General features: G+C 42.7%; 1 protein-coding gene across 1 annotated transcript; it reads left to right on the top strand.

Moving 5' to 3' along the window:
• Positions 1 to 9584: 9584 nt before the first annotated feature.
• LOC115459597 (lectin-like) lies at positions 9585 to 57595 on the top strand. Its single transcript, XM_030189404.1, has 8 exons — positions 9585 to 9640; positions 24249 to 24299; positions 33191 to 33309; positions 34806 to 34947; positions 39470 to 39495; positions 40711 to 40825; positions 52720 to 52792; positions 57428 to 57595. The coding sequence occupies exons 2-8, from the start codon at positions 24251 to 24253 to the stop codon at positions 57468 to 57470; spliced, it is 567 nt and encodes a 188-aa protein (XP_030045264.1). The 5' UTR covers positions 9585 to 9640; positions 24249 to 24250; the 3' UTR covers positions 57471 to 57595.
• Positions 57596 to 58354: the final 759 nt, after the last annotated feature.

Below are 58354 nucleotides of genomic sequence, written 5' to 3'. Positions count from 1 at the left end.
TCAGACCAGCAAAGGTGAGATAGCAGGAAAATACCGCTACACTTCTTTGGTATCAATCCTAATGGGGACCCCACAAAATCTTTTAAAGGAGGGAATTCAAATGGGCTCAAAATTCTTTGAAGTTATAACTCTTTTTCCCATACAATTTCCTTATATACTTACGTATAATCCTTATATAATACTACTTATGTTCTTAAGTAGTATGGTGCATTAGCACATTTATACATCAAAGGAGGACCGAATCACAAAATCCAAAGAAAACCTACCCCACAGAAACCAAACTGAGACTCCAACTGGATAGAACTGCAATCAATCTCTCAAAGCATCAACTTTAATGGGCAACTGGGCCTTGCCAAACTGGTCCAGATGATCCAACTGACCAAACTGGACTGGAGGTGGTGTTTATAATTTGGACTGTTCTGAATTTAGATTACATGAATGGGAAATTTGTGATCTGATCCCAGAGTGCTAAATTACCATTATTTGTCATATTTATACTTCACTCTCTTTGCCAGCTCTCTAGCGAGGCCTGGTTATTGTGTTTAGTCCCCCTGGATTCCATACAGCACACCTAAATATCTGCACAGGAATCCAGGCGTATTCTTTATAATGCACACAACTTAATTGTTCAACAAGCCAATCAGCAATGTTTAACAAGCAATTAGCAGCACTAATTTAAATTTATGCACGGTATTTACTAAGTACATTCTATAATGTAGTCTGTGGAAATACTACTGCGCAAATCACAAAAGGGAGCATGTCGAGGGGCATGACATGGGCATATCAGAAATCTATGCTTGTGCATGTGGAGATATAGACACTGGCATTTACACAAGCCCTCAGTGTAAATGGCCGGTTCTACCGGATCGGTGCGTATCTCGGTTTTCAATGTATTCTATATATGGCGCCTTGGACTTAGATTTTCTTTTGAGCAGACTGCTACTCCTATGCAGTAATCTGTTCCTGTAGCTTGGGGTATTTATATGAACATTGTGGCCAACCATGCTTTTTGCTTTCTTTTGTGTTTCATTAACTATCTAAAGTGTTTATTGAACAATAACAGATATACAGTCAGAATGCCAACTATTAAAGCAAAACCACCAACCAGATAAAGCCACAATTCCCCCTGCCCCTCAACAACCAAGCATGAAGAACCCCAGAGCCCCCCTCCCCCCCCCCCCCCGGACCACTAAAGAGTCATGCTTGCTGCCTCCTCAGAACTCTCTAACCTTCATGTTTGTGGTTTGTATGATGGTAAGCGCTGGTTGTTGCTTCCAAGGGGAGAAGGGCATGCCTCCAGCTCACAGCTGGCCTGACAGTCCCTACAGTGATGAGATGTCTCATCACTAACCAAATTTAAACAAATCAACATGAGTATGAAAGGCATTATATGTAGAAGTGGGAACAAAAGAGAGATCTCTATTTAAGACATTCATCTCTGTTTGGGTCAAATTCTTTTTAGAAATATTATTTACTCTGTCTTCTGGCCTAACTTCTCAATGTGTTGTTCTTGTGTTGATATGGTCTCCCTCTCCCTCTGTTGTAAATAACTGATGTTGATTTACTACATATGGTCTGTCTATAGCAGAGTTCCTCCTCTATATTTGACCTAATTGAAAAACCTGGTTAGAAATATTTGCACCAGGAGGGGTAGCATAGAGTGAGGCAAAGGGATGAAATGTCTCCTCTGAGTCACTCTTGAACCTCTTTTTGTTTTTCTCTAATAGTAGGACTTTGCACAGTATTTGGATGTTGACATTTCTCCCTAGACTCTATATTAGTATTCAAGGGTTTTCATGCAATAGACACATTTTTCCTGTATCGCTGTTTGCCTTTATGTCAGGGATAGATACTGCCATTTTTGTAATTTTCCTCATCTCTATGAAACTTTTCATTTTGCCAATTTGAGTTCTTTAACCAACTTATCTAAATTTTTTGTATAGTCTTCATATCAAAGGTCAAAAGAAACATTCCTATCTTTAAGCAGCCTCAGCTCATTATCAAATGTCTCTTTCACTTTCTTCTTTATTCTTACATGTCCTTAATAATAGGATCATAAGACCCAATGAGCATTTATTCAACATAACTTCCTATTGTTTCATAAACTGTTCATCATCTGTGAAGATAGTTGACCTCATGGTATTCTCTTATGTCTACAGCAATCAGGCAAAGTTGATCCATGCAATTCAAGTTTTGTCAATCTCTTAATTTAATTGCTTCCTCCCAGTGAGTAATTTGGTCTTCTAAAACTTCACTGTCACAAAACATGGCCGAGTCGGGCGTGTCAGTATTAATGTGTTTTATGCTTTTATGTGGTGAATAAAATTGAATCTTTTTATTTTCAGTCTTCTGGTTTCCTGCCTTTCTTGGAGTTGGCGGATCCCCTGTCCATTTGCTTTTTATGATTAATTTGTTACATTGTCTTATATATATATATATATATATATATATATAATATATATATATTATATATAATAATATATATATTTGTTTATTTATAGTTCTTGTAAACAGCATCTCATCCCTGAAACAGGGTCGCACAAAGTGATGTAAAATAATTTAAGTTACAGTTTAAATAAATCCATCTGCTCAGAGTGCTCACTGTACTCTCTACCCTTAGGCTTGGAATCTGCCTGCTTGTCCAAAGTGTTTCCAAATAACTTTTCCCTTTCTACTGCAATATAAATTCCTCTTAAGCTCTAAGCCTTAGGCCTCTGCTGCTTTCATCTGTGTGGTAACAATGGGTTGTTGTTCAGCAATTTCTTGTTTTGTGCAGATTACCCAATTTGATAGTTCCAAATTACACTTGCCCGAAATTCCGTATACTTCCTCCTATGTTGAGAAATGTGGGCATGTCAGGGACTTTCAAAGAAAGCTTGACATTTTTGAGGATCTTTTATTACTGTGAACTGTAAATTCAGCACATCACAGTTTGAGGACCTGCAGATTATGCTAAAACATGGTCCATGTCATGCATCTGTGAATGCCATTGTTATTACATTGCACTATTGGGATATACAATAAATCTTAAATCTGACAGAACCCTAAGTTCTCATCATCTCTCCTACTGGTCGTCACTGCTTCTTTTTCTCTTCTGGTTTTCAGCAGGGACTTTTCTTCTTCTCAGTGCATCACACAGTTCCTCAAAGCCTTTCTTACACACTCCTCTGACTATATAGGCTTCCCTCACACAGTGAAGCACAACTACTACTACTACTACATACCAGGACAAATAAGGGATAAGGGAATTACTTAAGGTGGGAATGGCACAACAGACATGGGTACTGAACAAGTGAATAAAGGTTAGGAGTTAAAAGCAGCTTCAAAAAGGTACACTTTTAGCCTAGATTTCAAGACGGTCAGAGATGGAGCTTGACGTACCGGCTCAGGAAGTCTATTCCGGGCATACGGTGCAGCAAGATAAAAGAAACAGAGTCTGGAGGTGGCAGTGGAGGAGAAGGGTACAGATAAGAAAGATTTACCTGATAAATGGAGTTCCTGATAAGTGGCCAGATGGGTGCATATGTGCCATGTATGACCCCAAGACAAATGGGAAATAGGCCATCTCATAGAAATGGTCATTGCTTGTTACCCTCTCAACCTTCCTTCAATCCCTGCCTCATTTTCTTCCTTTTCAGAAATCAATGAAAAGGAAACTGCACATTTTCTTTCCTCCTCCAAACTGACTGTTCCTCTGATCTTATTCTGACTTAGCACTGTCTCTCCTACTATCATCTCTTTTATGTCATATCCTCAGTCTTTCACTTTCCACTGCAACTGTTCCTGATGCCTTCAAACATGCTGTAGTTACTCCACTCCTCAAAAAAACTTCAATACACAGAGCGATAGGGGTTACATTCAAAGGATGTGGCTCATGACGCCCATAGTAGCACCCAGCACGGATACAGAAAAGTGCTAAAATAGGACCCACCACCAAACCAGGGCCATCATTTAGAAGATCTGTGGGCTCCTCAAAATCATATTCCAGTGCCTGGAATAATCTGGGGGAGAACCATTGCATAAGCTGGACAAAGTATGTCACATACGATATTTAAGGCATGTTGCTGGCTCCATTATATGGCACTATGGCACAGACAACCTCTTCCAGAAGGAACAAAGGTTCAAAACCAGAACAACCCACACAGGAGGAGCTATCCCATCTCTGACAGTTGGATCAAACAACAAGGAGTGAGCTCAAACTATACATAGGCATTTTACAGTGCTTCTCATTCTCACTGAGAGTGTGGGATGAAGAACGGTGAGCAGATGCCGGAGAGAGTGTGTACGTAGTAACTGGCTGGAGTGAGTGCAAGCAGTTTGGAGCCATTGTTCAGCATCCATAGGACCATGAGCTACCTCTCTTTTGCTTTTGATCATCTTGCCTTCTTCCCCACTGGGAGATTGCTGTCCCACCCCTAGTAACCTCACTGGGAGCATGGAGTGAGGGGTTGTGCTGATGAAGTCATGCCGACAAAGGAGCTCCTTAGGGCATTCATTTGGGCTTTTGGACATTGGTCTTTTGTTTTTCTGAGTGATAATTTGTGTTTTTTTCAATTTAATGTAAAATGTGTAGGATTTTGGTCGTAATGGGTAATGGCCATCATGTCAATTTGGCCTTTTGTAGGTCTATGGGAGGAAGGGAGCAGGTTTTGCAATCAATATCTATAAAGCAAAATGTGGGTATTAGGAGTTTGGGTCCTTTAAAGGTAGCACTGTTAAATACTCCATCTGTACAAAGCAAAACCGCATTGGTACTGACCTGTTCTCTAAGTATGATTTGGATATGTTAGGGACAACAGAGTAATGGTTAGAGACTTCTGATGTTGTGTTAGCGAATTACTGTTGTCTAGAGGGCTTTTTTATGGGAATGGGTGTTTAGGGAGAGTCAACGGGGGGGGGGATGTTTTTAATTTATCAGGCAAAGATTTTTGAGGGAGTTTGTGATAGAGCAGAGGTTATAGTAATAAGGGTAGGATGTGCTTAATCTGTTTATTATATTGCCTTCCTCAATTGTTTTGCAGAGGTTATTCCTCTCTGTTAACATTTTAGTATCTTTAGATGCGGATGTAAATAGTTTGGGGATTATGGGACATTTTAATATAGCTTTTTCCCCTGATATGCAGATATCCCATCAGTTATTTGATGCATTGACAACACTTTCCCTAGAGCAGATTGTTAAGGTGACCACTCATCCAGCAGGACATGTTTTAGATTTGGCCCGCAAGGGTGGATGTTGAGGCTAGGATGTTGGGATGGTCGGACCATGCTGTGTAGCTTTTTTCTATCCTGATGTAGATTGAAAAGAAGAGTATTTTTGCCATTTGCGATCAAAGTGACCTTGGGTAGAAAGAGATTTGTTGTTGGAAGAGTGGACCCTTTAAATAGGGGATATTTTGCCATTGCCCATCGAGAAGGTGGTATCACATTAAAATGTTACTTTGGAGCAGGCTTTGGATGTTGTTGCCCCTAGGAGAACCCTTACAGAAATGGGATGTTGTAGGTTAGTGCCCTGGTTATCAAATGAGATGAGGCAGGTTAGGAGGGAGTTGCGTCAAGTTGAAAGGAAATGGCAGAAGACCAGATATGAAGAAAAAAAGAGATTATATGGTAAAATTGTTAAAATATACCATTGCTGTAAAGAATGAGCAGGAACCTTACTTTCAAAATGTATTATAGATGCGGTGAACCACCCACATGAATTATATTGCGTGGAGCGTTCTCTTACACAGGTGCCATCTGGTGTTAAAATGGCATCCCCATTTGCACCTGAGGAACATATGGGATTTTATTTTAGCAGAATGTTGCCTGAATAGTGGCTAGTTTTCCAAATATTGCTCCATTGAGTGATGTACAGAGTGAGTTAGAGGATGAGTGGAATGAATTTCCTGTAGTGTGATTAGGAAATTATCACATCCGTCAACAGGATCTGTGATGGATGTTTGTCCTCCAGGTGTTCTGAAGGGTATTAAGAGCTTTGCTGCTCTGGAATTAGTGAAAAAGGTGAACTTGTTTTTGATAAAAGGGTATTGTACCTGTAAATTAAAACTGGCAACTGTTCATCCTGTACTTAAGAATTGAGGGTGGATGTTTTGTCAATCTACAGCCCTATTTCCACTCTGCCCATGTTGGCCAAAGTTTTGGAGCTTCCTGGCTATAATCAACTTGACAGTTTTTTGAAGGATCATTCTTTTTTGGACCCATTTCAATATGGCTTCCATAGGGCACATAGGACGGAGGTCTTAATGACTTCAACAGTGGATGAGGTACGGATAGGTCTGGAAAAGCATGTTAATTTCTTTTTTGCTTTTCTGGACACATCTGTGGCCTTTGATACATTGGACCATACAATTTTGTTCCAGAGGCTCCATGCTTGTGGCCTTGCAGGGGCCATTCTGAAATGGTTTGTATCTTTTTGCATGATAGGAAAGCTGTTATGTGGATGGGTGATAAACTGTCTGATGACTGGAATCTCTGATGGAACTGCATTTTGTTGATTTCGTTTTTGTAATTTGTCATAATCTTGTAATTTGTTAATTTGATTTTATGTATGTTTGCTTGTACTTCGCTCTGGACAAGGGCGGATTAGAAATAAATTCAAATTCTTCCCCATCTCTGCAAACCCAGGTGCCATGACATTCTAGGGTTCATGATGTCATGTTACTTCTGTCAGAGAAGTTCAGTGACCCATCATATTTCTTCCATGGAGCCCAGCATGCTCTATGGAAGAAAGAGAACACCATGGGACCCTATGTTCCACTCAAGAGCACTAGATAAGGCTGTGATTGTGGAGGGTGTCACATAGCTGACAGCAGGACCAAGGGACAAAGAGGCTGAGGAGGTGTCTGGCATGGCTTTGGAGGCTCATTATCCCACAGGTGTGTACTGTTGAGTGACAGCAGACATGTGTCTTTCTGTGGTACTGTGGTAACTCACTGTTCCTCTTTTCTTTCCTTGCAGGCAAATCTGCTGCTTAAACATGTCTCCTACCTCCCTTGCCATACCGGGGCAGCAAATGGCAACAAGCTCTGCCCATTCGCTTACCTCACAGGAGGTAACATCACTGGACTTCTGTTTTAAATCTCTGTGTTTTTCCACAGTACATTCTTCTGGTGCATTCCTCATCATGTACCACAGGAGCATGACAAAGGAACATGTTGTGACTCTTGTGTGCTCCTTTGTGCACTCCTTCAGGCTATCTCTCTTTATCACTGTTTTGTTTCTGGATGCCTCTTTCATTGCCTTCAATGTGGACTGCTTCCATCCTATCTCAGTATTGTTGTCACAATGTCATTGCTCCACTTCACACAGGCCTCACTCATAAGGTAAAACCCTCACTGCTTATTAACGTCATCTGTAGATCTGTATTGCCTAACCCCTTGACTAATATTCTTCACACCAGTTCTATAGCTAGTCCTCTGCCTCTACTACCTGCTTCACTCAATATTGGCCTTCTAGATATTGAGAAAAATACTAAATTAATCCAAGATTTTGTTCATAATGTTGCAAATTTGTACTACTGTTTGTGATACAAGAATTGTTCAAGCATATGTACTGTCAGCAAGCACCCCTCCGTGCTGTCCGCTCTTGTTGCGACACCTCTCCGTGCTGTCCGCTCTCCGCTCAACACCTCTCCGTGTGGTCTGCGCACAACTTAGCACCTCTCCGAGCTGTCCTTCTTCGCCCACACAATTGGGGCTAATCCATCTCCTAAGCGGAACTGTTCCTGCTCACTTGCAAAAAGTAATTCACAGTACTATTTATTCAGCAGAGTACTTTATTTCAGAGCACCACCAGCGGGAAAATAGTATGTCCTCTGTACTACAGCTGCTGGTCTCTGTGCACTTTGCTTCCCTTCTTCCCCACCCAACAGTCCCCAACAGTTCCGAACAGTTCAGTCTTGGAACTCCCTAACAACTTGAAAATAAACCTTTGAATCAGTCAATTCCTCTACTCCTTTCTCCTACTGCCTAGGAGATAGAGGCATTTTCTCCACCCTCGCTTGTCAGACACCAACACTCTGACAACCTCCCACTGAAATGTCCAGACTGACCTTCTTCAGGTAATTACCCTTTGTCCTGAGCAGAAGAACTCCATTTGCTCTTGCTCAGCCTCCTTCATGACATTTTCACTGTTCTCCTCCAGCTCCATCTCCTCCCACTCCATGGAGTCTTCCCCCACCCTCTCTCCCAGGTGCTGCTCCTCCACTTGATTATCCTCCATCTCCCAATCACCTCCTGACTTTTCTGCCTGCTGGGAGTTGGAGTGCTCTCTCATGTTCCCTCCTCCCTTGCAAGTGCTGCTGGGTTCTGTAGTTCTCTTCCTTTCTTGCAAGTCTCCTCCCCCTTTTCCCGGCAGAGAGGGCTCTTCCTTTCTTGGCTTACTGCCCTGTCAGCTCTTCTCTACTTTCCCTCTACTCCTCCTTACAGTACATACCAGCTTCCTTTTATCCATAAATGAAGTACTGTGGCACCATCCCCCACTTCTGAACCTAGCCCTGCCCCTGCCCCCACTTCTGGTCCCACTCTCCACTTCAAGCCCTGGCCCCAGCCCCACTCCCAATTTCACTTCCTCTTCCTTTTGTCTACAAATGAAACCCTGATGACACATCTAGGAATATTCCGATAAAACATCCCAGATATTTTTTGTTTTTATCACAAGAAGGGAAATGTTTCTTTAAAATCCAATCACAATCTGATTCAAGTAAAAAATTCACTACCAAAGTAGTTTTACCAGGTTGTTCAAGAAACTGCACAGATAAATCAGCTAAAGGAGGTAGGGGAACAACTGCCAAGAAGTTTATTTTCATCCCTGTCATCTATTACATTGTTATTCTCTCTTTTGTGTTTATGCTTTTTTTTAAATTGGTTATATTGTACACCACCATGACAGTAACTCCTAGGTGGTATATCAAATAAAAAGACCCTTGAACCTTTAAAGAAGAAGGCTGATCAGGCTTACAGAATCCAGATTTTTCTGATTCCCTAAAATAATTAAGATCAGATCCCTCAGGCAAACAGATTGGATCTGATGAAGAAGGGCAACCTTCGAAAGCTAATCAAGAAATGTATTAAGTTATGTCCAATAAAAAAGGTATCATCTTATTTTCTTTTCCATTTATTTTGTTTGATTTCTATTGATTATCTCATAGGATGGAAAGACAGAGTTTCTGTATATATGTATGTAAAACTTGCCTTGCAATTTTCAGCCTCTGTGCAGGTAGCAGTGCAATGAAGATATGACAAAATATGTTCTTTTATTTGCTGCAAAATGTGGTGTGCTTTCTATTCATGAATAAAGTAAGGTATGCTCCAGGTGGTGCAAGGAGTTGGAGGAATAAATGTACTGTAGAAGTGTGTATGTGCCTTCGTTCCATGTAATTTTTTTCCAGGAGTTCACACTAGTAACAAACATAATTAGACTATAATCCTGGCTCTCTGACCTATGTTTAAATCATTAATCTTCACCTGTTCTGAAGAAAGCTTTCCAAATTTGCATAGTGTTTGTTCTTATGCCAGTGACATCATTGACTGCCAGGAGATATAAACAGGCAGTTTCTGGACCAGATGGCACTTCTCAGACAAACATTCAGAGATCCATCCTTTCTTCTCTACTGCAAAACAGTCAGAAAAACCAAAATCAGGTGAGTGCTTTTGTTTTGAATTTTATGTAAGATGTGTGAGATCTGCATTCCTGAGATCAAATCTTTGTACTTTCTCACATTCAACAAAAACTCCTAGTTAAAACTACTAGCTTTTTTAAAGATCAGTCATTCTCTCAATGTAGTGAAAGGATTTTGATTTTATGACACATGAATTTATATCATTATTAAAAATTATTTAGGGCTCTGTTTACTAAGGCGTGCTGTAGACGTGCTAACTTTTTAGCATGTGCTAAAAATAAGCACACACTAATGCTAAAGACATCCATAGGAATACATGGGTGTCTCTAGCATTAACAAGCGCTAAAAGGTTAGCACGCCTACAGCACGTCTTAGTAAACAAGGCCCTTAATATTTTATGTTTTTACTTTTTTTTTTAATTTGCATTTATAATGAAGCAGCACATAACATGAATAAGGAATAGGCGCCTGTGTTTACAAAGGTACGCTATAGGTGCGTTAGCATTATTAACACACGTTAAATGCTAATGCGCATTAAACGCTAATGCACCTATAGGAATGTATTGGTATATTAGTGTTTAATGCACCTTAAATTTATAGGCGCATTAAAAATGCTAACGGGCTTTAGTAAACATACCCCAGAGCTCCATACAAAACGAACAATTTATTTAACACATTTATACCTCACATTTTCCCACTTAGTTGCAGGCTCAATGTGGCTTACACAATACCGTAGAGGCAGGCTCTGGTTCGGTAAAATACAAATACACAATATAGTATTAGGCATGTAATAAACATAAATAAAAGCAACAAAGAAATAAAGAGGGGGTGGTGATAAAAGTCCAATACGGTCCATAGTTTTGCTGTGTCGCAGGAAATAGAAAGTTAATTTGGGTCAGCGGGGTAAGTCTTCTTAAACAAGATGGTTTTCAGTGACTTCCTGAAGATAAGATGGTTGTGGATAGATTTCACGGTTCTGGGCAAAGCGTTCCACAGTTGTGTACTTATGTAAGAAAAGCTGGATGCATAAATTGATTTGTATCAATATATAAAGAAAATAAATTAAGGCAATACTTGGACTCCCTATTAGTCCACAAATTAAGAGAAAAGAGGAGACTTATTTCAGCAAAAAAGGGTAGTTGTTCAAATTAACAATTATAAAGGTAAAGGGAAAAACATTGGAGTAGCTAGACTGAAAAAAACCATATCATGACTTATCTAGCTACACTCCTTGGGTTATGGTAATCAGAGTTGTAAATAAGTTTAATAAGCTGTGTTAGCGGTTGCTGTGCGCTAATGCCGACACAGCCCATTCATTTTGAATGGGAAGTGTCGGCATTGCCATGTGGCAGCCACTTGTGCAGCTTAGTAAACAGGGGGGTAAGTATTTTCAAGGAAAACGCACAAAGAAATGCACTCCAAGGTTTAACACCTCAGAGCACATCAGTAAGAACTGTTTTCCTTTTTCCTGTGTTTCTTCAGAGACATCAGAAAATACCCGAATCTTACCACCCTAGAACAATTTCACAAGGTTTCTAAAATACAGTCTCATAATCCAATCTTTATCTGGTTCTAGAACAATTGTCACTAATAAAGTATATCTTGCTGTTTCCTCCTCAAGAGAGGTTTCTAACATCTGTGTGACATTTGTTTACTAACATTTGAAATACTACCTTTTCTGGAAAACAAGCTGACATTAACAATAAATTTATATTCCACCATATACCTTTCGGTTGAATGCGGATCACACATCAAAGAAGACTGAACATTTCCAGGAATAACAAAACATAACCTAACAAAATAGAACACTGCTGAGCTACATACTCTATTTGATATTATTTAGCACAAATTTTCTAAATAGGTAAGTTTTAATCTGTTTGCAGAATTGGTTATAAGAGATTTCAGACATTAAGATATCCTTAATAACCTTATCTAAATGAACAGCCTGATATGAAAAAAGAATATCAATTAGTCTAGTTCGCCTCATATTTTTTAGTGAAGGAAAAGTGAAAAGTTCTGAAATCCTGGTGACTCTTGTTTTATTAACAAAAAGAATGATTTAGGGGTCCTTTTACTAAGCCGAGTAGCTGCCTATCAGCGGCATAATCGAAAGAGAGGACACTCATCTTCTGACACAAATCGGGAGATGGGCGTCCTTCTCTCAGGGTTGCCCAAATCGGCATAATCGAAAGCCAATTTTGGGCGTCCTCAACTGCTTTCCGTTGCGGGACGACCAAAGTTCACGGGGGCGTGTCGGCAGTGTGCCAAAGGCGGGACAGGGGCGTGGTTAAGAGATGGGTGTTCTCGGCCGATAATGGAAAAAAGAAGGGCATCCCTGATGAGCATTAGGCCGACTTTACTTGGTCCAATTTTTTTCACAACCAAGCCTCAAAATGTTGCCTGAACTGACCAGATGACCACCGGAGGGAATGGGGGATGACCTCCCCTTACTCCCCCAGTGGTCACCAACCCCCTCCCACCCAAAAAAAAATCTAAACATTTTTCCAGCCTCTATGCCAGCCTCAAATGTCATACCCAGCTCCATCACAGCAGTATGCAGGTCCCTGGAGCAGTTTTTAGTGGGTGCAGTGCACTTCAGGCAGGCAGACCCAGGCCCATCCCCCCTACCTGTTACACTTGTGGTGGTAAATGTGAGCCCTCCAAAACCCACCACAAACCCACTGTACCCACATGTAGGTGCCCCCCCTTCACCCCTTAGGGCTATGGTAGTGGGTTTTGGGGGGGATTGGGGGGGCTCAGCACCAAAGGTAAGGGAGTTATGAACCTGGGAGCAATTTGTGAAGTCTGCTGCAGTGCCCCCTAGGGTGCCCGGTTGGTGTCCTGACATGTGATGGGGATCAGTGCACTACGAATGCTGGCTCCTCCCATGACCAAAGGGCTTGTATTTGATTGTTTTTGAGATGGGTGTCCTCGGTTTCCATTATCGGTGAAAACTGATTTTGTCCATCTCTAAGGTCGACTATCTCAATATTTAGGTCGATCATCTGCAGCTTAGTAAAAGGACCCCTAGGTATTCTTTAAGGACTATTTCTTACGCAAACGTGTAGGCAAAAGAATTCCAGAGGGGCAGAGTCACAAAGAAAAAGGTAGAGCTATGTGTTGATTAGCCACAGAAGCCCTACAAAAGGTCCTATGTGACTTACAATAAAGTAAACCTAAACGAAACAGGGAAACTAGAATTGAAAAATGGGTAAAATATTGCATTAATGAAATAAAAGTATAAAACTGACCAAAAATTGAGGATAAAGAAGTTTGGATTAGTTCAGTTCATCTGAATGAAGAAGCATAAACAGACATACAGGAATAAAGCACTGTACAAACAACAATATAAAGAAATAAATCAAGGCAATACTTAATGCATTTGGGCACCCTAAAGTCCCTATAAGTCTCCATAAAGAAGCCTAGAATTATTGGTAATTAACGCATTTTATGAGTCATTTCTGCAGGGGATAGAGAGTAGAATAAGAACAGTTCAAGGGATTCAGGGAATGAAGGGGAGAAATGATCTGGGATCTGGGAAAGGGGGAGAGCTGAAAAGTAAATTCAGGTATTTAGAGGGAAGAAACAGGAAAGAGATCCTCTGCCTGCAGGAGTACTCCTCCTCCTCACATCTCTTTCCACCTTCTTTTGTCCTAAATATCATACTTACATGCCTGCTTTTGCACCCCTTCCCTAATCCCCTCATATACCTATCCTCTCTCTGTTCCTTTCTCTCCTTACAACCAGTGGCGTAGCTACATGGGCCTGAGGGGGCCGGGGCCCCCGCAGATTCACCCCCGGCCCCCCCTCCCGGCGAACCCGCCCCCGCCGCCGCCTACCTTTACTTTTGCTGGCGGGGGATCCCACTCCCCGCCAGCCGACGTCTTCTCAGTCCTTCCTGCTCTTCAATTTGTTTGCTGAGTCCTGCACGTAATTGTACGTGCAGGACGTCAGACTCAGAGAACAGTTCTGTTCTCTGAGTCTGACGTCCGGCACGTACAACGTGCAGGACGTCAGCAAACAAATTGAAGAGCAGGAAGGAGTGAGAAGACGTCGGCTGGCGGGGAGTGGGATCCCCCGCCAGCAAAAGTAAAGGTAGGCGGCGGCGGGTTCGCGGCGGGAGGGGGGGGGGGCGGCAATGTCGGCGGTGGGGGGGCGGCGCCGGGGGGAGGGCTAAATGTGCCCCCTCCCCCGGGCTCTGGCCCCCTCCCCCACGGAAGGCTGGCTACGCCCCTGCTTACAACACTCAATCCCATCTCTTACCCACACTTTTCATTCCCTGTCTCATACATCTAGCCTTCCTCATTCCTTCAGTTCCCATTACCCCCATTATCCCCATATTTCCTCACACCCTAGCCTATCCTCCTGTAATTCCCCCATTTCCTCCTCTTCCCCCTAGCCTTTTTCAACCCAGTGCCTAGTGGTTAGGGTGGTGGACTTTGGTCCTGGGGAACTGAGGAACTGAGTTCGATTCCCGGCACAGGCAGCTCCCTGTGACTCTGGGCAAGTCACTTAACCCTCCATTGCCCGCCACATTGAGCCTGCCATGAGTGGGAAAAAGTGCAAGGTACAAATGTAACAAAAATAAAAATTTTCATGCTTCCATGCTTATCAAAATGTGCCACTGGAGACCTGCCTGAGATTTTGAACCAGAGCAGACACTCTACTAATATATGCTGAAAGCATGAGTCAGGCCTCAGACAGCAGAGGACAACAGTGGTAGCCCAACACATCACCACTCTCCTCCTCCTCCCCCTCAAATTCTGGGTTCTTTCAGGTATCATTAATCATGCACACTCTTCTGGAAAAGTATGCACTGTTCGTGAAGGGTATGTACTCTTTCAGAAGAATGCATTCTCTTTCCTGATAGTCTGTGGTTGTGTGCACTATTGTGTATGTGCAAAAGCATGCATGCATGCATACACCTGTGGGAAAGGTATGTGCACTCCATGAATAGAGCACAGTCTTCATGCGTACTGCACACTTGTTCAGAGAGTACATACTGTTTCCTGATAGTATGTGCTTGTGTGCACCATTGCATATGTGTAAAAAGTGATCACTACACAAAATATTGGGAAAGTGTGTGCACTCCATGAACAGTGCACAGTTTTCATGCACAGTGCACACTCTTTCAGAAGAGTGTATGCTCTTTACTTTTCTGGAAAAAAGTATATACTATTAAGAATATCTCTCCTGTGACAAAATGAAAATAATAATAGATTTACAGTGAATATTCTCTTCAATGATACAGAAAACAAAACACATTAAAAGTTATTGGCTGCACACCCCTTTTTAATAGAGTAGTGCATCACTGTATATAGATAACATCACTGAGCAGTTCACTGTGCAGGTCCATACTCTTAATTTAGGCCTACTATAGGACTAAGTAAAGGTATAAATTATTCATTTAGGGGGAGATTCATAAACAGCAATCCAAAGCAGTGGCAATCCTAGGTCGGCTGCCACTCTCCCCCCCCCCTCAGGTGCAGTGGCGTCCATCCCCCCAGGGTGCAGGCAGGACACCCCCCCCCTTTGGCGCATCAACACCCCCCCTCCAGCACATCAACACCCCCCCCCCCCCCCGGTGCATCAACACCCCCCCCCCCCCGGGTGCCTTCTTGGCTGCTGGGAGCAGCCGCGCGCCTCTCGGCTCCGCTGGCTCCCTGCTCCCTCTGCCCCGGAACAGGAAGTAACCTGTTCCGGGGCAGAGAGAGCAGGGAACCAGCAGAGCCGACAGGCACGTGGCACCCCCCAGCAGTGTGCACCCGGGGTGGACTGCCCCCCCCCCTTGGTACGCCACTGATCCAAAGTTAGATAACTGGAAGATATGCACTAAACTATTATTCTGCAAAGGGCACTATGCGCAGAGCACCCTATATGGAATAATAAAGTTTAGCGCGGATCTCACGCCTAACTTTGGGGTTCTTTTACTAAGGTGCACTAACAGATTTAGTGTGCGCTAAATGATAAGACACCCATAGGAATATTAACGTGCATCTTATAATTTAGCTCACGCTAACTCCATTAACGCACCTTAGTAAAAGGACCCCTTTGGTTGCTGCAATTATGCCTGCTGAAACCCGAGTAAATGCTGGCGCACAGCTAATGGCAGTTGGACATGTAATGACCATATTCTATAACATTGCATCTAATGTCTGGGAACACCCATGTCCTTCCAATGGCCACACCCCCTGTTGAGTTTCACGCTATAAAATTTAGGCACACACTTTATAGAATAGGACCCAGGGAAGATCCTCACATAAACTCAAATGAGTGGCATTAACACCAGTTATTGATTGTTAATGCCTCTTTAATTAGTTTATGTGCACCACAGATTTGGGCACACAAATTTTGATGACCTATACAGAATCTAAGGATTAGTTGTTGAATATCACTGCTAAATGGATAAGAACATAAGAGTAGCCATACTGGGTCAGACCAATGTCCATCTAGCCCAGTATCCTGTTTTCCAAACAGTGGCCAAGCCAGGTCACAAGTATCTAGCAGAAACCCAAATCGTGGGCACACTACAAATCCCAAGGCAAGCAGTTGTTTGCCATATCTGTCTCAATAGCAGACTATACACTTTTCCTCTAGGAATTTGTCCAAACCTTTTTTTAAACCCAGATACACTAACCACTGTTACCACATCCTCTGGCAAGAGTTCCAGAGGTTAACTATTCGTTGAGTGAAAAAATATTTCCTCCTATTTGTTTTAACAGTATTTCCATGTAACTTCATCGAGTGTCCCCTAGTCTTTGTATTTTTGGAAAAAGTAAAATATCTATTTACTTCTACACCACTCAGGATTTTGTAGACCTCAATCATATCTCTCCCCTCATCCATCTCTTTTCCAAGCTGAAGAGCCCTAACCTGTTTAGTTTTTCCTTATATGGGAGGAGTTCCATCCCCGTTATATTTTATACCCCCTGTATAGAGCAAAAATAGCAACTATTAATTTCAAAAGCTGACATATTCTAATCACTCAATAAAGATGGAAGATAAGAATCTTCAATAAATATGCTTAGACAGACAATATGTAACTCAGTCACTAAAACTGTCCAAAACGTAAAATGTGTATTTGTGAAGACTGCTCAGAAATAATACAATGTCCCAAAGTGCATACAGCAAACATGTTTAGGCACCCTTACCTCAATCATCATACCTTCCAAGGTAATTCTTAGAAGCCTCATAAATCTTGCAATTCAGCACAGTCCAATAACATTAGAAGTCAAAAATACTTAGGGCCCTGTTTACTAAGGTGCGCTAGTATTTTTAGCAAACGCCGTGTAGGAGCCCATAGTATTCCTATATGGTTAGCATGCATTAAAAACGTTAGCGTGCCTCTAGCGTGACTTAGTAAACAGGACCTTTAGCTTGGCAAATGTACTCCAAACATGTAATAGGCTCTATGAAGGAGGCACAATGAAGGGTGTCCAAGTGTAAATTACATGCCCAACCAGGATCCAGGATTTGGTTTCTTCAGGGGGGAGGGGGGGTATAATAATCCAAACGAAAAAGTAAAACAATTGTTATTGGCACAAAATAAAAAATAATTATATATATATAATATATATATATATATATATATATATATATATATATATATATAGACCCCCTCATATCAATATATATATATAAAATACCCAAATAAAGAAATAAAGAAATAATAGAGCTACCAGGCTAGAAAACTGTACCCGACTTCAACCAGATCAACTGATAAAAAACGCCCAGGCTTGATCTGGTATTAAGCAATTCATATGACAACAAAGATTAAACAGACCAATCAGTGCAATTAAAAAAAAAAGCAAAATAAATTGGCCTATTCCACCTCTCTATTCAGCCCACCCAATCCAACAGTACCCCATTAAAAAATATATCTTTCTTCTTTCTATAGAAAACACACTGAGGCATTGCCCCCATGAGGCAAAGACAACACCTCCAGAATAGTAAACCGCTTACGATACAGGGAGGTAAGGAAAGACCCAGCTTGGAAAGAGATCCAAATATCCAAAAAGTGAATTTTGGAACTACCCTGTTCCATAGACAGCTTAATATCAGGGTCACATCCATTTAGCCAATCAAAAAATTCATGCAATAAGGTCTGACCTCTCTTCCAAATAAGAAAAATATCAGTCAAAACTCAAGGATATTTGAAACTGGTTCTTTTTGGTTTGGGGGATGAAGGCATAGAAAAGCTGGTTTAGCTGGTCACATGCTTCCTTGCTGACCAAGTGCTATGATACACACCCCAGAATATACTTGACAAGATTAAGAGGGACATTGTCTGAGAGTTTCAGGTGGATGGTTTTTCTTTTCTTAGACCCAGCCTCTTTGATTGCTGCCAATATACAGATCCTGTTCTTGAAGAATGGTGGTAATTAACTCTCCTGTATCCACCCAGCCTGCTTTTGTTAGGCTCTGGTTGACCATTTAACAGTTCTTTTGTTTCAGGCTGTCAGTAGTTTGAAGGAGGGGGATGGGCGGCTGGGCCAGATATGCTGCCTGAGCAAGGTACATTCAAAGTTTTAGCAAAACATTTTATCTATCTATATCTATCTATATATAGATAGATATATAGATATAGTGATATAGTGAGGAAGTGGTAACCTCCCTGATCAGAGTCCTAGGATCAACACACAAACCAGGAAAAGAGATCTTGTTAGTAATCCTAAGCCTAAAAATGCCCTTCATAGGAAGGACGAACCTCTGAAACCAAGTCCTGCCTCCCAGCCCAATAGAGGGGTGAAAGTAGAAGGGAGGGAGTTGGGAAGGAAGGGGAGGAGACTGAGCTAACAAACTTCCAGCCAGATGAAAGTCCAGCAGCAATGGAGATGGAAGGAACCGGCTCAGGGAATCTGAAGAAACGGAGAACCACAACCAAGGAGAAGCTATGGAGCTGTGTTTAAACATTTCTTTACTATTTTTGGTTTTGGAAAGAAAGTTTTTGTCCAAATACCTTGAAAGTTGATAGAGCAGCCGTGGGAGGGCCAGTGTGAGAATCAAACACTGAAAGGGAAGAGGCTGCTCAGCCTTGGCTGAAGCTAGGAAGCACCAAGAGCTGTATTTTCTGTTGTGAACTGTGACTATAATGCTTTGTGCTTTTGGGAAAAGGGGCATTGAAAGACATTTTTTTTCTCAAAGACTCCTAAGGAGCCTGAAAGGACTTAAGGGCATAGGCGCCCGGTATAAGAGGCTTGGGGAGGCTATGCCTCTCCAGCCACAGCAGGATGGATCAGCTGTTTCTATAGAAATGCTAAATAGTAGTAGTAGTAGTTCTCTGGCAGTCCTGCTGCTCTGGGGGGTTTAAATAGCAGCAGGCTGCAGTGAAAGCCTCTAGCCTTTTGTAACCAGTTGTAATTTGATTACCTGCTGGGAGAGCAGAGCAGGGGTGGTTGGCTGGACTTGTCCTGGGTTGCCATGGAGATATTTAACTAGGCTGAATTCCTGCACATGGGCACTTCATGCCAAAGAGAGTTGCACTGACCTCTGAAATTTTAAAAGTGCTAAAAATAAGTTTTAAAAATATTTGAAAGATCATTTTATTTTCATTATAGTGTTTGGAATGTGTCCACTTTGAGAATCAGGTGCTCAACATTAAAAGTTTATATTTATTTACTGACTTATGGCATTTTATCCCACATTAAACATGAATTAGGGTGTTTTGTGGCTCTACATGAGAATTGTCCCTTGTTTCATATTGTTGACAGTCTGCATTTTCCGTATGGGTGGTATATTGGTGTATTAGGTTCTGCCCAGTGTAATATTTATGGTACAGTAAGGTTCTGAGTGTGTTTTTGCACAAAGTTGTGCATAGTGTTTTGCAGTTGAGCGATTGTGCTTAGAATATGCTTTGAGCAACCACTTTATTCTTTGACATATGATACATATCTAATATCTAAATTTAATAAAAGGTATTAATTGTGACTTTTATTTTTATTTATTTATTCTGTGTGTTATCAGACAATTATGGATTTAAGCTCCACCCCTGGCCCCACCCCTAACCCCACCCCCTTTAGCCTCCCCAGTTGGGCCACCGACCGCCTATGCTTAAGGGGTTAAGAGGGGGGAGGAGGAAGCCCCTGTTCGAAAGAAATTGGAGCAGAGTACTGCAGGAGGAAGTTGTTTTCTGTTTAAGTTTGAGTGCTGAACTTTGTCACCATTGATCTACCATGTGCCTACAGTTGTGGTAACAACAGGGATTTTTGAAAGAGAAATGAGAAAGCTGTAACCTAAAACTGCTGATAAGGACTGACTAACAAGGACACTACAAGTCCCCGTGACTATCTTTATCTATCTATCTATCTATCTATCTATCTATCTATCTATCTATCTATCTATCTATCTATCTATCTATCTATCTATCTATCTATCTATCTATCTATCTATCTACCTGGGGCACCCCACCCAGGGGTTGGAGAGTAGTACTCACTAGGGTATCTGGGACTCCCATGGTGAGCTTGGTCCTACAACTCCTGGATCATTTGTTACTGCTGTATCAGCTCTCCATCCTTGGCTTCCAGTAACTTAACTTTCTTGGCTACCTCTTCGGTGAGCCCTTTCAGCATTTCTTTGCACTGGTCAGCTGGAACACTCCTCTCCAACTGCATACCTGCCAAATCTCCCACATTTAACGGGAGACTCCCACTTTGGCGGGTCATCTCCTGCACTCCCGCAAAAGCGGGAAAGTCTCCTGCTGAATTCCGCAGCTGCCACAACCACCACTTCTGTTGAGCAGCAGCAGGAACAAAAACAAGTGCCGCGCTGAGCCACAGCCACTGCCACCGCTTCTCTCCACAGCTGGTATAAGAACAAAAACAAGCATGGGGCAGCAGCAGCCTTCAGGCATGCACTGTCAGCTCTCCCATCCTCGGCCCCCGCTGACGTCAATTTCCAATTCTGGGGGCAGAGGACCAGCAGAGCCAACTTTGCATACCTGTAGGCTGCTGCAACCCCGTGCTTCTTGTTCTTGTGTCAGCACTGCTGCTGCAAAGAGGGCTAGAGGGAGAAAGGAAACATGGCAGGAAAGGGTAGGGGAAGGGGAAAAGGGTGTCCAGAGAAAGCAGAGGGTAGAGAAAGAAAGAAGAGTGAGGGCGCTGGAGGGTACAGAGAGAGACAGAGAGGAGAGAGAGAGAGATGGGGAGAGAAAGAGGGGACATAGAAAAAAGCAGGGGAGAGCCACGGAGAGAGATAGGGAGAGAAAGAGGGGACATGGAAAAGAGCAGGGGAGAGACAGGCTGCTGGGGAGAAGGAAAGGGAGCAAAGGGGGAGACCCTGACTGGTCAGATAGAGAGATAAAGAAGAGAAATGCTGGATGAAAGGAGGGAGAGAAAGAGGAAAAATGATAGAAGGAGGGGTAGAACGAGGGAAGATGCTGGATGGAAGAGGGGTACAGAGAGAGAGAGGGAGAGAGAGAGTGAGATGAGTGGAAAGATGGGGAGAGAAAGAGGGCACATGGGCAAGAGAGAGAGAGAAGCTGCTGGGGAGAAACTGGGGGAGACCCTAGCTGTTAGATGGAGAAATGCTGGATAAAAGGAGGGAGAAAGAGGGAAAATACTGGAAGGAGGGGACAGAAAGAGGGAAGACGCTGGATGGAAGGGTAAGGAGGGAAAGAGGAAAGACACTGGAAGGATGGGGAGAGAGGGGGCATGCTGTATGGAAAAGGGTCAAGAAAGAGAACTGTCTAGAAGGAAGGGGAGATAGAAGAGACAATGGATGGAAAGAGAGGGATACAATGGATAGAAGGATTGGGAGAAGGTAATGGGTGGAAGGATGGAGAGAGAAAGAGGGATGACATTGGATGAAAGGGTAGGAGCAGAGACTGTCCTTCTTTGTTAAACTGTACAGCGCTGCGTAACCCTAGTAGCGCTCTAGAAATGTTAAGTAGTAGTAGTAGTAGTAGTAGGAGAGAAAGAGGGAAGGTGCTGGATGGAAGGTTAGGGAGGAAAAGAGGAATCGCTGGATGGAAGGATGCAGAGAGAGAGAGGAGGAGAGAAAGAAGGGAGATGCTGGATGGAAAGGGGGAGAGGATAGAGTTAGTGAAAAACTAGAGAATAAGAAGAAGGGGCATGGGGAGAACAAAAGTGAGGAAAAGATGAAAAGCCATAGGCAGATGAAGTAAAAAGAGGGAAATTAAAGAATGGAGTCTAGAATTAGCAGTAGAGGAGAAGGAGACGGATAAGAGAGATTTATCTACAGAACGGAGTACCCGAGGGGGGGAGGCGTAGGGAGAGACGAGAGTGGAGAGGTACTGGAGAGCGGCAGAGTGAATACACTTATAGGTCAATAAGAGAAGCTTGAACTGAATACAGAAACAGATAGGGAGCCAGTGAAGTGACTTAAGGAGTGGGCTAATGTGAGCATAGCGACTTTGGCGGAAGATGAGTCGCGCAGCAGACTCCTCCCACTGACTGGGTCATAACCGCCTCTGGGCGAGTCTCCCGCTCTCCAATTATCCCCAGTGATTTCTAGGTTACTGGAACCACACTCCTAGTGGTCCCACAGTTCCCAGAAAGCACTCACAGACCCAACACACAAACCCCCAGGATTCTTTATCAATCCAGACAATCAAGGCGAACAAACAATTATGTTTATTCTCTTTAGAAATATTGAACAGTGGAACAAAATAGTGCAATTTGCAAACAATAACAGGCAACTGAAATAAGGATCAATCATAACACTAACTAAACACTTGCATACTTCCTACAAAGTACCTGGGGAGATCAGGGCATATATCTGTTCATAGAGCTTCAGCAAAAGAAAGCTCTCTCTCTCTCTCTCTCCTTCTCCCAGGCTGAAACTGATGCAACAGCCAGCATCTGCTGGGAAATGTCAAACTCCAGGCCAATCAGAGCCCAGAACAGTCAAGTTTCAAATAAAAATTGTTACATCACTACAGGCACACAGCCTCCAAACAATGAACTCATGGGCGGACGCATTCCAACTGAAGCTAAACACAGAAAAAACACAATGTCTCATCCTGTCCTCACAATACAACACAAACAAACCCAATACCATAAACACCCCAGACTACATCCTTCTGGTCTCAGACAGCCTGAAAATTCTGGGAGTCACAATTGACCGAAATCTCACACTCGAAGACCATGCGAAAAATACAGCAAAGAAAATGTTCTACTCAATGTGGAAACTTAAAAGAATCAAACCTTTCTTCCCGAGGGAAGTATTCCGCAGCCTAGTACAATCAATGGTGCTAAGCCATCTAGACTACTGCAATGCCATCTATGCCGGATGCAAGGAACAAATCATTAAGAAGCTTCAAACCGCTCAAAACACAGCAGCCAGACTCATATTTGGGAAAACGAAATACGAAAGCGTCAAACCCCTAAGAGAAAAACTACACTGGCTCCCAGTAAAAGAACGAATTGCGTTCAAAGTTTGCACCCTGGTCCACAAAATCATTTACGGAGAAGCCCCAACCTATATGTTAGACCTTATAGACTTGCCTATTAGGAACGCAAAAAGATCATCACGCACATTCCTCAATCTCCACTATCCTAACTGTAAAGGGCTAAAATATAAATCCACATACGCGACCAGCTTTTCATACATCTGCACGCAGCTACTACTACTACTACTACTATTAAACATTTCTATAGCGCTACTAGACTTACGCAGCGCTGCACAAATTAACATGAAAAGACAGTCACTACTCAACAGAGCTTACAATCTAAATTGGACAGACGAACAGACAGCTAGGGGTGGGAGAGCTATGGAATGCATTACCGAAGGCCATAAAAACAACGCAAGACCTAACCATCTTCCGAAGGCTAATGAAAACAGATATTTTTAAGAAGTCATACCTTAAACATCCATTTAAATACTAAACAACAACACTATACACGATCTACACAAAACCGAAATCTTATCACATGACAAGCACTACCACCGTAAACCTTATGTCAAATAGGGTCTCTGTATAGTCGATGACCCAACATAGGTTATAATCCAATTTATTACTCAGGAACCTTCATGCAATGCCATAATGGACTCTTCTCCACCATGTATGTATACCATGTATATATACCATGATCTGCTCCATATATGTTATGTTTCATGTATGTTACCATGTATGTATGCACCTTAACGCAACACAATTTGCAATTCTATTACCCGGAAATGGCAATCGCCATTACAGCAAATGTAAGCCACATTGAGCCTGCAAATAGGTGGGAAAATGTGGGATACAAATGCTACAAATAAATAAATAAATAAATAAATATTATCTCTGTGCCAACTAAAAGAAAGAGAAGTCAGTCCTCTGTAACAGCTTTAAGCATAAACATGCACCATCTGCTGGCCAAACTAGAGAAATACTCTTCAGAATTAATTTAGGTAGGAAAATGTCCAATACAGTGTACAGACTTAACACACACTGTTTCTTCACAGAGGGCTTAATTGAACAAATGAAAACACAATTTAAAGCACTGTCACTCTAAATAGCAAACCTTGCTTCATGAATTATGATAGCCGAATTGGCCTTTCCCTTCAGACCACATTTTTCAGTCTTTATGGGTGAAGTAGGAGATATTGCTTCTCTCATACAGAGTATTGGTTCTCTTCATCTATACAATACTATAGCTGACCTGCTAATCCTCTTTTTCTCTCTTTAGAAATGAACTTCCCTACGTTGCTGTATCTTCTGGTTCTCTTCATTGTTGGAGGTAAGGCTGTCCTGCACCACAAGTACATGTTATGATCCTACTGGGACAGGCAGGGTAGTGACTTGGTCTTGCTCCTGATTGGCCATGTCAGGGATTGGGCTGACGTCTGAGGCAGCTGACGTCAGATTCCAGACCCTATTTAAACATACCTCTGCCTGCATAGGATGCTCTAGCATTATCTCTTTCAGCTGTGAACTTACCTTGTTTGTCCTTAGTCTGTGTCTGTGGCACAGGGTGAATTTTCTTTGTTGTTTGGTTGCCATTTTTCCCTTTGTGTTTGTTCTGTGAGTCTGTAGCAGCCAGATTTTTCTCTGATTACTTAGTTGATGTGCAGCTGTGTTCAGCTTCTCGGTGTCCGTTGCTTCACTGTGTTCCTTGCCTTTACTTCCCTGCTGTGTGTGCTGGCTGAGTCCGTGGTAAGAGCTTACTTCCTTTGTCTGGATTTCCCTATTAACCCTTTATCTGTTGTATCTGTTGTTTGGTTCTTGTGAGCACTGCTCCTTGTCTGACCTGTGTACCTAGAAGCAGTCTCTCTCTGTAGTCTGCTTAAACCCTTTACCTGCTGTATCTGTTGCTTGGTTCTTGTGAGCACTGCTCCTCATCTGAGCTGTATACTAGAAGCAGTCTCTCTCTGTAGTCTGCCTTACCCTTACCTGCTGTTTGCAGATTGCTCCTTATCTAGCTGTGTTGCTTTCATTGTCTTTTGTGTGGTTTCCCTTTTCCCTATTCTTGCTGTAGCTCTTGTTTGGATCCTGTGTAGGTCACTCCTTCGTTTAGCTGTGTGGCACTGCTTGGGTTGCCTCTCTGCATGAGTTCCCTTATTCTGATTATTGTCTGTATCTGTGTGTTTGGTCTGGTGACCTTTCGGTGGTGTCTGTGTGTGTGGTGCTGTGTGCATGGCCCGAGTGCCAGTCCCTTCCGGGACTTTTCTCTGTTCTTTTCCCTTCCCTTGTGTGTGACTGGGTTCCAGTTTGGCCTTGCGACCTGTACGCTTGGACTCTGTATGTGTGGGTTCCAGTTCGGCCTTGTGGCCCGTATGAGTGGTCTATTTTCCTTTCTGGAGGTGCTCACTGGTCTCCCTGAGTGTGCTGGGCTTAGCATGAGCTTGGTGTGCAAAAGGCCTCGGCCTAGGCCCAAGGGCTCACGATCAACCTTACATACATATTGTCCAGAAGGCAGAGCAGTATGTTGAACACTAGGGGCCCTGTTTACAAAGGCGCACTAGCGTTTTTAGTGCGCACTAAAAATTAGTGCGCTCTAACCATCTAGATGCCCATAGGAATATTATTAGCATCTACACGGTTAGCGTGCTCTTTTTAGTGTGTGCTAAAATGCTAGAGCTCCTCGGCAAACAGGGCTCGAGGGAAGCCAGGGTTCAAATCCTGAGGCTCTTTGTGACATTGGTCATTCGTTTTACCATTTGCTGCCCCAGGAAACCAACATATTGTAGATTATAAACACTCTGAGATAGAAACTAACTGAATTTTAACTCACCTTTAGCAATGGATTTTGAAAGTAATGAAATCCTAATCCAGCACAATTCATTTTTCAATAATACATTATTCCCTGCATAAGGTATGTTTTTTTTAAGCTGTACTGTACTGATAGCTATTCCAGTGATTAAATACAATAAATAAACAATGGTTAGATCTGTGACTTATGAGTCTTTAGAATTCAAGTACCCTTTGGTAGCATTTCTCTGACTTTCTTGTCAGCTTTTCTCCCTCTATTCATCTCCCTTGGGTCATTCTAAAAGTTTATACACCTCAATCACTAGGATTAATGTTAATCCAGCTAACTAAAGGGAGGTAATTTAACAAAGCTTTTCTTGCATTTAAAGCATATTATACATCCTGAAAAGCACTCTTTCAAAGGGGTATATGTGGTATTCCAAGCCATTATTAGCTAAGGCTGGATTAGTGGTTTTATAAAATACCTTAACTAAATTAATAAATATAGAATAGATCATGACAGTAGATAAGGACTATTAGACCCATCTCTGTTGATTCTACACAATATCTGATCTCATTTCCTTTCCTTATCATGCCACTAAGGTCCATTTAACACAAGCATTTTTGGTTTCTGCCATTGTTCTGATTTCTACCACATTTTTTTTTACATTGCCTTAGAGCCTTAGCCTACCAGCTTCATATGATGATGTTGTCATGGGGCTTCACATTCTATATTAGAATTGTAAACCACTGAGATCTGATAAAAGTTCAGCGAGTTATCAAATGTTAATAAAACATGAAAACATAAACACATACAAAATGCTACTTGGTTGAGGTATTATGTTGGCACCTTATTGAGCAGACTGGATGGACCGTCCAGATCTATATCTGCCGTCATTTACTGTATTACTGTGTTATTTACTGGAACTTTTCAGAAGATGTTCATATCACAATTTATTTTCCCTCCTTTCTTAAAATCATAAAAATAGCTATACTGGGTCAGACTGCTGGTCCATCTAGCACAGTATCTTGCTTCCAACAGTAGCCAATCCAGGTCACAAGTACCTGGCAGAAACCCAAATAGTAGCAATATCCTATTCTACCAATCCCAGGACAAGCAATGGCTTCCTCCATATCCATCTCAATAACAGATTATGGACTTTTCTTCCAGGAACTTGTACAAATCGTTTTGAAAGTCAAATACGCTAACCGCTGTTACCGCATCCTCTGGTGAGTTCCAGAGCTTAACTATTCTTTGAAATAAAAAAATATTTCCTCCTATTTATTTTAAAAGTATTTCCATGTAATTTTATTGAGTGTCCCTTGGTCTTTTTACCTTTTGAAAGAGTGAAAAATCGATTCACTTTTAGCCATTCTATACCACTCAGGATTTGGTAGACCTCAATCATATCCCCCTCAGCCATCTCCTTTCCAAGCTGAAGAGCCCTAACCTCTTTAGCCTTTATCATTTTGATCGCTCTTCTTGGAACCTTTTCTTATTCCACTATATCTTTTTTGAGATCAGGCGACCAGAACTGAACACAATACTCAAACTGAGGTTGCATCATGGAGCGATACAGTGGCATTATAATATTGTTGGTCTTATTTTGTATCCCTTTCCTAATAATTTCCTAGCATTCTGATTTTGCCTGCCACTTCACACTGAGATTTCAGGGTATTGTCTACAATGACATATAGATCTTTTTCTTGGGTGCTGACTCCTAAGGTGGACCCTAGGGGGTGCCTCATGCTGAGGCTCTTGCAGTCAGTCTGAGCTGAGAAGTTGAGGAGGGAGGAGTTCTGTTTGTAGGCTCTGAGAGTGGAGGCGGAGGAGAGGGAAGCTCAGCCTGACTCCCAAATGGGGGAGAGGATGGGTCCTGGGGGGAAAAGAACTGGCAAGTCCCTGGCTGCAAGGCCTGGTAGGCCTAGAAAAGAACCCCAGGATGAGAGGCTGGAGGTCCCAGGCACCTCTGGCTTGAAAGAGAGAGGCCTGGGGAAGGAAGAACAGGATCTAAAAGCCCAAAGTAAGCCCAGAAGATTCAGGAACAAGTCCAAGAAAAACCTCAGAGGACCCAAGCACAGCTCCAGAAGGCCCTGGAGTTGCAACAGCGGGGCTTGCAAGTAAGTCTGCAACAGCAAACCATGACACAAGTGCTGTCAGGGCAGCGGGAAGAATGGGGGAGCTTTGTGGAGAAAGGCAGAAGGATCCTGTTTGGAGGAAGTGGGGAAAAAGAGGATCCCACTAGAGAAGTAAGAATAATGGAGGAGTCTAGTGGGGATTCTGATACTGAATCTGAAGACATATATGGCCCAAAGATGGAGAGAAAGCTGTTGTAGAAAGAGTCAGAAGACTAATGAGTTTAGAAAAAACAATGGAAAGTTTGAAAAAGAGACTTAAGAAAGCAGAGTCTATGACAAAATTGGTTCCAAAAGAGTTCCAGAGACAATATAAAGAAGAGGAAAGAGCTGTGCAGGAAAAGCTGCTGGAAACATAGAAAAAGTTTCAAGAAATGGCTGAGGCTCCAGGCAACCCACTGAGGGAAGTGTACATTAATAGAGCCAGAATGGCAGCCATGCAGAAAAGAACAGTGGTTTTTAGAACTGAGAAGGCAAGCCAGAAGTTCCAGGAGGAAGGAGAGAGGGGAAAGGAACAGAAATGCAAAGGCAGGACAAAGAGTGCAGCTCTGTGGGAAAGCTGCCAGAGGTTGTAGAACAGCAACGCACTAAAGAACAATAGTTTTCAAAAGGAGCAAAAGAAGGGAGCAGTCAGTTTGCATCTACCATGGAAGTCACACAGGCAGTCTGTGGAGAAACAGACCAGTCAGATTTCCAGCTGATTGGCTGTAAAACAAAAGAAGGAAAATAGCTTTAAGAGACTTGTACCCATAAAAAAACAGAAATTGTTTTGCAAGAAAAAGAGGAGAATCAGAGGGCAATGGAAGTGGAGGTGCCCACAAGTAGGCACTAGAAACTGTGGAATCTTTGAGCAGTAGAGAATCTTTGTTGGATGGTCTAAAAGGTCTGGAGGAAGCTTGGAAGGAGGAATCCAGGCAAGGAAAAGGTACTGAATCGACTGATTTGACAGAGGAAAAGATGAAGCAAGCACAGTGTCTGTCAAGTGTTTTGAATGTAGCTGGAGAAAACGTTGGAGAAAAAATGGCGGAGGAGAGCGGTGTTTCCCAGCAAGAAGAAGTTTGGTTGAGCAGTGGGGTTTCTCTGCTTGCCGGGCTGGATGAGAATGAAGCAGAGCAGTTGGAGCCAGAGGGACATATTGTCAGCTGCAGTGGCATCAAATAAAGGAATCCCCAATCTGTGAAAGTGAAAGTTTACAGTGCTTCTGTAAGGGAATTGGAACCCTTATCCTTGCAGTATGCAGAGGAGGTAGAGACCAGCAGTCTTTTCCGGACAGGTGCAGGTCAGACGACAGCAGGAGGAGAAGTGAGAGGAGACCCATCGCAGAGGACAGAAGTAGCAGCAGGCATGCTTGCTGGTGATCAAGAGAAAACCAATACAGAGGAATTCAATCCGAAGTGGAGAAATGCGGGGAAAGGTACATCAGATCCTGATTGTGGAAGAATGAGGAGTGTGGCAAGAGTCCAGGAGCAGAACAACATGGTGGAGGAGTGTATACTTCACCTGGATACAGGAATGGATTGGGCCAAGCAGGAGAAACCAGGAAAAAGGGAGGAGATAGTCATCAGTGCTGTGGAATGCTGTGTTTTGGAACAGAGAACTGAGAAATCCCAAGTAAGTCAGTGGAATGGAGGGCAACAGCTGGTGAAACATCAGATCAAAAGAGGACAGAAATCAGGGGGACTGTAGGAATGGAGGAGATACCAGGAAAAAAGGGAGGAGACAGTCGTCAGTGCTGTGGAATGCTGGGTTGAAGGTACTTTGGAGCAGAGAACCGTGAAATCCCAAGTAAGTGCGGTAGAATGGAGGACAACAGATGGTGAAACATCAGATCAGAAGAGGACAGAAACCAGGGGTTCTACAGGAATGGAGGTATACAGAACTGTGACTGAGGGGCATCGGGTGGGGGAGGAGGGGAGGGAGGGAGGGTGGCAACAACAGCATGAGGGGTGGTAGGGTGATGCAAATATTATGTGAAGGACAACATGTGTCAACGTTTTTGTGTGAAGGAGAAGGAGGGAGGGGAAGGGGAGAGGGGGAAGGCAGAAAGGAAGAGGGGAGGCAAAAGGGGAAGCAAGGGAGTGGGTCAGGTTGGGGAAGGAGGGAGGGATTGTCTTTTGCAGAGGTGATGGGAGGGGGAAATAAGGGGGGTTGGGGGGACGAGGTTCCCAGGAGAATTGGGGAGGCTCTTCAGTTAGATGTCGGAATGTGGTACAGTTAAGGTGGGTGGGGGAGGGTGCGATGCCAGGGAGGGAGAGGGTTTTGAGGTTGGTTTTGAGCCTTGGCTTTCTCCCAGAAGACCTCTTTGCATGCATACACCCGGTCAATGTACCTGAATATGATATCAGTTTTTTGACGCAGCGTGGCATGGAAGTCTTTTGGGAGAAATACGAGGGGGTAAGGAACAAGGGGGAGTGGAAGGGTTTTAGGGTAGTACCAATAAGCACACCAGAACTAGTGGAGGTCACACTTCTAGTAAGGAATGAGTCAAATCCAAGGTGCAGAACTGATGTATTGGTTAGGCAGGTATGCAGACGTTAGGGTCCCATTGAAGAAAATTCCAGACCCTAGCAGGGTGTGGGCAGGGGGTTGGAGGGCATTGGTAATGCAGAATGGGTGTATGATTGTTATCGACCAGGACTGTACCAGCATACTGGGACATTGTGATCACTGCTATTTTGAAATACTTCTTGTGGATGGCCAGATGCCAATCGACATTACAGAAAAGTTTACTGTCAGTGGACACAATGGTGGGGGACGTGCTGCGGGAGGTTTTTTTCCTGGCACATTTGGAGCAGGAGAGGTTTGGGAGGGCAAGGTGGGAAGGGTAGTGGAAGCATGTACGGTTGAAACTTGATTAGATATGTTTTTGTTATTTTAGTGGTTTTCGTTTTCTTTTTGAACATTTGTATAAAAGTAGGTTTGTTATAAATGATTCTAAGTTTCTCCAATAAAAACATTCCCTATCATCAGGTAATTATCATTTGGATTATTCTTCCCAATGTACATCACTTTGCATTTGTCCACGTTAAATTTTATCTGCCATTTGGATGCCCAGTCTTCCAATTTCCTAAGGTCTTTCTGCAATTTTTCACAGTCCGCATGTATTTTGACAATTTTGAATCGTTTTGTGTCATCTGTAAATTTAATCACCTCACTTGTAATTCCAATTTCCAGATCATCCGGTCCCAGTACAGATCCCTGTGGCACTCCACTATTCATCATCCTCTATTGAGAAAAATGGCCATTTAACCCTAACCTCCTCTAAATACAGTAAAGACTTAATTATCTGATCTAAACAGGACTGACCTATTGTTGGCTAAATGAAAGGTTGGAAACTATGGAAAACATTGTAACCCCTCAAACAATGCAGAAACAAGCGCAGTAAAAGCAGGATTCCAGCTCACAACAATAGCAAAAGTAGGGTCCCAGGTTGGAAAATGGAAAGAGAAATCAAACAATGCAGAAACAAAAGCAGTAAAAGCTCACAACCGCGGTAAACGTAGGGTCCTGGATTCTGAAAATGAAAAGAGAAGTCATGTGACATCACCGAGAAGGTCTGTTGGATATGCCAGATGGTTGATCAGCAAAGATAGCAACATATTAAAAGACAAACTTTCTCTAGCTTATCTAGGCCTGGAAAGAATATGCACTGTACTTTAGAAAAAGCTTACTGAATATGGATCCTTGTATGAAATACATATAAGGGCATGGAACACATATACATATTTGGTAACATGTGCAAATGAGTCATTTTATTAAAAAAAAAAAACAAGTTAGAGAGCAGCTCAACCTTTTTGGCATTTTGAGGCCATTTTCAATTATGGAAAACGTACTGGTGTTCTATTTGCCCGCTTGAATTCCTTTGCCCTTGGTGGCCCTATTTCTCCTAGTCCATAAGACTCTACAATCCCACCAATCCTCTTATCTATCCCACCATCTGACCTCCTACTGCCCTGCTTGGCCTCACTGCTTCTCACAACATTTTTTGTTACAGGTCCCCACCCTTCGCTCTTTCATCTCTTATCTATCCGTTCTTGAATATTTAGTGTAATGGAGCCCACTGTTTGGAATGCACTCCCCCAGTCTTTGTGATTAGAATCCTCTCTCCCTGCCTTTAAGGCCCAACTTAATGCTCTTCTATTTGCCATTGCTTTTGGCTCTGGCCATGCTTCGTTGACCGCTGGCTTAGATGGGACTCCATACTGGTGTCTCTCCTTCCTTACCTCCTTTGATTCCTATTACTACTTGTACCCTCTTCTCTGGGTAGCCTCTGCTTTCCCTTTCCTGCCATTTTTCTAGTTCAATTTCTTTTTACTATAATGGTGTGATTTTGGATGTTGTAAAGTGCCTTGATGAAATGTTCCCCTAGACAGTATATCAAATATTAATAAACTTGGAACTCCTGAAGGGTAAGCACAAATCCCTTCTTCAGCTCTCCTCCCAAGATCAGGTCCAAACGAAGTAGGTACAGTTTTTTGATGAATGTGTCTATTGCTATTGCAAAATATGGAATACATGCACACTTTGAAGGTCTGACCAATCCATGCTCAGAACATGATCTCTTAAAATCTATACATGCCTTGGGCATACACTTAATAGTAGCACCTGTTCTACAACAGATACTTTTGCATGTATGCTAATAGACACATGTGAATGGCTTCTTTTATACATGACAATATCAAAAAAGAAAGTCAATTTGCTCTATGCGTTATGTAAATGGAAAGTAGATGGGGACTTGCTGAAATTTAAAGAAAAAGCCTCAACTACCCCGAGGAGAGTCCTGGACTTTTTTTTAGCAAACCTCTAAAGGGGTGGACATGGCCCAGTATTGAATATCCGGTAACGGTCATTGATTAAAAAAAATCATTGACTGCCACCAGCTGAATATTGACCAGTATATTTCTATGTAATTTGGTACAGATTCGGATTTGAGATTTTATTACTCAACTTTTTTTTCTAAATCTGAGATTAAGGTGAGATATACGCAGGTGCACAAGTTGTTTCCCTGTTACTGGACTTACATTTTAGGTTGTACCTGAGGCAATGCAGGTCGAAATAACTTGTCCAATGTCTTAAGAAGTGTCAGTAGGAGAAGCAGGATTTGTCCGCTCATGTTCCTGATTTTTAGTCTGCCGCTCCAACTATATATGATCATATGAGTTGTGGTTCTAATATCATTATTTCATCCTCTTCTCCCTGTTCTATAGTTTCATGCAGTCTGTTAACTCATAATGAGCTGCTAGGAAACACAGATAGCATACAAAATATAAATTATTATATTAATATCATTATTATTAATAATAGGTAACTGTACCAGCGAAAACTGTCTGTGTGCTCAGGGATTCTGTGCCAGTGGTTGGGTGCAGTATAAAGATGCCTGCTATGCAAATTTTACAACTCGCTTGTCTTGGGCTAATGCAGAGGTAAGAAACACATTCCGCTGGATTCTATATAGGTCACCCAAATTTGGGCAAGGATCCCAGATCTGCACATAAACTAATTAGTTAATGAGATGTTAATAATAACTGGTATTAATTGGCACTCATTTGGGTTTATGCATGGATCTGCCCTGCTCTGTATTCTATAAAATGTATGCCTAAATTTTATAGTGCACAAATCAAAAGGGGGTATGGCCATAGAAAGGGCATGGTCGAGTCAGGTGTGTTCATAGAAATTAGGTGCAATGTTATAGAACAGTCATTTATGCACCGTGACAAAACAGTGGATTTTTAAGCCTGTAAAACTGTATTATTTCTTGAAGTGTATTTCTGTAGTTTTGCCAGCAGGTGGTGCATATTTATGTTTAAAGCTGTTACAGAGAACTGACTGTTCCTTGTTTAGTTATCACAGATAAGAGGTAACCTGCAGTGATGTGGCCAGGTATTTTTAAAACTTGTTGTTCTGGGCTCTCATTGGCCCAGGAGCTCAAAATTCATCTAGGCTTTTTCTCCAGTCTTAGCCAGGGAGAAAAGACAGAAGGGTCTCTTTGCTGAGGCCCTGTGAACAGTTATATTTGATAACCTGTAAACAGCTATATGTCCTGAACTGACCAAGTACTATTTAGATAGTAAACAAATGTTTAGTTAGTTTTATAATTGATCCATATTTCAGTTATCTGTTACTGTTTGCTGATTGTACCTTTTCTGTTCATTGTTCTAATTTTTTCATGACAATAAACATTTGCAGTTTATTGCCTCTGCTTCTCTGGACTGATTAAGAATCCTGATGGTTGTGTCTTGAGTCCGTGAGTGCTTTCTAGGAACTGTGGGAACACTGGGAGTATGGCCCCAATAACCTAGAAATCACTAGGGATAATTAGAGAGTGGTAGACTCACCCAGAGGCGGTTGAGACCCAGTCGGTAGGAGGAGGGCGCTAGTGTAAAGCACAAGTGGTAGGTGTAGGCGGATCTCAGCTGTGCTGGGAATAGACCTTCTAAGTGGCCGCGGGGTAGTCCAGGTGGGTGGCTAGACATTTAGTGACAACACCGAACTGCCATTAGTTGCACTTCAGCATTTAAACCAGGTTTCAGCAGGCATAAGTGCTCGCGCCTAACTGTGAGTGTCATTTATGGAATTCCGCCCGTTCTGTTTGTTGACACACAGAGGACAAGAAGATTTGGTTGTATGATTTTTTAATTTATTCACATTTATTTTGAGTCAACCTTAGTTTTCTTTTAAATTATCCAAAGTATTTCACTATGAAAGTTGGCAGAGATATCAATGAATATTGTTATTCAATAACAATGGATGAAACCAGTAGGGTTTGGTTTCTACTACATCAAATTAGTTATTGTCTATTGTCTGTCTTTAGCTCATGCATTTGCTATGTTTTTCTCACATTCTCACAGTAATCAAGAAAAACCCTTCAATGCATAGGTAGATCTAATACTAATATAAACTTTCTTCTTGTTTGTCTTAGACCAAATGCCAATCACTAAATTCTCATCTGGCCTCCATTCATTCTGTAGAGGAAAATGACTTTATTTATGTTTTAATGGGGAAAATACACAATCATGGAACTGGACAAGCCTACTGGATTGGAGGACATGATACTTTCAAAGGTATAATCTTGCCTATGTATTTGTGGACACATCATAGCAAGTGCATAATAAATTATAATGAGCAATAGAAGCCCAAATATTGTAAATGTTTGGGACTGCTGCTTTTTAACAATATTTATAAATGACCTAGAGAAGGAAATAAATATAAGGTAATCAAGGTCTTGTTTACTAAGGTGCGCTAGCATTTTTAGCGTGCACTACCTGTGTAGGGTCCCCTAGGAATGCTATGGCCACCACACATATAGCACGTGCTGTTTAGTGCCTCTAATGTGACTTAGCAACTGGTCCCTAATTTGTTGATGATACAAATTTATTCAAAGTTGTTAAATTGCATTAGGATGTGAAACATTGCAAGAGGACCTTATGAGACTGGGAGACTGGGCATGCAAATGGCAGGGATCCCCGCTCACCCCTATCCTATTCAATTGCTTCATGTCCTCGTCTTGGCTCAATATACCTGGGACTAAGTGAGCTACTACTATCCTATGCGAACGACATCCTGCTGTTCTTACCAGTAACCACTATTGAATAAAGATCCTATTCAAACCGTAATAATTGGCATAAATGCGGTTAGCACTTGGGCCCTGACCAATAACTGAAATTGAATGCGCAGAAAAACAAGATCCTGTGGTTCAGGAATCAAGGAGTTTCGTTCTCAACTTCAATAACTCTTTCTGACGGTCAAATCTTTGTAGTCGAAGTCTGAAACCAGAGTGCTAGGGGTCTTGCTTGACTCCTCCCTCACCTTTTCTTCCCATGTCAACCAGCGATGAAAGGAAACTTTGTTCAGAATGAGACAGCTATATCTAGTCAGATGATTCTTTAACCAAAAAGCCTTTTCACTGTTAGTTCAACAGTGGACAGTATCATGGACTCATCAAATTGTCCTGGCGTCCTATATCAGAAAGAATTAGGTTTAAAGCTGCTTGCTTAGTTTTTGCATTTGAATTGCTGACTAGGGTTTCTTCACTATGTTTTGGTCCAGTCTAACAGACTAAAAGAACTGATGCTAGCACCACCGTTTCATAAGGGAATTTGATATATATAAATATATACATAAATATAAGGGAAATTCTTATGAACCTCAGTATGTATGCGCTGGAAGAGAGGATGGAGAGAGGAGACATGATAGAGGCGTTTAAATATCTCCAGGGCATTTAGGTACAAGAAGTGAGCCTCTTTCACTGAAGGAGAGCTCTGGAACGAAGGGGCATACAATGAAGTTAAGAGGGAATAGGCTTAGGAGTAATCTAAGAAAGTATCATTTCACAGAAAAGGGTGGTGAGGCATGGAATGGCCTCCTGGTGGAGGTGGTGGAGTCGAGGACTGTTCCAGAATTTAAAAAGGCATGGGATAAGCATGTGAGATTGCTTAGGAAAAGGGAGAGTTAGGGTTACAGAGGATGGGCAGACTGGATGGGCCATATGGCCTTTATCTGCTGTCATGTTTCTATGTTTCTATATTGGAAGATCTTTGACTTTTTAGTCCCTGTACTAGGAGTTACATTATGGAACTCTTTACCTATTACTATTAGAACAGTCAATAGCTAACTTAACTTCAGGAGGAGCGCTAAAAACCTTTCTCTTCCCAGTGACCATGTTCATAGTTATCCATATCGACTTCTGTTTCCTCTAACCATCCATAGACTATCCTAAGATGTTCTTTGTCATGCATACACTCTGACGGTCTCTATTTTGTCCCACCTAGAATGTAAACCACACTGGACCCTAGAAGGGGGATATTAGCAGTATATAAGAATTGATTTAATATGAATTTGAATCAAGTAACCATGGTTAATTATGTACACACAATCATGTTTTATTTTTGATTTGGTCATCACATATTAAATAATTATTGTAACCCTAACCTCCACCAGGCTCCAAAGAATACATTAGTGAGAGTCTATATTTTAAAAAATGCTTGCAGAGAATTGCAATCAGAGAAGGGGAATTTATTAAGCAGATTTTTGAATTTTTTCAAATTCCTAATAGAAATAGCGAGAATATAATTTTATTTTTTAAACAATAAGGGACCCTCTTACTAAAGTGCAACAAATTTGTAGTTACTGTGTGTTAGTGGCAAAACTTAAGACCGTTTTACTAAGCTGCATTAAGCAGCTAATGTGGGTTTTACTACAACATTAGACCTTAGCAAACACATGCACTAAAATCTACCGTGTTAAAAAACATCAACACAAATCCCATGCTAGCTGCTTAATGTGGCTAGAGGTGATGCGTGGGCCTGACATGGACGGTTGGAGGAATGACCGCTGTGTGACAGCTCGTGCACAGATCATTACCATGTACTAGCTGTCATGACGATAGTGTGGCTGCAGTTACTGCCACTTGAGAGGAGTCCAGTATCATGGCCACAGCCCTAATGTGGATACATCACTTACCGATTGTTGCCAGATGGCGAAAAAGAAAATTTTCCAGACCAAAGTAGCCTGAAGTAGCCCCAAAATAGCTGAATATTAATATGAAGGATGATATGAATATAAATAAGTCAATATGAAAATTAATATTGTAATCATCGTAATCATAATCATCATAATAAGTAGCATAATCATCATAAGCATAATTAGCATCAGCAGCATCAGCATAATAAATCATAATCAGCATCATAGTAACATATAGTAACATAGTAGATGACGGCAGAAAAAGACCTGCACGGTCCATCCAGTCTGCCCAACAAGATAAACTCACATGTGCTACTTTTTGAGTATACCTTACCTTGATTTGTACCTGTCCTTTTCAGGGCACAGACCATATAAGTCTGCCCAGCACTATCCCCGCCTCCCAACCACCAGCCCCACCTCCCACCACCGGTTCTGGCACAGACCGTATAAGTCTGCCCAGCACTATCCCCGCCTCCAAACCACCAGTCCCGCCTCCCATCACCGGCTCTGGCACAGACCGTATAAGTCTGCCCAGCACCATCTACATCTCCCGCCACCGGCTTTGCCACCCAATCTCGTCTAAGCTCTTTAGGATCCATTCCTTCTGAGCAGGATTCCTTTATGTTTATCCCACGCATGTTTGAATTCCATTACCGTTTTCGTTTCTACCACCTCCCGCGGGAGGGCATTCCAAACATCCACTACTCTCTCCGTGAAAAAATACTTCCTGACATTTTCCTTGAGTCTTGCCCCCCCTTCAATCTCAGTTCATGTCCTCATCGTTCTACTGCCTTCGCATCTCCGAAAAGGTTAGTTTGCAGATTAATACCTTTCAAATATTTGAACGTCTGTATCATATCACTCCTGTTTCTCCTTTCCTCCAGAGCATAATTAGCACAACCAGCACCCTAAATTAAAGTTGTTAAACTTACCCTGGGTGGGGGTTCTGGGGTCCTTAGGGAGCATTGGTGGCCAATGAGAATCCTTTCCTGGTGGTCCGGGGATCACAAGGGCAGGAGCTGAGCTGTTGGTGAGCTTCCCTGATGCTGCCTGGCAGCAGAATGAGGTTTCCCCAGTCTGGGTGCCCATGAAAATGGCCCAGTTGAGGCCTAGGTGCTGGGTCTAGCAGAATACTCTCTGGAGCTGGGAAATAGGCCCAAAGTGAAGCTGGGGCCTCAATTTTTGTGTTGCAATTTTTTACCGCTGGTGTTGGAAGTAATTCAGAGGGGATCTGAAGTTTAGAAGGGCCAGGTGCAGGTTTTGGGGGCCCAAATTAAAGGGTGTTTTTTAATGTTGTGGAACTTGGGCTCCAAAAGCCATTTTAAAATTTATTTGGGTGGGGTCTTTGGGGGTTTGGGGGGTTCCATAGAGGTGAGTTAGGTACATTTGAACTTTGGATGCTGTTGTTTTATGGCTAAATATGGGAATTTTGGGTGAAGAGGGCCTGCTCTCTGGGGAACATGTGATTTCAGTTTTCGTTAATTGGGGCCATGAGTGGATAAATTAATTAAATGGTTTACATGTTAATTTGTGGATTTTGAGGTATTTTAAAGTTCTTTTATTGAGAAAAATGTGTGGCATCTTAGAAAATTCGTATTGTTAAATTTAAAAAACACTGGAATATTGGTATAGGTTGTGCTAGTACAGCAAGGGGAATTTTGGTGACGTTTGCTTTTTGTTTTCATATATAAATATTTGAAAATGTACTTTTCCCATTGAAACCTACGGGGAAAATTAATTTCAAAATGGAGATTGGTGTCTTCAAAATTTGAAGCGTGCATAACTGCCCTAATTAACTATTCCAAATGCATGGCTATCATTAGATGAGGGTCTGAGAGAGGAGCATGTGACATCATGAATGATGTCAAATGAGTCAGTAACCATAGATACAGACTCTGTCATTTTTTGAGATATAAAACTATTACAGACTTGTCAGAAAGATTTTGAAGCATGAGGGTGTATGTCAGAGTGGCTGGCGTGTGAGGCCTGTAAAAGTAGGAAAAATTAGAAAAGCGTTCATTTAAACTTGAATTTAGAGATTATACGAGAAGATTGCATGTAATCTGACTGAGTTTGGAAATTTTTCTGAGAGATTTCCTTAGGGTTTTTTTTTTGTCTTTCAAGAGAGTGGACTGATTATACTGGGTCCTGTTTGTTTAAGTAGGCCAGGGACAGGCCGTGTGATTGTGGGGAACAAGCTATGTGACAGTGAGTGTTACACAAACTGAACTGAATTAGACCCAGCTAATTTATCATTAATCACTTACTTGAGAATTTGCCATAGAGTCTGAATAATCTCACATATATCTGAGAGGTTGTACTGCTTACATCTGAAATAAAATATTAGGAAAGCATGGAATGGTTGCTCCTAATTGGGTTTTCTGCCAGGTACTTGTGACCTGGATTGGCCAATGTTAGAAGCAGGATACTGGGCTAGATGGACTATTGGTCTGACCCAGTATGACTATTCTTATGTAATACTTCCATTTTAAAAGTGAAAAAACAAAACATCTGAGTTCTAAAAAAAAGTTAATTTGAATGAAATTTTACTTCTTTGATGCTGTAGTTGTGAAGAAATTCTGTTTGAAGTTCAATCCAAATTCTTTGCTTGAGAAAAATTTTAAGTAACAGCTTACCACCTGTAGTTATAAAAGTGTGGGTTTATCCAAATATGTTACACTTGCTAAAACTTGCCACATGATTTTAAATCTCCAAATTATTATAGATAACACATGTAATTAATATCAATTATTGTTAATAAACACTTTGGGCCCTGTTTACTAAGGTGCGTTAGTGTTTTTAGCGTGCCTACACTTAGGTGTGCACTACCATGTAGGCGCCTATAGGGATATTGTAGGCACATACACAGTTAACGCACATTAAAAACGTTAATGTGCCTATAACGCTGCTTAGTAAACAGGACCCTTTATAATAATTGTACCACCTTCGGGCTCTGAGTTTGCATTAATCCATTTAGATTTCTTTTCCCTGTATGTTTTTGAAACAAACAAGCAAGGTTAGTTTATATTTGGCCCGAATTCTTTGAAATTGGTGTCGAAGTCTGAGGTAAACTGGCCCAACTACATAAAGTAAGACTGACACCCGGGTTGAAAGGAAAGCTGGGTTACTTTATAGTTTTAGATATCCATATCTTGGCTTTATAAAATCAGGATTCGGATGACCATGCAATATGGATGTCTAAATACTGGTTTTCAGATGTCCAAAACATGGATCCTGCTTGAAGGGAAAGATAAGTTTTTGTGGACCTTTCCAGTCCTTTATTTTTATTAATCTTACTTTCTTTCTCCTATAATTTTTCTATTTCATACAAATGTTTTCTATTTCTAAATTTTTACTTTTTAAAGGAGGGGAAGTATATGTGGACTGATGGTTCTGCATGGGATTTTGCAAAATTTGGCTCTGGACAACCAGACAATTTGGGAAATGAAAACTATATTGGCTCTTGGTATCCTGAAAATGGTGAGTTCTATGTCTTCTTTCACATCTATCATTCCTTCCTAATGCCTCTGAATCATCAAACCAAATATTCCCTTAGCCTGTATTATATTTTCCTAAACATGCACAGACATGCTTCAGACATGGAAAAGTTATGCTTTCAATCAGTTAAAGGGGTTAAATATAAAAATGTTTTTCAGGCTAATTTTTCTTTTACAGCTGCTAACTTTAGATATTAAACTGTTAACAGGTTTTCTTAGCATCTGCTCCAGGCCATTCCAAGGAGTGGGTAATTAGAAGGTTAGGTACACTTCTAAGGACTGAGATCTACTTGAAACTTGTGCATAATAACCTCTGTGCAGTTCTGCCCTCCCCCCTGCCCCAATATTTCTCAGTCTCTTCAGCAGGTGGTAGATAGGTCTGGGCAGTCCTGTCCCTTGCGGCCCATTTTGGCTGCTGTGCCATCCTGTGATTTGGGAATTAGCTTGTTGAACAGCATAGGATATAACACATACCTTTGTTTCTGTTAAATAAAACAAAAAAGTGTTCTAGGAGCCTGTCTGTAGTGGGGCATTGGGGCCAGGACCCACTACAGACAGGCTCCTAGAACACTCGGTAGTACATACTCCAACTCTCTTGGCTCTAATCCTCGACTTCTCTTCACCACATTGAACTCTCTCCTCAAGGTGCCCCCTCCCCCAACTCCCCTTCATTATCTCCTCAGACCCTTGCTGAATTCTTTCACAAGGTTCAAAAGATAAACCTGCGAGATCCAAGATGGCGGCCGAATAAGACATAAGGAAGGTAGCTCCGCTGTTATCCGCTCTACTCCTGAATATTTTGCCTTTGACTACTTTGAAACTTAAATAATATGCCTAAAAGGAGAGGTAAAGCGCGAGCAAGCCCCGTTACTCCCTCCTTACCTAGAGTCGGAACGATGGATCACTTCCTTTTACCGGGCACATCGACGGGGACTGCTTCGCTGCTTGAGGGATTAGGGAGAGGTCTCCCGTTCCCCCAGCTTGAACATGAGATACCTTTCAGCCCCGAAATGAGGCTTCCTCCTCCCATGCCGGCTACGACATCGATTTCGGACCAGAGTCCCCTTGGTGCGCAGTCGCGACGGGGTTTTCTGGCAAGGGCCCTGAGTCGACGCCTGAGAAGCCGAGGAATCCTTCTGTGGAGAACGCAGAAGTGAAGAGAGGAGAAGTTGTTCCTGTGGAAGAACTTGGAGCAGTGGGAGGTCAATCAGCTCTGCCTACAACCCTCATAACTGATTTCTCAAGTAAGTCGTTTTTACCTGACAAACCTCAGCAAATAACGTTGGATAATATTTGGGAAGCGCTTGTAGGCTTAGAAGCCTCAATTACTCAACAGTTTACTCAGTTAAATAAGAAATTCACGTTAGATAATGAAAGGATAACTGAAATGGACATGAAGTTAAAATCTGTGGGCAAGGAAGTTGAAACTAACTCTGTTGCAATTAAAAACTCTCAACAAATACAAATAAATTTAATTAAAGAGAATATGTATCTTCAAAATAGGATTGAAGTACTAGAGAACTACCAACGTTCAAATGCCATCAGACTGATAAACTTTCCTAAGCAAGTTGCTATTTCCCCATTGATAACTTTCAAGCAATATTTAATAGAAGCTTTAAAAATCCCAGAAAAAACACATCCACCTATTTCAAAGATTTTCTATATAGAACCGTTTCGCAAGAAAGATTCTCTACAAAGTGAGGAGGTTAAAGCTCAACCACGGGACTTAAATTTGACTCAGATTATTGAAGGAGACAATGAGGGTTTAACAACTGCAACGCTTAAAGTGATTTTCATACTCCAACCGGACAGAGACTGGATACTCAAACAATTTTTCCTGAATAAGAGACCTGATTTCCTAGGCTGTAAAATCAGAATGTATCCGGATGTCTCAAGAAATACCCAAAAGAAAAGACAGGAATTTCTGAAACTGAGATCTAAGGCAATACAACTTGGAGCTATTTTTTGGCTGAACTTTCCCTTCAAGTGCGTGATAAAACTTAATTCAATTAAATATATATTTTTTGAGGCTAATCAACTAAACTCTTTTTTGCAGACAAAGCTGAAAGACTTACAACCTCCATTATCAGGAACATTAATAACCTCAACCCCATAAATAATGTATATTGCTTGGTACGCTTAAATCAGCCTCCATTTGTTAGATTTTGAAGTTGTCTTCAAAATTGAATTATTTTCCTGAAAATTGTGATAACTCTCCCCAATATTGTGGACTATAGACGAGAAATGATCTTCTTGTTAATATAATTTTTCCTTTCTTTTCTTTTTTGATGTATCTTTAAGAAATTTACCAAGATACTAAATCGTCTTTATCTGTAATCAAGATATTATGCTTGTATATACATTGAAATGAATAAATAAATAAAAAAAAGATAAACCTTGCTTTCTCTACCTCACCAGCTCTCCCTCCACTAGTCCGTTCCCCTCTCTCTCCTTCCCCTCATTCCCTTTCCTCCTTTCCTGAAGTTACTATTGAGGAAACTACACTTCTCCTTTCTTCCTCAAAATGTACCACCTGTTCCTCTGATCCCATTCCCACCCACCTTCTTAATGCCATCTCTCCTACTCTTATTCCTTTTATCTGTCACATTCTCAACCTCTCACTTTCCACTGCGACTGTCCCTGCTGCCTTTAAACATGCTGTGGTCACACCTCTCCTTAAGAAGCCTTCACTTGACCCTACTTGTCCCTCTAATTACCGACCCATCTCCCTCCTTCCTTTTCTCTCCAAATTACTTGAGCGTGCTGTTCACCACCGCTGCCTTGATTTTCTCTCCTCACATGCTATTCTTGACCCATTACAATCTGGTTTTCGCCCTCTCCACTCAACCGAAACTGCGCTTACTAAAGTCTCCAATGACCTATTACTGGCTAAATCCAGAGGTCAATATTCCATCCTCATTCTTCTTGATCTTTCCGCTGCTTTTGACACTGTCGATCACAGCATACTTCTCGATACCTTGTCCTCACTTGGATTCCAGGGCTCTGTCCTTTCCTGGTTCTCTTTCTACCTCTCCCTCCGCACCTTTAGTGTTCACTCTGGTGGATCCTCTTCTACTTCTATCCCTCTGCCTGTCGGCGTACCTCAGGGTTCTGTTCTTGGTCCCCTCCTCTTTTCTATCTACACTTCTTCCCTTGGTTCATTAATCTCATCCCATGGCTTTTCCTACCATCTCTATGCTGATGACTCCCAAATCTACCTTTCTACCCCTGATATCTCACCTTGCATCCAAACCAAAGTTTCAGCGTGCTTGTCTGACATTGCTGCCTGGATGTCTCAACGCCACCTGAAATTAAATATGACCAAAACCGAGCTTCTCATTTTCCCCCCCCAACCCACCTCCCCGCTCCCCCCGTTTTTTATTTCTGTTGATGGCTCTTTCATTCTTCCTGTCTCCTCAGCTCGAAACCTTGGGGTCATCTTTGACTCTTCTCTCTCCTTCTCTGCTCATATCCAGCAGACCGCCAAGACCTGTCGTTTCTTTCTTTACAACATCCGTAAAATCCGCCCCTTTCTTTCCGAGCACTCTATCAAAACCCTCATCCACACCCTTGTCACCTCTTGTTTAGACTACTGCAATCTGCTTCTTGCTGGCCTCCCACTTAGTCACCTCTCCCCTCTCCAGTCGGTTCAAAACTCTGCTGCCCGTCTCATCTTCTGCCAGGGTCGCTTTACTCATACTACCCCTCTCCTCAAGACCCTTCACTGGCTCCCTAGCCGTTTTTGCATCCTGTTCAAACTTCTTCTACTAACCTATAAATGTATTCACTCTGCTGCTCCCCAGTATCTCTCCACACTCGTCCTTCCCTACACCCCTTCCCGTGCACTCCGCTCCATGGATAAATCCTTCTTATCTGTTCCCTTCTCCACTACTGCCAACTCCAGACTTCGCGCCTTCTGTCTCGCTGCACCCTATGCCTGGAATAAACTTCCTGAGCCCCTACGTCTTGCCCCATCCTTGGCCACCTTTAAATCTAAACTGAAAGTCCACCTTTTTAACATTGCTTTTGACTCGTAACCACTTGTAACCACTCGCCTCCACCTACCCTCCTCTCTTCCTTCCCATTCACATTAATTGATTTGATTTGCTTACTTTATTTATTTTTTGTCTATTAGATTGTAAGCTCTTTGAGCAGGGACTGTCTTTCTTCTATGTTTGTGCAGTGCTGCGTATGCCTTGTAGCGCTATAGAAATGCTAAATAGTAGTAGTAGTAGTAGTAGTAGTAATGCTGCAGGTCCCTTCTCCCAAACACACACCTAGCCCTTTGAGTCATGGCTGCTTTGGCCCCCTCTCCCTTTCCTGGGAGGGGTTCCTTAAGGCTTCCTGAGCAGGCTGGGAACAACTGTATTTTTTTTTTTTAATCTCTGCAGTACTTGAAAAAGGAGAATAAAGAGAAAAAGATACATTAAAGAAAAACACAGAGTTCAAGACAAGTTCTGCCAGCTCTACAATTTGCTGCTCCACATTGCTTATGGGAACTCTTCTGCAGTCTCGAGTCTGCCAGCTGTGCAGGCCGTGGAGTGTCTTCTTGGCTGCGTGGACCACGTGTGCACTGATAGTGGCTCCCTCCAGAAAACTGAAGCACTGTGCAGCTTGCACTGCACGTCGCATGATTTACCCCCTTAGCAGCTTGTACCATGTATGTGAAGAGGCGTCGGAGGGCACTTCAGCGAACTTGTCCACTGTGATGGAGTCTCCTGAGACTGGGTTGTCTGGCGCAGGGAGGCCTGGGGTGAGGAGCTGTTGTCACAAGAGTCGGAGCAGTTGGAGCGGGTGCTGCTGGTGCCATTTTGTTGGTGGGAACTTCAGCAGCACAGGAGTCAGCGCAACAGTTAATGCAGCAGCCGCTCATGCAGCATGATTCCCCTTTGGTGTGGCACCCACAAGGATGTTGTGGTGGTTCCTCCCTCTCTAGCTCTTCTGTTCTTGCTGGAATTTGTTCTGTTGCTCCATCAGGCCTTCTGCCTGAAGCAGAATAAACCTGTTTCTGAGGCTTTGATGGCTGTGGCTGCAGGCAATGGAGGACTGTTGGATCCTTCAGAGCCATTGACTTCCATGGCAAAGTCTCTGGTTCCAGGGCTGTCTGGTTTGGGGACCCAGTCCTTGGTGCTGCACAGCCCTTTGGGGGCCAAGTGCCCGCATTTGAGTGTGGAGCAGAATGTTCAGGAAGCCTGTGACTTCCTTTCTCTGGAGGAGGATCTGGACTAAGGTCAGGAGTGACTTCCAGAGTCTCTAGAGGACAGAGAGGACAGATCTTTCACTGCCAGGAGCTGCCGCTACTGATGGCTCAGGTGCTGCAGAATCTGAGGCTCAAGGAGGAGGCTCCTTCAGTTCCCAGGAAAGGGAAAGGGAAATGGGACTTCATATACCACCTTTCTGTGGTTTTTGCAACTACATTCAAAGCAGTTTACATAGTATATTTAGGTACTTGTTTTGTACCAGGGGCAATGGAGGGTTAAGTGACTTGCCCAGAGTCACAAGGAGCTACAGTGGGAATCAAACTCAGTTCCCCAGGAAGGGTACGTGTGCCACCCAGCGGGTTTTCCCTTTTAATGAGGACCTCAAGGAGTTTGTAGATGCTCAGTGGCAGCATCCAGGAGCGCCCTTGCAGACAGTGAGGGCCATGGCTCGCCTTTACCAACTTCCTTATGAGCACCAGGAGTGTTTTCATTTACCAAACGTGGATGCCCTGGTTACATGCATGACCAAGAAGACAGCAGTTATGGTAGAGGGTGGTGCTGCAGTTACAAATCCACAGGATCACCGTATGGAGACTCTCATGAAGTGGTCCTATGAGGCAGTTATGAGGCACGTGCTTGTTTCCGCTGGGCAGAGGAGTTACTCGATGCTCCTGAGAGCACGTCAGAGGACCTCATTATTTGGAAATGGGAACAGCTTTCCTGTTGGGGATGAGATCTGTTTGGGGAGGACTTGGACAAGTTGGCGAAGGATTTAGGGAATTTGAAGACTCCTTGGCTGCCAGATTCTTGGGCTCACTTTGTTATTTGGGGAGTTTCCCGAGGGTGTCTCAGGGGCATCTAGTGCTCTCACCAGGGCTGATTTGCCAGTTCTCAGCGAGGTCATTTGTGGAACCACTTCAGGTCCTTTCTGTCCTTTCGGGGTGGACATCACGAAGATTGTGAATGAGCCAGGGCACTACCGGGGCTTCCCACTCTGCACAATGAAGGTTTGGGGGTCCGGGTCCAGGCTCCAGATCCACCCATTCGAGGGTGGTTGCAACATTTCTATTGGACCTGGACCCACATCACCATGAACCGATGGGTCCTGGACCTTCTCCAATTCAGTTACAGTCTGGAATTCCATTCTCTCCTGACAGACCTGTTCATCAGTTCATCTTGCAAGGCGGTACAGAAGTCCATGGACATGCGTCAGACCTTGGATAGGCTTTTGGAGTTGGAAGCAATAGTACCAATGCCTCTGGCCAAGAGAGGTTTTAGCAGATATTCCATCTACTTTATGATCTCCAAGAAGGAGGGGACTTTCCATCTCATTCTGGATCTCAATGGAGTAAACAGGGCACTCAAGCTTTCCCCGTTCCACATGGAGACACTGCGATTGGTCATTGTAGCTGTCCACTAGGGGAGTTCTCTTCACCTTTCAGAGGCATATCTCCATATTCCGATCCATCTGGCCCATCGCTGGTTTCTGCATTTTGCGGTCCTCGGTCAACACTACCAGTTCCGTGCCCTGCCATTCGGGCTGGCGCCAGCACCATACACTTTTTCCAAGGTAATGATCGTGGTGGCTGCTCACTTGCGCCAGGACGACTGGTGATTCAGACCAAGTCCTTTGAGGAGAGCAGGTGGGCTACCGATTATGTGGTTGGTCTCCTGAGGCAGCTCAGTTGGGTAGTCAATGCTGCTAAGAGCAGTCTTACCCTGGTGTAGTATCTGGGGTACCTGGGTGTGCACTTCAGAACCCTCCTGGCAAGGTGTTTCCTCTGTAGCACCACATCTTGAAGCTGCAGGCACAGGTCCATCAGCTCGCTCGGCTGTGGCATTTATTGGCGTGGATTGTCCTCCAGGTATTGGGTTCCATGGTAGCAACAATCGAGGTGGTGCAGCGGACGCGCATGCGCCATTCTCAGTTGGCGCTATTCACTCACTGGTTACCAGTGCTGGATGACCTCCAGGCCCATATCCCATTAAGAGAGCAGGTGTGGGAATCCCTGAACTGGTGGCTGGATGGGGTGGACCTTAAGTCCCTGGAGTGGACAATGATTACCACAGACACCAGTCTCTCTAGTTGGGGGGGGGGGGGGGTCCACTGCCAGGGTCAGGTTTCCCAGGATCTCTGGTCTGCGCCTGAGTCCTGGTGATCCATCAATCATTGGAGACCAGGGCCATTCATATGGCTCAGGTGGCCATCCAGCCTTTGCTTCTCAACAGTGCTGTGCGAGTCCTTTTCAACAATGTGACAGCAGTGGACTACATCAATCATCAAGGCAGCAAATGGAGTTGTCCTCTGGCCCTGGAGGCAGCGGAGTTCATGTCCTGGTCAGAGAGCCATCTGTGGTGCCTGTCAGCGGTACATGTGGTGGGGGTTACCAACTTAGAGGCAGACTTCCTGAGCAGGAATGTGTTGGACCAGGTGAGTGATCCCTCTCTAATGCAGCATTTGGGTCATGGTGAACCGCTGGGGGAAACCTCAAATAGACTTGATGGCCACATTCATGAATGCCAAAGCTCCTCGGTTTTCAGTTGTAGGAAGGAGCCAATGTCAGATGGCCTCGACGCCTTGGTGCCCACGTGTTTGTGTGTGGCTCTATGGGTATCACACCAGTCCTCAATACCAGCCACACACAAACCCATCTTGGTGCAACCGTGGCCACATCAGGGCCGCTCATTGGTCAGGTCCCTTAAGCAGATAGAGTGCCATTGCGGACACATGGTTGTCATTGCTTCAGATTGGCCTCGTTGGCCTTGGTATGAGGATCTCCAGCGGCTTGTGACAGGCAAGCCCCTTCATTTGTTTTTGGAGAGTCCTCTTCGGACATCCATATCAGAGCTGTTGCATTTTCTACAGGATGGGCTAGAGAACGGGTTGTCCCTTTCTTTTGTCTTTCCTCATATGGGATAAGTTCCATCCCTTCTATCATTTTGGTTACTGTTCTTTGAACTTTTCTAATTCCGCTATATCTTTTCTGAGATACGGCGAGTAAAATTGAAGGTTGCACTGTGGAACAATACAGAGGCATTATAATATTTTGATCTTATTTTACATCCCTCACCTAATAATTCCTAGTTATTGGATACAGGTAGGATTTGATGGGTTTGGAGGGCTCCCCATATAATATAAGGGGGTAACTGTGAGATGTGTACCTGGGACCTTTTGTATGAAGTCCACTGTAATGTCCCCTAGGGTGTCCCACTGCTCTGCTGGGATTATCTGTGTGGCCAGTCCACTAAGAAAACTGGCCCCTCATACATCCCAATAGCTTGATTTTGTGCATTTTTCCCTTGAATTTTTTTTTCCATAATGGCCTTAAAATATAGACACACTGAGTACAAAACATCTAGCAAATGACCATTTTTGAAACAAAAAATTGATCATTTTTCTGATTTACTACTGGATGTTTGTAAAACGTCTAAAATCGGATTTAGATGTCATATCAAAAATGCTCTTATAGAAACTCAAACAGCAAAAGTAGAGACTGGACAAATGCGCAAACCAATAGCGAGATAATATAAAAAACCAGTTTATTCAGAATATTCATATCAAGGACCCGACACGGTCCGTGTTTCAGCACAAAAGCGCCTCCCTCAGGGGTCACAATCAACTTTCTGCAAAAAACAGGACAAATTAAAAACATAATTTAAGAGATTTCAAATCAAATATATCCGCCTTAATAAAATATGTAGCCAAACATATACAGACATTCATAATAGTATTGCACATTTGTAAATATAAAATGATAAATTATGTAAAAAAATGTTAATATATTATAATTATGTGAGCAGATATTGTGGACAGAGAAACACCAAACAATGAAAAGTGATAACTGTCAAATAAATGACTGATAAATGAAAGGCATAGGTCAGGCTGATGAAACATCACATATATATTATCCTGATCTAATAGTAAAAAAATACATTCATACAACTTGAACAAGTAAAATACGTCAATACATCATGATCCGACACCATTTAATACTACATTATATTTACATATTAATTATAAATATAATTCAATGAAATAATGTCAAACCTCTGAGAAGAAGCTGATAGGGTTGAATAATTCCTTTATGTATGCAAGTTAATCCACTGTAAAAGGATAAAAACATTTTTAAAATACTACAAAGGGATAAAATTCCTGTTATTTCATAAAAATGTAAATCAGTTAAAATGGGCCATTCTATATATATGTATATAGATCACCATCTTTATACAAAACATAGGTGTAAAACATGTATTTATGTCTAAACAGGCAAATGCCTAAGTAAACTATTGGAATGTGTTGTGCACTGTAATACCTAAAATTACTGAATATGTATCATTCGCATGAAACGTTCCAAAATAGAGGGATAAAGAGTATATGTCACCTATTGACACTAGCTCACATTACCATCAAGATGTGAAGAGAACGAGAGAGCTATACAGCACTCCAAAAAATATAGAGTTATAAATCAAATAACTGAAGAAATAATTATATAGTATAAATAAAATGCCTTCCACAGAGAAAAAATGTATATACACAAACATACCGAATGGATAGGTATACAGAGGAAAACTACAAACAGACCCATTGCACCAAAAGACAAAAAGAAAGTGTGACCAATAAATGCTTGAAAAACAGAACATACTCTGAGTCTAACTTAATTCAATAAAAACAATGAAGCAAGAAATAAATACTCCAAAAAAGATGAGAAATGAAGACCACAAAACAATCCTGATCAAACAAAAATCTTACCAGAGAGAACAAAGAACCCAACCGATCAGTAACACCATGTGACAAGAAACAGAATGCCAGGAAATGGCGCCGAAACACGGACCGTGTCGGGTCCTTGATATGAATATCTGAATAAACTGGTTTTTTATCTCCCTATTATCTCCCTATTGGTTTGCGCATTTGTCAGCCTCTACTTTTGCTGTTTTGCTTTGACTTTCCGTGGAGGCTCCTCCTGTCTTCTTGGATTTGCTTTATAGACAACTATGAGGCTCATTTTCGAAAGAGAAGGATGCCCATCTTTCGACACAAATCAGAAGATGGGCGTGCTTCTCACAGGGTCGTCCAGATCGGTATAATCGAAAGCCGATTTTGGTCATCCCCAACTGCTTTCCGTTGCAGGGACGACCAAAGTTCAAGGGGGTGTATCGGAGGCGTAGCGAAGGCGGGACTTGGGCGTGCCTAAAACATGGAAGTCCTCGACCCATAATGAAAAAAAAGGGCATCCCTGACGAGCACTTGGATGACTTTACCTGGTAGTGTTATTCTTACTACCAAGACACAAAAAGGTGTCCAAACTGACCAGATGACCACCGGAGAGAATCGGGATCACCTCCCATTACTCCCCCAGTGGTCACTAACCCCCTCCCACCCTCAAAAAATGTCTTTCAAAATATTTGTGCCAGCCTCTATGCCAGCCTCAGATGTCATACTCAGGTCCATGACAGCAGTATGCAGGTCCCTGGAGCAGTTTTAGTGGGTGCAGTGCACTTCAGGCAGGTGGTGGACCCAGGCCCATCCCCCTCCCTACCTGTTACATTTGTGGAGGAAACAGCGAGCCCTCCAAAACCCACCACAAACCTACTGTACCCACATCTATCGTAATGGTGTACAGTTGTGGGTAGTGGGTTTTGTGGGGGGGTTGGGGGCTCAGCACTCAAGGTATAGGAGTTATGTTCCTGGGAGCAATTTATGAAGTCCACTGCAGTGCCCCCTAGAATGCCCGGTTGGTGTCCTGGCAAGTCAGGGGACCAGTGCACTACAAAGCTAGCTCCTCCTGCGACCAAAGGGCTTGCATTTGGTCGTTTCTGAGATGGGTGTCCTTGGTTTCATTATCGCCGAAAATCAGAAACGACCAAGTCTAGGGACGACCATCTCTAGGGATGACCTAAATTTCAAGATTTGGGCTTCCCTGTCCATATTATCGAAACAAAAGATGGACGTCCATCTTTTTCGATAATACGTGTTTCTCCGCCCCTCCATTGGGACATTTTGTGAGGACGTCCTCAACAAAACTTTGGTGTCCCTTTTGATTATGCCCCTCCACATGTCTTTATAAAGTAGTGTCTAAGTAGGCACCTCAGCCTCTTAACCTAGGAACCCTGTAATAAATATACCTTCTGTATTCTATGGCATTACACTAGGAAATAGACTAAGGAATGAGTAAAAATAGTGCCAGACAGACTTCACAGTCTGTGCTCTACATATGACAAATCAAATCAGATGAGTTGGAATGGGCTTCAACAGCAACTCTAGTAATTATGAAGAAGGGCCAGTGCCAGGCAGATTTCTAATAGTCTGAGTCCCAAAATTGGGAAAGATGGAATGTGTATTTGATACCACATTCATATGATATGCTATCAGTGCAAGTGGGGAAGACATCTTAAAGGGGAACTTAGTGAGTAAAATTGCTAACTGGTAATACTGTTGGGTTCGTTGGCTCAGTCATAAATTGATAATGAATTTAAATGTTGGGCAGACTGGATGGCCCATGCAGTATGTTACTATGATTAGGCAAACTAGTTTGATCCTATCTTTACCTCTTATCATTCTTTATATTACAAGGTGCCTTTCATGTCCCATGAGTGCCACCGTGAAATTTAGAACAAAATTGTTGGGGTTTTGTTCAAATTGTGAGGTCTGACAGATTTTCTTTCGTTCTTGTTTCAGATCATATTACCTGGAATGATTACCCTACAAGTTATTCCTTTCCATTTGTCTGTAAATACCAACTAAGGAACAGGTAAAGGAGCCTCATTCCTCCATACATCTACTATGATGGTATAGAAATGCCATTTTCTGAAGCACTTTGTTAGAAATATATTAATTGCAGGCTGCTTTTGTGCTTTCAGACCATTCTGCTGATCCTGTAAATCTGTTTCAGAAATAAATATGAATCAAAGGATTCTTTATTGTCATATATTATCACCAGAGATATGAATAGTCTAGCTTAAAAATTTGGAGGTAATTTGCTAATTTCTCCAGAGGAGCAACCTGGCAAATAAGGTTTGGCAATTCACTCCAGAAGAAGGATCTGTTCAATTGAACAAATATAAGTGAACTTCATGTAAATGAGCAAACAGTGAAGAAAAATATACCCACTCTGCTCCAAACTCTCATAGGCCTTTATTTAGTAAATTGCATTTGGGTTTCTTATGCTTGTTAATTGGAAACTTGGAACTCTAAAAGCAATTAACATGCTGCCTTAATAATTGCTCTGCCTCTGGGTGGGCCTGAAGCTTCGATAGTGGAGATTTAGGTATGTGCATGTTAATCTTTTTGTGCTTCTGGTTGGTAAATCTTTGAGGTCTGCCATGTATACCGGGGCCTCCCCGTGAATAATTTTATGAACCAGGGTGCAGATTTTGAACACAATTCGTTCTTTGATTGGGAGCCAATGTAGTTTTTTTGTAAGGGTTTGGCACTTTTGAATCTCGTTTTTCCAAATATGAGTCTGGCTGTGGTGTTTTGGGCGGTTTGGAGTTTCTTAATATTTGCATTGCAGTAGTCTAGGTGACGTGTAGTACCATTGATTGTACCAGTCTGCGGAATATTTCCCTCGGGAAGAAAGGTTTTACTCGTTTGAGTTTCCACATTGAGTGGAACATTTTCTTTGTTGTAGTTTTCGCTTGGCTTTCTAGCTAGAGGTTTCAGTCGATTGTAACTCCGAGAATTTTCAGGCTGTCTGAAACAGGAAGGGTGTAATCTGGGGTGTTTATATTTGTGGGTTTGTTTGTGTTGTATTGGAGAAGATGAGACAGTGTCGTTTTTCTGCGTTGAGTTTTAGTTGAAATGCATCCGCCCATGAGTTCATGATTTGGAGGCTGAGTTTGATTTCGTTTGTGAATTATTTAAATCATGTTTGAACGGATGTATATCGTGACATCATCTGCGTAGATGTAAGGTTTAAGGCCTTGATTGGATAGGGATTTGGCTAGTGGGTCATCATCAGGTTGAAAGGGTCGTGATAACGGTGATCCTTGGGGTACACCACATTCTGGTTTCCATGGTGATGATATGCGAATTTGATATCACTTGGTATGTTCTTGTGGTTAGGAAACCCTTGATCCACTAATTACACTTCCACTGATCCCAAAGTATTCTAGGATGTTTAGCAGTATTTATGGTTACCATGTCGAACGCACTAGACATGTCAAATTGTAGGAGAAGTATGCTTTTGCCTGTTGCAATTTCTTGTTTGAATTTGGTTAGGAGAGTAATGAGTACTGTTTCGGTGCTGTGGTTGGAGCGAAATCCTGATTGTGATTCATGTAATATTGAGAATTTGTTTAAGTAGTCAGTAAGTTGATTGGTTACCATGCTTTCCAGCAGTTTGACTACCAGAGGGATAGATGCTACCGGGCGGTAGTTGGTGATTTCATTTGCTTTTTTTTTTTTTTGTATCTTTGGGTAATGGGGTGAGTAGTATGTTACCTTTGTCGTTAGGAAAAAGTCCATGTTGCAACATATAGTTTAGGTGTAATGTGAGGTCAGCTATGAAGCATTGATGGGCAGATTTTATTAGGTGGTTGGGGCATGTGTCCAGTTTACAGTGGGTCTTGGTGAACCTGTTAATCGCTTGGGTGACAATTTCATCGGTAAGGAGAGCGAAGTTTGACCAGATTCGGTCTGCTGGGTATTCACTGAGGATTGGGTCCAGGCAGTCAATGAATTTTTCAATTTCAGTGGTGTTCTGTGATAACATATTACATAGGTTTACTATTTTGTCATTGAAGTATTTAGCAAGTTGGTCTGCAGATGGGGTGTCTGTGTTGGTTGTGGTAACCAATGTGGTATCTAGTCATTTGTTCACGATAAAATCTATTGTACTTTTTTGATATCTTGCCAAGTACTTGTGACCTGGATTGGCCACTGTTGGAAACAGGATGCGGGGCTTGATGGACCTTCAGTCTGTCTTAGTATGGCAATATTTATATACCTATGTACTTAGTTATGCAAGTTCTCTGAGATGTACACCATCCAGTCCAGGCGATTTGCTGTTCTTCAGCTTGTCAGATTGCCCCATTATATATTCCAGGTTTACAGAGATTTGATTCAGTATCTCTGACTTGTCAGCACTGAATACTTGTCACGTTTTCAAGGCAGGAACTAGGATTGTGAGCCCTTGGGCCACTGCTGAGGAGCAGCAGTGGCAGGCAAAACCACCCCACACAGGGATAAGGCAGAACTCTGACAGCAGGGCCAGCTAGACTTCACCTGCACTTGACCACCGTTCCTCAGGAGTTGAGCCCCTGGGTGCAGGTGGCCGGCAGGACTTACCGGACAGGACAGGAAAGGAACTGGAAACCAGCAGGATACACACAGGGACTAGAGCACACATGGAGGCTAGGCAGAATACTAGACTAGGACTCTCAGACAGACAAGGGACAGAACTGAAAGCTGCAAGCAGCCACTGAAACAGGGAAGAAACACAGGCAACCAAGAACTAGACAAAGACACACAACGAGAAACAAGACTGGGAAACAAGCAACACAGTACAAGAAGCTACACAAAGACTAAACTAGAATCAGGCAAGAATACAGACTATAATCTGGACTAGGCAGAAGTGCAGCAGCACCCCAACATACCAGGGCCTTAGGTGATGCAAAGGCAAAGCAGAGAGTTCCAAATGGCTAATAAGCCCAGCAGCAGCTGAGATTCAGCTGCAGCAATCACCAAGTAGCTACGGGTGCTGTGCAGGCTCAAACAAGCCAAGCAAGTCTGGCAGGCCGGAAGATCCGGTCTGGACTGGGCTGAAATCTGGAACGGGAAACAGCACACAGACAATGCAATGCAGCCACCAGGTCTGGCCACCAGAGGGCAAGAGGAACACAAACCAAAACACAGGCAGAAAGCATACTGAAGCACAGAGAGGCTTAACACACACAGGTGCAGTATAGTGGAGAAATCAGAGCCATGCTGGAAGCAGCCAGCACACAGAGACAGAGACAGAACTAACTCATAAAGACCAGACAGATGCCAGCTTAGAAGCTGACCACCAGAAATAAGGTAAGCCTGAGAGTGGTCACGACCACAGACGTGACAGTACCCCCCCCTCAAGGCTCCCGAAAGAGAAGGGTGCCCATCTTCCGACACATCTCTCAGGGTCACCCAAATCGGCATAATTGACAGCCGATTTTGGGCATCCTCAACTGCTTTCCGTCGCGGGGACGACCAAAGTTCACGGGGGCGTGTCGGCACCGTAGCGAAGGCGGGACTGGGGTGTGATTAAGAGATGGGCGTCCTCGGCTGATAATGGAAAAAAGGAGGGCGTCCCTGACGTGCCCTTGGCTGACTTTACTTGGTCCATTTTTTCTTGTGACCAAGCCTCAAAAAGGTGCCCGAACTGACCAGATGACCACCAGGGAATCGGGAATGACCTCCCCTTACTCCCTCAGTGGTCACCAATTCCCTCCCACCCTAAAAAAAAACTTAATTTTTTTTTTGCCAGCCTCAAATGTCATACACAGCTCCATGACAGCAGTATGCCGGTTCCTGGAGCAGTTTTAGTGGGTGCAGTGCACTTCGGGCAGGTGGACCCAGGCCCATCCCCCCACCTGTTACACTTGTGGTGGTAAATGTGAGCCCTCCAAAACCCACCCAAAACCCACTGTACCCACATGTATGTGCCCCCTTCACCCCTTAGGGTATGGTAGTGGTGTACGGTTGTGGGGAGTGGGTTTGGGGGGGCTCAGCACCCAAGGTAAGGGAGCTATGCACCTGGGAGCAATTTGTGAAGTCCACTGCAGTGCCCCTTAGGGTGCCCGGTTGGTGTCCTGGCATGTGAGGGGGACCAGTGCACTACGGATTCTGGCTCCTCTCATGACCAAAGGGCTTGGATTTGGTTGTTTTTGAGATGGGTGTCCTCGGTTTCCATTAGGGCCGAAAACCGGAGACGACCATCTCTAAGGTTGACCATCTCAACATTTAGGTCAACCATCTCTAAGGTCGACCTAAATGTTGAGATTTGGGTGTCCCCGACCGTATTATCGAAATGAAAGATGGATGCCCATCTTGTTTAGATAATACAGGTTTCCCCGCCCCTTCGCAGGGCCATCCTGCAAGGACGCCCTCATGAAAACTTGGATGCCCCGTTTGATTATGCCCTCCACGTGTTTTTGCTTCCAACACAAATCTAGTACGTGTGTAATTCTCAGGTCCAAATCAGGGATTTTCCTTCCATACTTATTCAACTTTTGCTCCTGCTATTTGACCTGAACTTTCACTTGCTCACTATATTTAAATATTCTGTAAATTTTTATAAGGACTGATTTATCCAGTGAGACAATAGTATACCACAGTGTCTGCAATCCCATAAAATATATATTGTGTATGTTGCATTTTTTCTTATTTCTAATCACTTACTTTTCTTTTGCAGAATATGCTGTGACTCCGGCTATATAAAGCCAGTGAAGACTTAATTCTGCATTTTGCTAGAGAGAAGAGAAGAAGACTACAACCATTGATTCATGAAGAGGAAGAGCTGATAGATTGATAAAACTGCTTTGTATATATTCATTATAATCATAGGAATAATCAAATTGTTATGGGGCTATAATTCTGTCGTTGCTGTCAGAATAAAATTATTTTTAAAAAGATCATCTTGCAATTCCTGCCAGTCAATTTACACAAACTTAAAATAGCAAATCTTTGCCCTAAGAATTTATTTTTCCAGTTTCAAAAAGGAAACGGTCCCCACACAAAAAAAATGAACCAAAAAAATAAGCAACAAAAAAAAAGGTGCTACAGAAGCAGAAACGTCTTTTTCTATAGAGGTCTAATGTTAAGGGACAGGCAAAAGACCCACAATTTTGTTCCTTAACACCGTTTTTTTCTTTCAATTATAGCAACATTGTGGTTGTCTGTTTGTTCATTTAGGAGCCTTTTTCCAAAGGTGCAGTAGGGCTACTACACGGGTAGCATGCGCCAAAACAGCGCTACTGCTGGGTGCACCCAGGTACCGGGTGGTAGTTCTGATTTTGGCATAAGCCTTTACCTGTGGTAGAAAATGATTTTCTACCACAGAGGGTGTTCCGGGCGACAATCAGCAGTGCGGGTTCTTTAGCATGCACTGTCCGGTTATTGCTGAGTTAGCGCGTGAGCCCTTACCCCCTTCTAAATAGGAGGTGGTAAGGGCTCACACAGTAAATGGACAGGCACTAATTTTTCACTTAGTGCCTGGCCATTATTGTCACAAATGTAAAATTGGCTTTTTGGCAGCTTGCCTAATAGGTGGCACACAGGAAAACCATGGACTACAGCTACCGTCAGCCACCTTTTAGCATGGCTTTGTGAAAGGACCCCT

Source organism: Microcaecilia unicolor, unplaced genomic scaffold, assembly GCF_901765095.1.
Source record: "Microcaecilia unicolor unplaced genomic scaffold, aMicUni1.1, whole genome shotgun sequence".
Taxonomy (NCBI): domain Eukaryota; kingdom Metazoa; phylum Chordata; class Amphibia; order Gymnophiona; family Siphonopidae; genus Microcaecilia; species Microcaecilia unicolor.
This window is presented reverse-complemented; position numbering and strand designations above follow the sequence as displayed.

Bases quoted from the DNA above. Each gene is read 5' to 3' on its own strand.
- LOC115459597 (XM_030189404.1), top strand. From the start codon at position 24,251: ATGAACTTCCCTACGTTGCTGTATCTTCTGGTTCTCTTCATTGTTGGA. The intron at 40,826-52,719 runs GTGAGTTCTATG...TTCTTGTTTCAG, and splicing joins CTCTTGGTATCCTGAAAATG to ATCATATTACCTGGAATGAT. The intron at 52,793-57,427 runs GTAAAGGAGCCT...TTTCTTTTGCAG, and splicing joins AAATACCAACTAAGGAACAG to AATATGCTGTGACTCCGGCT.